Genomic DNA, 71,710 nt, shown 5'->3' with positions numbered 1-71,710 from the left:
GTTCAACACTAGCAGTTCTTTGCTACCCACACAATTGCGGCGACCCGTTGATCGGCCACCTCTGCTCTCAGTAGGCATCAGCGGGTAATACTAGTGTAGACTAGCATAATGGGGGTGTTCGCAAAGAGGGGGCATGGCCCCGGCATGTGGAGGCATTTTTTTGGAGAAACTAGCATAATTCGCGATTTTCAGCATATCATGGCCAGAGAGTCGTAGAATACAGTACTCCCTGATCAAATGCCTATACCGGTACATGCCACATGACCATCCCAACGCAAACTATACCATTGCGTACAACGATGTTGCCTTTGGTCGAGTAGAAGTAGTCTACTACTGATCGATCAACTTTCCGCGCATATATTTATACCTACTTTGGAAACAGAGGTTTTCGCGCACTCTTCTGCGATTTGTTTGCTGTATTTGGTCATAATATATTGCTAGCATAAAACGCCCTAAACTAGCATAAAACGCCCTAAACTAGCATAAAAAGTATTAAAACGAGCATTATGTCCTGTTTTTGCTGGCATTCTGTAAAAGCATAATCGGCTGAATTTACTAGCATTACCCGCTGATGCCTAGCTCGCAGCCTTCCTGCTGCCCACACTCGCTTTGGCTTTCACTTTTATTTGGGAGAGGGCACTATTCGAGAGAAGGCACTATTTGAGAGAGGGCACTATTTGAGAGAGGGTACTATTTGAGAAAGGGCACTATTCGAGAGAGGCCGCTATTCGAGAGAGGGTACTATTTGAGAGAGGGTACTATTTGAGAGAGGGCTTTAATGGCGACAGCACACCTTCGCCTATCCTCGATTAACTGCTCCCTTTACATAAAATTGTCATTTCATACTTCTTGCAGGAGATCCTCTCGAGAGGCCCAAAGCCTTTGGGAAATCCTTTAATACAAAACAATACAAATTCTGAAAGCACGCTTTTTTGGAATCTTAAATGCTCGAATAACCTTCTAAACCTCAGTAGCGTAAGAATAATTTGCTTTTGTGAGTTCATGTTCCAACTCCTCGATAACACGATCCATTTTGAATCGGTGCTGTGGATTCAGTCGCAGGAGATTTGTGACCAAGAGGTTAACGAACGGACGGAGGACTTTGAATGCTGCCACTTTCGTAAACGGTAGCTGAACTGGGTCCCTGCTAAATGATCTCTCAGAGCTGTTGTCCACATGATCACGAAAGTATCGGAAATCCTCGTCCGTGTTGTTAGCCGTAGCCCAAGGGATACCTTCGTTTTGGGCCAACGTCTGTAAAGCCACAAGACCAAAGGACCATCCGTCGGCGGATGCTTCAAGAGCTACCGTTGGTGTCTGGGGACCCGCAATCTCCGGGCAGGTATACGGCCAAGTGTTCCCAAAGGGGATGTTAGATGGTATTAGTCGACCCATGACTTTAGCGGCTCCGAAGTCGATGATCTTGCCCACATACTTTAAGTCTGGCCGAACGCTTACTACAATATTGTCCAGCTTGATGTCGCCATGAACAAGGTGCAGCGAATGAATATGCTTGAGGCCCTTGGCCACATCCGTGCAAATTCCGACCCGCTCCGAATACGAATACCTTTCAAGAGTAGCGATTTGAAGGGCACCGTCGCTGAGATACTCCATCTGAAACCCATAGCAGCTATTTCGCTGGAAGAGATACAGCGTGTTATGTATCTCTGCGATGTAGGGACAACCCCGCGAGGCGTACCGGTGCACTGCCATCTCAGTCAGAAACCTTCTCTGGCGGTGTTCTTCCGAGTTTGTGAATTTTCCCATCTTCATGACAGTGTCCGGGTGATCCCTATCTTTGGCCTTGATGCGGAGCACTTTTACCTTGATAGTCTCGAACAGTATTTCCTTCACCGGGAATGAATCTTCTACGGACGTTGTCCACATCACGGGAATATACGTTTCTTGTTTTTGGAGATGCAAGTCCAGCTGGAACCCATAATTGTCCGAATAGTTGCGTGGATGCACCGGAACCTGCTGAAATGGGGCCATCCTCTGCGCTTCCGCCACTGCTAATGGCTCTGGCAGCGCAGATGCGTGGGCCGATGGACTGGTTGGAGCCTCAGCCATTCTTTTATTGTAAAGAAGATGAAATTGAAATTGAAAATGAGGTCAGTTTGGAACTCGGAATTAGTGAAAATTGGGAACACGGCAGAAAGTAAGAGAGCCGTTTGATCACACTGGACGCAGCGAAGCGTAGCACCATTACCTACATGTATGCCATGTCGCCACCTCCAATCCGCCCGTATCCGGTATAACACCAATACGAGCATATTGTACAACATTCACATATTCAATCTCAGGAATAATTATATCTATCCTCTCCGTAGTCTAGTAGACACCCAGACCCTGGGGGTTTCAACATAATTATTTTGTCGTATCATGAGTACGTACGTATCTACTATGCAAGCTACAGTGAACTGTGACAACGTTTCTATGACTCAGACGTGTTTGATCCGCGATTGAACATTTGCCATTTGAAACACGACTGCATGTGGCCAGCCATGCTCTTTCGCTAAATCATTGTGTAGGCATCGTCCAAGGAGCGACTGTCCAGCATTTTCTTCAGACTTGGAAACTCACCCTTCCTGTAAATCCACACATATTGGTGGAATGCAGCCCTCACTGATAGAACTAGCTAGAAAGAAATTAATCCAGAAAAATCGTGTATTCAAACATAACGTCAAGGAAAGTTGATGAGAGCGGACATTGGGCCATCCGAGCAAATTCGTAGACCGTGGACTCTTGTTTTGTCTTGTTATGAGGCAATCGAACCTGTTCGACAGGCATGAAGGTGACGTTACGACGAATTTTTCTAGGAACGAATTTTCTCTTATTTATTTATTTCACCTTCCCGTGGCCAGAGAATATAGGCCAATATGGAGGGAGGGGGGGGGGGGGGCGGTAGCCAGCCATGGCAGTACTTCAAGTAAACAAAAACAAAGCAAAAATAATCCATGCAACGGCACAACACTCTGCAAAAGGTGTCTGGGCTACACCAAGAGTACATAAACCTTTGGCTACACCAATCTATGAACAAGATACGAAGAATACCTGAAGCTTGCCCGAAAATAAGGGTCATAATTATTATTATTTTCAAAGTTTGATTTTTCCCAGAGACCGTTTCGAGAGTGTTGTGGAGATGTATGGTTCTAGTCGAGTCTTCGCGTAGTGAGAAATATTTCTCTTACCCATATTTGTGTCGTAAAACTCGTATCGCACAGTTCTCCACAGTCATAATTCTTCTTTGTTGCCTATTCTGCAGTTGCGTGCGTTCTAGCACCTCATTGACCCCGGTCGTTCCTCATTCTTCATTTCATTTGGCCTAAGCAAAGACTAGTCAAGCTTGCTTGCCGATGTCCAGCGAAAAGGCTGATAATGTTAAACCAATAGTCAACTAAGGGTTTTGACGTGTGCCTTGGGTCGGGATGTGCAACATGACTTCCTCACGAGCCACCGACTTCAGAGTACAACCATGTAGTGTGTTGAGCGCGGTCTACATCTCTCAGCTCGCTGGGCCGCTGTTCAACAACCACACCCTCTGCACACAGCCTCCTGCCTAAGATAACACCGCTAGCCGCTGCATTCTCACAGCTTTTCATACCTTCTCCGGGCATATATACTGGCATGGTCGGCACCCAACCTTCATGTTGCCTGATGATGGCGAGAGCATGAAACTTCAAGTCGCAGCAAACAAGCCTTGATTGTCCTTGTTCTTCTGTTCTGTAAACTCTACTTGTAAACACGATCCCTGGCATGGTAATGTCTGCCGCACTAGTACTGTACATAGTGTTAATGTCAACACCCAGAACACGAAACGTGTTTGCGCATGCCACCCCGCCTAGGGGGTCGGATTTCAGTTGCCAGCACTATATGCATGCATGTGGAGTTGCAACTCCTGAACAACGCACATGAGTCACTAATAAAATCCGCCGACCGCAATTGAACGCAGCGACTTATTTCAACAATCTCCGTAGCGCTAACCAGCAGCCTTCCAACTCGGACAGTTCCAGGTTATGGTTAGCGCTACGGGGAGATGTGTTGAAGCTAGGTGTCAGGACGTCGAATGTCTCAGTACGAGTACTCTGTCAGTTTTGTGCCTAGTTATTGCACTTTCTGACTGTGTAGATCACCCTTTTCAGGTGATCTAAGGATATTTCCCCTAGTTTGAGGGGATTATGGCTCATAATCCCCTCAAACGAGGGGATCTCATATACACAGGAAATCTTGTGGATCCCCTCGGACGGTGGGTCGGACCCAGTCCTAGTCCTTCTACCAGCATAACCAATAGAGCTAGCTCCCTTGGCTGCTGCTTGAATATGCAAGAATGGGCCTTCCAGATAAGGTCTAAAAAGGGGAAGTGGCTATAGTTATCAAAAGAAAAGCATATTGGTGAAAAAAACTAGGGAAGTGGCAATCTTTCTATCAGCAACAAACAAGAGCATCTTAATTTGCAACATGCTACATGAACCGGGTGTGCCGAACATCGGCAACCATAGAGACACACCACACTCTCATATAGATACTGGTTATAAAAAGACCGAGTAAGGAAAATAATCCAATAGCCTATGGAGAGTAAATGAAATTGAATCAATGACAACAAATGCTCGTCCAGCACACGAGTTGTCATAGAAACATTGAACGAAATGACAAAGACGCATAGTAATGAGCATCGCCATTCAATGCAAACTTTAGTTTCTAGTACAATGTTTGGAAAATTCCTTCTTTCACAGACCTGAAAGATAAATCTTTGCAGCAGTTAGCCTACTACTAACTCAATGTCATTGGTTCTACATGTACGTGTAGATGTACTCATTCACGCTCTACTGGTCTTGTCAAATTTGTTCCACACGATCACAAACAATCCATCTTATTTCGGATACTCTTACACCATTTGACTAAGCCATGGGACGGACGTCAGTGTCTGACAATTCTTCATTGTAGTCTTTGATTTGTAGGGAATAAATCGCCTCCACGCCGGTAGGTGACAGACGAACAGAGCACCTCAAAATATTTTCAATTAATTATTACAATATCTACTATTTCGTCGTCTTCACTTGATCGCTATCAGTATCGCTTTCCCCCACGGTCTGGTCAGCTACCAACAAGCAGCAGAGTTCATGAGGCTTCATCTTGGGAGACAAACCAAAGAAAGTGTGTGACAATCCGCATTCGCCTCAGTCAAACCAATAAGTGGATCAAAACCTGGAGAGGCGACGAACAAACGACTATATCAGAACTACCGGTACTTCGCGTTCGGTGTTGTTCCGTTCACAGTGCACTGGTTCATGCTGCATGCAGCGCTGCTGATCACCCGAAAAGTGTGGTCTATATAGGATATTGCACAGTGTCCGCGAGAATTATTTTTCATAATCCCCGCGGCGCTGCGCGCCTTGGGGATTTGAAAAATAATCCCCTTGGAACCGTGCAATATCCTATACATTATAATAGTATCTGGTTACAGTGATGGAGAGTTACTCTTAAAATTAACTCCTATCCATATTATGTCCTTTTCCTTTCTACATTTTATTATTGGCTCAAAATCCGAGTTTTAGCTTTTGATAAAAATGCAAATCACTTCATAGCTTCGAGAGCAGTGCTTGCTCCTGGAATCTCGCCTTCCAGCTCCTGAATAACGCGATCCATGTCGAAGCGCCGCGTTGGATCCATCCGCAGGAGATTTGTAACCAAGTAGTTCACGAAAGGGCGGAGGACATTGTATGGCGTCTGACTCAAAAATTTAAGCGGCACCGGATTTCGGCTGCTTGATCTCTCGGAGCTGCTGTCCAAATGCTCACGAAAGTATTTGAAGTCCTGATTGTGGTCGGAGGCCCTATCCCAAGGCATTTGGTAGCTCGGGGTCAACGAACTCAAGGCCATCATACCGAATGACCAAATGTCCACCGAAGCCGCAAGTACTAAACGAGTTTCCTCTGGATTGGCGAGTTCTGGGCATGTGAATTGCCATGTATTCCCAATGCTATGGCCGGTTTTTACTTTGAAACCCATGACTTTGCTTGCTCCGAAGTCGATGATCTTGCCCATAGGTTGGCCATCTGCTCTAATGTGTACAAGAACATTGTGAACCTTGATGTCAGCGTGGACAATGTGCAAGGAGTGGATGTGTTTCAGACCTCTCGCAACATCCCTGCACACTCGGAGGCGACCCGCGTAGGAGAGCTTGGATAAGTTTTCCATTACGGTACCTTGGCGCATATATTCCACCTGGAAGCCAAAGCAATAGTCGTCATAGAAGTTGTACAGTGTGTTGTGAATCTGCGCGATGTAAGGGCAGCCAGTCATTGTTACATATCTGTGGACGGCGATCTCCGACAGCATCTCCTTCTTCTTCCAAGCTTCGTTTTGGAGATCGAATTTGCCCATCTTTAAAACAGTCTTGTAACGCTGGCCTTCGTCTTCTTCGATCCGGCAAATTCTTACCTTTCTGTTCTCGAACATCTTCCCCTTGACTGTGAACTCTCTGTCGAGAGACGTTACGCAGAGCTGGCGAATTTCGTTCTTCTGCATTTCGAGCAGGTGCTGGTATGCCTGATAACCGGCGGATGTGCCTGCATAATTAGCTGGGAATTCTGACGTCGTCTGGTCACCGACCCTAGGTGGCTGCTCAGTGACGCCTTCCCGTCTGGGGTTTGCAGCATGAGCCATTCAAGCGAGAAGGAAGAAGATGAATGGGAAATGAAGTTATTTTGAATCTTGGAGTTGGTTTCAATTGGAATTCACTGCAGATAGAGAAAACCATTGAATCATACTTGAAGAACAATGCGAACACGTGAGCGCAGCCCTTTTATGCGCCATGCTTACGTCTGAAATCAGTCCGTATCCGCTACAAAATCACAAGCCTGTATCGTACAAACATACACATCTTCGTTCTCTTCAAGACATGAGCCGAGCCAAGCTAAAAGGTGGCTAAGGCGTAATTTATTTGGAAAATTCTTTTTTCATGTCTAACTTCCCCTAAGTGAAGTCTTTAATTCCCAACTTCCATCATGGAAATTTTGGTGCCCTTCCGAAATGTATATGTGCCATAAATAAGCATACATTGTGTACATTTCACAGAATGCCTGGTATCAAGGGCACTATGGATTCCAAGACATGCCCAAACTAAAAAAAAAACATTGTACGCCAAGTGGCCGACGAGAGATCTTGGAAGCTCAGGGTAGGGTTCGGCGGATTCAGCCGGCAGAAAAATTGGCAGAATTCGGTACTTTTTCTGGTAAGTTTCATGCATGTTTGGTATGTGGATAAAGAAATGGAGGAGAATTCGAGGAATTGCCCGCCATAAGGTTTGTATGGTTCTGCCAATTTCACAGCTTTTCGAGCAGAATCTGCCACCTTTTCGAGCAGAATCCGCCGGTCCCTAGCTCAGGGCCCTACACTTTTTTTTTTTTGGTCTAGCTCATCATGCATGTTATTGGAACTGATGACAATGTTTTTTTACATTGATTGGCTACATCATTTTATTTGCAAAAAACGTTTCAATCTGGTTGAATATGAGTGTGAACACATTGGCAGTCTTGTAACTGGTTATTTGTAGATAACAAGTCGGGATAAGACCGATCCCTTTGTCTGGGTTCGTGAAAAGAGCCACGCGTGCACGTCAGCTCGTTTGAAGTGCTTGGTATTGTATTTAGTTGGTATGTGGCAGCTTGTGGGAAAGAGAGACTTTTGCTCCCCGAGGTTATGTACTTGTATGGAAATCATTAGTCGTAAAGTGGCCTCCGTATACATGTTTGCAACGAAAAGGAACGAGAGAGCTTGGAAGCTCATGGCCCTACGCTATTCTTTTTTGCATTGCTCATCATGCATATTAAGCTGCAACTCCCGGTGCAGTACTCACGCCCCGACATGGGTACTTCCCCTTGTCTTACCCCGAACATTTAATGATAGTAGCCGGCTGGCCAAAATAAAAATAAAAAAATATTTGAAACTCGGGTATTGAGCCAATAATAAAAGTAGAAAAAAATAAAAAAAAAATATTATTAGAACTTTTAACTGGTTTGAGGGAAAGAGACTTTAGAACTGATGGAATTTGTTTTCATTGATTGGCTACATCATTGTATTGCAATAACGTTTCAATCAGTTTCAATATGAGTTAGGCAAAAGTAATTGCAGAATTTATTGGAACTCGGATGGTGAGCCAATTAAATAATTGTGAAAAGAAGAAGGACAAAATGTCACGAGTTATGACTAACTGTCCACCAACGTAACGCAACGCAAGATCTGGTTACGTTGGTGGACAGTTAGTCATAACTCGTAACATTTTGTCCTTCTTCTTTTCACAAGAATTAATTGGGAATTTGGGATTGTTATTTTCTCTCACTTCATCAACTTTTGGTTTATTATTATTATTCTCGTTTCCGTTCCCAAGGGGAACTCACGACAATGGAGTGAAAATCATAAACAAAAATAAAAAACATGGTGATGTGGAGATAATAGTGTTGCATACATTGAGTAAAAAATAATACAGATACAATCAGTGCTTCGGATGCCTGTAGACCCTGATATTGTAGTGAGCACAAGCACCGTCCACACACGTAAGACAGTCCATATGTTCATGTGAAGGCCAAGCAGATGTTGCCCCATCTCGATTAGGCCTTTCCCAAATCGGTCGGCCGAAAAATTCGCCGGTTTGCTCCTTCATTTCCTTTTTATCTCCTTATAAGCGGATTTTCTGGCCTTTTTGTAGTAATAAATTGACATGTTGAGCCAATGAGGTAAAACTATAATCCATACAATACGATACAATACAATCATACAATAATGTCCTTGCCTTGATAGTATGCGTGTTCTTAACTGTTGCTGACGGCCGAATTTATGGTTGCCTGTGGAGCGCGTTACATAACTTTACAGTCTCCTATAATACGCATCCTATCCGACAGCAAAAAAAGCTTCGGATTTAGTTTTTCTGCACGTTATCAGCAATGACTACCAACCTGCAGCAACTTGGGTTTCCTATAATACGCATCCTGCCTATCCTTTTGTAATGCTAACATAATGCTCGGGATTTGCCCTTACCCTGTTCATCGTAGTCCCCCCCCCCCCCCTTTCCAAATCTGTACTCTCTTGTACCGTCATCCTTCAATGCGACGGACCACACGATAGGCGGTCAGCCTTTGGGTCATCCTAACGAGAGAGCTTGGAAGCTCAGGGCCCCACGCTATGCGTTTTTGCCTTCATGACCTAGACAAAAAAAGCATAGGAATGTTATAAATTCTTATAAGTTTATAATTTTTTTGTTTTTAGACATAACCTAGGATTCGAACCCGCACTATCGCTAGGCACCGGCGGATTATGCCGGCATAATTATTGGCATAATTTGGTGGTTCAAAATTTGGAGCATAATTTGGCATCCTTCCGAAGGTAGGAGCATAACTACACGATTGTACCACAGTTCTAGTACATGAATATGTATGTACGAATTTTAAAAGCAAGGCGAAACGTACGTCGTGTGACACAACTTGTTTTATAGTCAACTAGTCCATCACAATGTCATGCATGAGGAGCACTGTAGGAGTTTAGCTTTCGGCTTGTACAATTCGTTTTCGCAAAGCTTCCCTTCCTTTACTTATCTTTGATATTTATGACCCACCCAAGTTGGGTGGTGTGCTGCTTTGCTGCTTCGAATTGTAGTTAGACCGCTTTGTCAAATGTCGTACTGGTCTCGTCATCGTCCAGTAACAATCGACGTTCTTTGTTCCGTTGGGACTGTAGCTTTTGCTCGTTTTCGTTGCGCTTGCCTTCCCCTCTTTGGTCTTTTCCATAACCTTGAACTTTCCAAGTTGGAAGGCTGTCGGTTAGCACTACGGAGATGTGTTGAAGCTAGCTGTCAGGACGTCGAATGTTTCAGAACTCTGTCAGTTTTTGTGCCTAGTTATTGCACTTTCTGACTGTATCTAGTATCATGTTACAGTGATGGAGAGTTACTCTTAACTCGTATCCATATGTCTTTTTCTCTTCCACATTATTATTATTAATTCAACATATCCTGGCTCGTCAGAAGACTGCCAATATATATGAGAAGTCGGGTGGTAGCCAACCACGCCGAACTGAATAATAAGGAGAGAAACAAAGAGAGTACTGCAAGGGGAGGCATGACGAAAATGGTGAGATTATTTAGGACGAAGAAGTTGAAGTTTGAACTCCTTAATGTCTGTGCATGCTTTAAGGCTAGTTGGCAGGGAAGACCAGAGAGTGTACGCAGAGAATATAGGAGATTTCAGAAACAGGGAGGTATTGGCACGGGGTAATGAGAAGGAATGACGTGTTGATCTGGTGGACACAAACCAGTTATACTTAGCAAAGTGTTTTGGAGCCAGGTCTAATAAGATCATGTGTACAAGGATGCAAAGATGTTGCTGGTGTCGCTCTAAGAGGGGAGATCCTGAAGCTAAACTGTAGAGACGTTGGGAGGAGAATGTTTGATTTTTGCGAAACAGGATTTTTAGAAGCAGACGCTGGTGTATTTCCAGAGTTTGAACAAGGGCCTGAGACAGACCGCACCACGCTGTGTTATCATCTTGTATTTGAAAGCCCTATTATATTATCAAGAGTACATAACCCCCCAGAGTGTGCAACGCCTGATCCAGCTCTGCATAGGGTCTTGGTCGAGCGGAATCGGATCTTTGCGTCATAATACCGTACACATCTGAGGGGAACCCGGGGAGTCGCGGGTACTCTTGGATCAAAAACAATGGTGCCCTGCCTCGAGACCGGCCTTGCGCTGGTGTGAAGTGTACGCATGACATCAGAAGATCCGATTCCGCTCGACCAAGACCCTACACAGAGCTGGATCGGCGTTGCACACTCTGGGGGGTTATGTACTCTTGATATTATTATACATTGTGGCCAGCCGTCTTTGATTGTACGGTACGGTACGGGAGAGGTACAGGACAGGTACGGTCGAGGGTAATACGACACCGTCTAACGTCTTGATGACGGCAAAAAATGAAAAGGGATATTATAATTTTTTCAATTCTCCTATTTTTCAGGCACTACTTGGGATTCGAACCCGCACTATTGCCCTACATGCATTCCCCCATACACTTCGCATTCATACTCATTCTTCCAAGTTGCTTCACGTTATGATCTTGCGTTTGAAAGCCCTATTTGAATATTGCGGCCAGCTGTATGTTGCTAGCTGTGTTTGATGGTACGGTACGGTAGGGACAGATACGGGATAGCGCCAGGCGTGACACAAACACACAAACACACAAACAAACAAACAAACACCAAACGAGAGAGCTTGGAAGCTCAGGGCCCTGCGCTATGCTTTGTTGCCTAGCTCATCGTGCATGTTGTTAGAACTGATGGAAATGTTTTTTTCCTTTGATTAGCTACATCATTGTATTGCAAAAACGTCCTTTACCAAACAGATCACTAGCGCGATAGCGCTGATCAGGTGCATTGTACACAATTCTGTAGCCTACATACTAGAACTGTGGTACAATCATAATAGTTATGCTCCAAGTTGCTTCACGTTATGATCTTGCGTTTGAAAGCCCTATTTGAATATTGCGGCCAGCTGTATGTGGCTAGCTGTGTTTGATGGTACGGTACGGTACGGGACAGATACGGGATAGCGCCAGGCGTGACACAAACACACAAACACACAAACAAACAAACAAACACCAAACGAGAGAGCTTGGAAGCTCAGGGCCCTGCGCTATGCTTTGTTGCCTAGCTCATCGTGCATGTTGTTAGAACTGATGGAAATGTTTTTTTTCCTTTGATTAGCAACATCATTGTATTGCAAAAACGTTTCAATGAGTTGCTGAAGTAACGTCTTCTGCATAGCTATGGGACCGGCGCTGACTCTGCCGATCACGGGCGTTCTGGAGTCGACGGGATGTCTGTCCTGACGTTTCCTGGGACCGGCGCTGACTTTGCCGATCACGGGCGTTCTTCTTCTTCTTATTATTATACTGACGGCAACTAACATCCATTCTGATTGCATTTACTCGTCTCCCTACTTCGTATTTTTTCAGAAAATCTCCCCATACAGCAGGGAGTCGTTTACATAATATGACTCCCTGCTATAGATCTACATGACTGTATATACGTTATAATTATTATGCTTTCGGCCTACATGCGATTCCCGGGCTGGTCGACAGGCGGCCCAGCCAGCCTGCTAGTGGGATCTCGGCCTCGCACACAAATCCACACAAAATGTTACTGCACTGAATGCATTCCCCCGATACAGTCCGTGCGCCAAGCCCCTTGAGAGACCGATTTTCATTTTCTCGCGGGAATCGTAGCCTCCAAGGCGCCGCACCTGCGGGCTTGTTTTCTGTTGATTTCGCCTATCTCCGAATGGTGAATATTTCAATGAAATTTGCTGCTTAGAGCCCTTCTAGTCTCGTCAGGAGACCTTTCCTACACTGGAGAGATGGCTCGGAGTGATGTAGACACCTATGGCCGTACCCTGGAAAATTATTTTGGAGCTTGCAGTTCGTGAGCAGCCACCAAGGACGAATGTCTCATTTTTGTAATTGCTGAAACGAGGAATATGGTCACCAATTTCACACCAGGTAAGGCATTTACCCATCGCGGACACTAAAGCCGCTTTGTGGGGTGATAGACCAAAGCTTTATCTTTCGAATGCACGAGAAATTAGAGTGATACCTATGTGCCCCACAATTGCACCCGAAATAAACCACGCACAGGCAATATTGTGATTTTATGAGAAGAGACAATTGAGCATGTTCTAAATCGTCATGACCTGTTGTGTTACTTTTCAAACACCACTCCGAGTGAGCATCTACCAATCCTTTATCAATTTTACAGGGACATTTGAGCTTAGGGGATAGAGGTGGGATATTTCACCAGCTGAAGTACTAGATTTTTTTCTGAATTTGTTGACTACTAGGTTGCATAGTGTAAATATGTCAGTATTATGTGCATTATTGTGGTGAAATTCTGAGCATATAATTATTATAGGCACAACAGCACTGGTGCATGCCCTCTCCTAGATCCTGCTCTCTGACTTTTTTCTTGCATTAAACGACTCAAATTCGTCGAATGAAATGAAGGAGTAAATTTGTTGCTGCCAATTAACTGCATCGATTAACTGCATCAGTTCTGTTTTCCTCTGCTGTTCTTCTTTCAGTGTGGTGACTTCTGATCCATGAGGCGATGGCATGAAGTCAATAGTTTGCAGTATGTGCAATATGCGGCAGTCTCTCTGTCAATGGACCTGTGACAGCTGAAGCCCAGATGTTGCAGTTTGATGTCTATGGCCAGCAGCAATCTAATATTGTTGCACCTTTCCTTCCACACACAGCAATGCGGAATATGTCATGGACAGACATCGCTAAACTGCCTCTTTTGAAGAAGCATCGCAATTCTTGTCTGCCAACAAACAACAGACTAGCCAGCTATAATTACAATTTGGAGGTCGGAGACGCGATCCCGTGAACGTATTGCGCCAACTGCAATGAAGAAGGCCTTAGTGATCTGGATTTATTACCATTCTCGTGTGGATAACTATGGCGTTCTGATCCAAGTCATGCAGACTATAAAATGCCTTAGACGTGAGATAGTGAAGGTACTGCCGACAGCAAGCCAACAGTGGATATGAACCACGCCGCCAGCATCATTCTGCACACCAGGAGAATCCAATACATATAGCTGCCAACTCTGATGGTATAGACCCGATAACTTGTTTGGTTTCTCTAAGATTGGTATACAATTATACATGTACTACTTGCAATCTCTATCCATATGCGTAATGCACTGTATTTGTTTCCGGTGACTGGAGGTAGTTTATCATAGCACTGTTTTATTTCCTGGTTTTGTTGAAGATGAGCATTATCCAGTTAACTTGCTAGGTACCGTATCAGTCAGCTCTTTCAGCATTTGGCTTTGTGTCAGGGGTGGTTGGCGGTGTCGCGGGTCATTCCACAGTCCGCAAAGTTGACGTTCTCGGCAACGGAGCGACCCAGTAGGCAATTGATCACCGATAAATATACTGTCATTGGTATCACGGTGCACCACAATGGCATATGGTGTGAATATCATTATGTTATTCTGCAGCCGAGTCCTTGTCGTGTAGCTTGCGAAAGTTATTGCATACGGTCATTACGTGCATAATGCATAGTACTGTCTGTACACTCAAGTTTCAAGTCCAGTCCATTTTTGGAAATATGGGCTGGACACTAACGAGGGCCTGGTGACGTGTTCATAGGGCTGAGTTATGCCAAATGGTGCCATTGGCTGGGAGTGAAAGCCTTGCCCCACGCCTGCACCCTAAAAAATGTTTCGAAAATACTCAAATTCGACGACGGCTGAGAATCTAGGAAGATGCCGGACCACAGCGAAACAAGTCATCTGGCTGAAAAACGGAATACACCATTGCGTTGCCACGGCTAAGCGCAATTTTTAGGCTCACCACACAGGTAGCGAAATGCCAAAACAAACGAGCCATAGACACAAAACCATTTTCCAAAATTGTCCCCCATTGAGAATGCGACTCAAAAAGTACCCGCAAACTGCCCAGTGCGGAAAATGAAAAGTCAACTTATAGACGACTTTTTTGAATCTGGCGCACGGACTGGATACACTTCGCATATACTCATTCTCTTGATGGTACCGTACTCTTGATGGTACGGGACAGGTACGGGATAGCGCCAGGCATGTCGATGGCACAAACAAAAAAATAGTGTGGCCAGCTGTCTTTGCTGGTACGGTACAGTACGGGACAGATACGGGATAGCGCCAGGCGTGACACAAACAAACAAACAAACACCAAACGAGAGAGCTTGGAAGCTCAGGGCCCTGCGCTATGCTTTGTAGGCCTTGGCGGATAATGCCGGCAGAAAAATTGGCAGAATTCGGTACTTTTTCTGGTAAGTTTCATGCGTGTTTGGTATGTGGATAAAGAAATGGAGCAGAATTCGAGGAATTGCCCGCCATAAGGTTTGTATGGTTCTGCCAATTTCGGTACAAAAAAAGCAGAATCTGCCACCTTTTCGAGCATTATCCGCCAAGGCCTAATGCTTTGTTGCCTAGCTCATCGTGCATGTTGTTAGAACTGGTGGAAATGCTTTTTCCTTTGATTAGCTACATCATTGTATTTCAAAACGTTTCAATGTGATACTGAAGTAACGTCTTCTGCATAGCTATGGGACCGGCGCTGACTCTGCCGATCACGGGCGTTTTGGAGTCGACGGGATGTCTGTCCTGACGTTTCCTGGGACCGGCGCTGACTCTGCCGATCACGGGCGTTCTTCTTCTTCTTCTTATTATTATTATTACCGGTATACTGACGGCAACTAACATCCATTCTGATTGCATTTACTCGTCTCCCTACTTCGTATTTCTTTCCATAAAATCTCCCCATACAGGAGGGATTCGTTTACATAATATGACTCCCTGCTATACATCTACACTACTACTACACTACACTACGACCAGGCAGGCACAGGGGGTTGGTCAAAGACCATGATTGAGATTCGAGAGGTAGAGGGGACGGTTTCAAATAGGACATAGGCTGCAAACCAGAGCGGACTCAATATTCACTTTCTCTCTTGGTATTTTGATTAGAAAACATATGTCACAGTGAGACTACGATGTGTTATACTCCGAGCCAAAATTTCATGGCTCTGCGATGACCAGAAGCGCCATACCAAGCAGGTGAGTTTTTGACGTGTTGCTTCGCACTGCGACTTGAGTTTTACGACTTTCGAAAAATCAACTTCTTGTCGCAGGTAAACAGCGGCTCGCCTCTCGCCAATAAAGCACCACATACCAATCGAAACTAATGGAAGCACACACAAGGCTTATTGTTACTCTGTACTGGCCGTCGTGGAGCGATAGCAATTACCTAAGTTCAGACCCAGAGTGAATTTGACGTGCACTCTAAAACGTGTCCGGTTTGGAGCCACCTCTGAATTGAACTTTTTTGAAGCGAAAAATTGGGCAACTTGGAGGCAATGGGACAACACAAAGGAGTGGCTCAGTTCGATTGACTCTGGCCCCAGAGCAAACTTCAACATGCCAGTTTCCTTCCACAAACATATTTCGAGTGAAAATTCAACGCTGATGATCGGTTTGGGTCTATACAAATTTGGCTGTCAAAGCGTCCCGGTATCGAGCCGTCCCCTCTACCTGGTTCAAGTCCTGCCTGGGAGCGGTTTTTCCAGCCGTGCTGCTACCCACAGTCAACTGGGAACTTGTGGCCAGGCACAAGGGGTACATGGATGCAGCTAATGGGGTCGCTTTCGGCAATTGTGCCAGTGGTTGTGAGACTTACCCACTCACCCCCACCGTTAGGCGCTGCATCTGCCGCTAGGGTTTATCGGGTGTTAACGGCCGTCGTGAGTTCCCTTCGGGAACGGATACGATAATCTACTCCATATACTCTCTATACATCTACATGACTGTATATAAGTACGTTATAATTATTATGCTATCAGCCTACATGCGATTCCCAGGCTGGTCGACAGGCGGCCCAGCCAGCCTGCTAGTGGGATCTCGGCCTCCCACACAAATCCACACAAAATGTTAATGCACTGAATGCATTCCCCCGATACACTTCGCATATATACTCATTCTCTTGATGGTACCGTACTCTTGATGGTACGGGACAGGTACGGGATAGCGCCAGGCATGTCGATGGCACACACAAACAAAAATATTGTGGCCAGCTGTCTTTGCTGGTACGGTACAGTACGGGACAGATACGGGATAGCGCCAGGCGTGACACAAACAAACAAACAAACAAACAAACAAACAAACACCAAACGAGAGAGCTTGGAAGCTCAGGGCCCTGCGCTATGCTTTGTTGCCTAGCTCATCGTGCATGTTGTTAGAACTGGTGGAAATGCTTTTTCCTTTGATTAGCTTCATCATTGTATTGCCAAAACGCTTCAATGAGATACTGAAGTAACGTCTTCTGCATAGCTTGGGGACCGGCGCTGACTCTGCCGATCACGGGCGTTCTGCAGTCGATGACGTTTCCTGGGACCGGCGCTGACTCTGCCGATCACGGGCGTTTATCTTCTTATTATTATTATACTGGCGGCAACCAACATCCATTCTGATTGCATTTACTCGTCTCCCTACTTCGTATTTCTTTCCAGAAAATCTCCCCATACAGCAGGGAGTCGTTTACATAATATGACTCCCTGCTCTACATCTACATGACTGTATAATTATACGTTATAGTTATTATGCTATCCGCCTACATGCGATTCCCGGGCAGGTCGACAGGCGGCCCAGCCAGCCTGCTAATGGGATCTCGGCCTCGCACACAAATCCACACAAAATGTTACTGCACTGAATGCATTCCCCCCGATACACTTCGCATATATACTAATGTCTTATTCTCTTGATGGTACCGTACTCTTGATGGTACGGGACAGGTACGGGATAGCGCCAGGCATGTCGATGGCACAAACACACAAAAATATTGTGGCCAGCTGTCTTTGCTGGTACGGTACAGTACGGGACAGATACGGGATAGCGCCAGGCGTGACACAAACAAACAAACAAACAAACAAACAAACAAACAAACAAACAAACAAACACCAAATTAAAGCTGTGTGGACCCTGGCTAGCGCCAGACGTTACTGAAGTAACGTCTTCTGCATAGCTACGGGAATTAAAGCTGTGTGGACCCTGGCTAGCGCCAGACGTTACTGAAGTAACGTCTTCTGCATAGCTACGGGAATTAAAGCTGTGTGGATCCTGGCTAGCGCCAGACGTTACTGAAGTAACGTCTTCTGCATAGCTACGGGAATTAAAGCTGTGGGGACCCTGGCTAGCGCCAGACGTTACTGAAGTAACGTCTTCTGCATAGCTACGGGAATAAAATTATTGTAGAAAGGAAAAGGAAATATAGATACGAGTTGAGAGTAACTCTCCAACACTTTTTAACCAAGAGTTATGTACTCTTGCTTTAACCTGATACTATATCCAGTTAGAAAGCTTCACCAGAAGTTGAAGAAAGGGTCATGGTTCAACAATCCAGCACAAACTCAATTTCGCCAAAATAGCACCTAAGGTCGGTTTTTGCAGAGCGCAGGTCATATTAGACGGGACTAAGTTCTTTACAATGTCATATCAAGCTTGATCACTACATTGAACATTGCACGGCAAACGCACACTTTATTTACTGCTCAATATCCATACAAGTGAAATTTACTCTTGAAGTTGATTGTTCTAACTAGAATCACACACTTCTTGCCGAACTTGACACTTAACTGACTCACGACTACTCTTGGTTACATAATACTTTTATCTGCACTTCTTTTGTCTGCGATGGTCAGTTTTTATAATACAATCAAAATAGACCATGAGCGATTTGATGTGATGAAATTATATAAATCCTGTGGGTTTGTAAGGTAATTCATTCGAGACAGCACCCAATCGTCGTATGAAGAGGTCATTGATGAGTTATTGTAAAGCAATCGACAAGTATCTGTACGATTGTGTGGATAGGATATCTTAACCGATGTGTCTGTTCACCTATCGGCACATGCACGAGCAGATTCTGCTTGCCAGCACTTCGTGTTAGACCACGCTACAGTGGTGAATGTCATTGGCCGCCATTGGCCGCCAGTGTACGTCCGATAAAAGTTTTAATGGTTCAAAAATACTGTTTGTCCTCTCTCGTCTAACATCGCGTTGTTTTGCATACTGTACCTTTTGTGTGCGCACTGCAATTTGTTTGACTGGTACATGCAACAGCGGATCATTACTCTACTTCCTTCTCTGCTATATCCATCCCTTTGGAGACTTCCAAAACTTCACCTCGGGCGAGAGAGTGCAGAAGATTGCAGAGGGAGTCAACAAGACTGACGAACAGTACAAGAGCCTGTCACGTCATGTACGCCGCTTCATCGATTTAATGGTGGTGTACCACCCGGACGAGCGGCCAGCAGCAGCCCAGGCCCTTCAGATGTCCTGGTTCACCCGTGCGCGCGGACATCAGCAACCTGAACTGATCAGCTATGAGCCGCCGGTGATCCCACAGACTGCTGAAGATCTCAATGCAAAGGCTCTCACCAGGCTGGCTGTGAATCTAGCGGTGTTGAAAGATGAGCAAGTGCCCACAATCTTGAAGTACATGATTGCATCAGATTATCGATGTGCTCCAAAAATCAGTTTCACAGGGTGGCTACATTGAAAGAGACCGACATATTTAGACCTCTCCAAAAAGAAAAGAAAAACAGAATATATGAAAATTTGAAAATTCCTAAAATGTCTACCTCATCGATCACATTGGTTTAATGCTTGTGTCATGCCAGACATACACAATACCGATCTCAAGGCTACAACATATACATTCGCATTGCCGTAGTAACCCCACCAGGTCATCAACCAATATAGTTGATCCAAGTATCCATTCAGCCACACACGCTCACCTTGGTCATTCGAATAAGGTTGAGAGTCACTATGATTCCAGCTCGATTCAAGAGTGAAGGTCGAAGGAAGGTTGGTACTTTTCATCAGAAGCAGCAGGGGTTATATCGAGAACAAAAAGGATTGAGTTACACAAAGGAGTAGCAAAGGCGGGAAAACCCAACCAATCAGACCATAGAGAGCTTGTTGCTATGCAGAATTGACCAATGGGAGAAGACAAGGAGAAATGCGTATTATTTATGAATTAACTAAACAGCCAGCGTATACGATAAGACAGTTAGCAGATACAACATCCCGCGGCCCATGCATTGATAAAAGTGACAAGTAGATACAAAAGACAACTGCCGTACAAACGCGCGCTCATGAGGGGAACACGTTCACCCAACATGTAAACTAGTACCGGCAGAGTAGTTAGTTCGTCGTACAACCCGGGGAAGTTTGTCGTACAGCCCAGGAGAACCCGTCAGCTGCCGAGGCCGATATGACATCTCCCCGGCCTTCTGGGAGATTGCGTCCCGCAATCATTAGTCGTACTCCAGTCGTTGGGGTGGTCTCCTTCTTCGAACTGGACGGTTGACACCAGCCGGTGCTACTGCAGCGTTAGCGGGAGGCAACGGTACTCCTTGAACTGGACGGTTGACATCAGCCGGTGCTACTGCAGCGTTAGCGGGAGGCAACGGTACTCCTTGAACTGGACGGTTGACATCAGCCGGTGCTACTGCAGCATCAATGGGAAGTAGCTCTACTCCTCCGAACTGCTCGTCACGGCCACCTGCTCGTTCCGCATACAACAAGTCTGTGGTATCAGGCGTGTAGGAGCTCGGTTGTGGTGACGCAGTTCTGATCGGGTTCCTTGTCGGAGATGAATTTGACGCTTCCTCGCGTACAACCGTAGCGAGATGTGTTGGGCGTACACGACACTTCTTCAAGCGATTCACGTGCACAACTTGACATGTAGCCGAGTCTGATCCCATATCACGGACGCGATACACAACATCAGACAACCGGTTCAAAACCTTGAACGGTCCCTTCCATAATTTCGCCAGCTTGGTGCTGGTTCCAACCGGAACAGCGGGTACCAAGAGCCATACCAGACTTCCTTCCGCGAATTCCACCGACACAGCCCTATGATCATAGAGATGCGCCTGATGTCGATGCACTTCACCGAGCTTGTGCCTCACAATCGTGTGCACATCCGCCAAACGGGACCGCAATTGACGCACATACGTAGGTTCATCCAACTGTTCAGCTGGCGGTAAACCATATGCAACATCTTGCGGGAGACAGAACTCTCTGCCGAAGAGGAGATACGCCGGCGTGTACCCTGTGCTGGCTTGGGTGGTAGCCCGATACGCCATTAATGCTGCGGGTAATTGGACATCCCAATCACGCTGGTCTCTCTGAACATAGTGTGAGAGCAATCGCTCTAACGTCTGGTTAAACCTCTCTACCAATCCGTCACCCGACGGATGGTAAGCTGTTGTCCGCGTTTTCTTGATACCAAGCAAGCCGCAAACGTTCTTGAACAGTTTCGAATCAAAGTTTGCACCTTGATCCGTATGCAAGCTATCCGGTGCTCCAAATCTGGACACGAATTCGCTCACAAATACCGATGCAACAGTCGCTGCATCCATCCGTTTCAACGGATACGCCTCTACCCACTTCGTGAAGTAGTCCACAACGACCAAAATGTGACGATTTCCACCTGAAGTCTCAGGCAGTCCTGGAATCAAATCCATAGCCACACGTTCGAAGGGATACCCCGCCCAGGACACCTGTAAGGGTGCCCCTTGTCCTCGACCAACCGGTCGGGAGCGTCGACAACATGACGTGCACGTGCCGATCCAATCTTCAACGTCACGACTCATTCCATGCCAATAGAACCGAGTGCGAAGCTGGGCAATCGTCCGCTTCATACCCACATGACCAAGGAAATCGTGATACTCCTTCAAGATTTCAGTCCGCAGATCAACTGGGATCAAAATCTGAAAACGGTTGGGCGCTGAAATCTCAGGCTCAACCCATTCCCTTCCAATCACTCCGCCCTTCACAGAAAGATGCTGGCGTCCCCGCCAGTACTTCCTCAAAGTCGGACTGATTCCGGTCAAGTCAGCCGACTCGCCGTCATCCATTAGCCACTCAAAAAGCTGCCTGAGGTCAGGATCAGCTTGCTGGGCAATCGCCCAGGTCCCATATGTCCAGTCCCTTCGCTGAACCAAGGGTCCAGGAACGGTAGGAGCCACTTCTGTAACATTCATCACAGGTTTGGTCTTCTGTCTGGACAAGCCATCTGCGTTCGAATGAGCCTTGCCCTTTCGATATTGCAGATCATACTCGAATTGACTTAGGAACTCCAACCACCTGGCGACAATCGGCGCTGGTTCTTTGAAGTTGTCCAAATGCTGCAATGCTTTGTGATCCGAGCGAACCAAGAAGCGCTTGCCGAGCAGGTAACACCTGAAGTGATTAAACGCCCAAACTACACCCAGCAATTCGCTTTTGGTAGAAGCGTACCTGCGTTCCGATGCAGATGTCAATCGACTAGCAAAGGCAATGGGTCGTTCGACCCCCTTCTCATCTTGCTGTGACAAAACAGCACCCAATCCCGTACCACTGGCGTCAACATCCAGAATGAACCTCGGGGCATCAGGTCCATATTGTGGATATGCCAGGGTTGGTGAAGAAGTCAACCGACTCTTCAACGTAGCAAATGCCTCTTCACACTCCTCGGTCCATACGAACGCATGGCCTTGTTTAGTCAACTGAGTGAGGGGTTTAGCAACATCCGAGAAGTTCGGTACGAACCTTCGATAGTAGCCACAGAACCCCAAAAATGCCCGAATTTCCGCTACATTCGTAGGGTGCTCCCACGTAGCCACGCGGTGAGTCTTTGCCTCATCAGTGCTCACACCCTCTTCCGAGACCACATGGCCCAGAAAATCCACCCTCGTACGCAGCAAGAAGCATTTGGATGGTTTTAGACGCAACCCTGCGTCCAATAGCCGTTCAAACACCGCCTCGAGCCGCTCTAAGTGTTCATCAAAAGTCTTTGCAAACACAATCACATCATCGAGATACACGAGGCAAATCTGCCACTGTAGCCCACGCAAGACAACACTCATAAGTCTCTGGAACGAGCTTGGACCGTTACACACACCGAACGGCATGACTGTAAACTGGTAGTGCCCATCTGGAGTGGAGAAACCCGTTTTCTCCTTGTCTTCTTCTGCCATAGGCAGCTGATGATAGCCGGAACACAAATCCAAGGTGGAAAAGTACTTCGCGCCACTCAGCGCGTCCAACGTATCATCAATCCGTGGGAGAGGATATGGATCCCGCTCCGTAACGGCATTCAATTTGCGATAATCAACGCAAAATCGAGTTGAGCCATCCTTCTTCTTAACCAGCACTATTGGCGAAGACCAAGGACTAGTAGAATCCTCTACTACCCCTTGTTCCTTCATGCCCTTCACTAGTTCACGGGTGGCTTCCCTTGAATTCCAAGGCAATCGCCTAGGAGCCTGGAAGATAGGACTTCTTCCCTTGGTGTTAATGTTGTGGTGTTGCACAGTCGTGCGACCCAATTCAGCAGAGCTCATCGCGAATACCCTCCGGTAGCGACAGACGAGATCACGCAAGCGTGCCAATTCCTCATTCCCAATTGACCCTTGCCCACCAGGCTGAACACGAGACGTCTCCCGGTTCGCCTCCGCTGTGCCCTCACCAGGTTCATAACCGAGCTGCAGCTCGTCATCCCCCGACACAGACTTCCCACTCACAGGACCTTCTAGTCCAATGTTGAGCGCCGACCATAAGTCTTCGGAACTTCCCGAATCCCCCGTGGATTCCATTCCTATATGATCGCAATCATCCTCGTCTTCGCCCATGACACTCATCACGGCTGAAATAGGTAGCAGCTGTCCCACTCGGGCACCTCTTCCTAAAGATACTGACTCCTCTGAGCAGTTCAATACCCGAACGGGTACACCCTCATCTGTTGGACAAACAACCGCTCGTGCCAACAAAACATCCCCACCATCGATCAGACAGCCGTCTGGTTCGATGATGCCACATGAAGGAACATCCTCCTTGTTCTCGATAACGGCAGCCACCGTCATTTCACAATATGGAGGTATGACTACCCTATTCTTCAATCGAAGATTATGGCAGCGTTGTGATGTTCCCACCGTTGAAACTTCAGCCTTATCAGCCTTGAAGTTCAATTTCCCATCATTCGACGTGATCTCGCAAGGTATCTGCGATAGTACATCCCTCCCAATCAGGCAATGATACCGCAACCCTCGAATCACCTTCATCTCATGGACACAAATAGCATCCTGTATTGCCAAACATGCAGCGACCGTGCCACACACATGCAACCTCTGACCATCCGCACCGCAGAAGCCAGTCGACTTCTCTGGTGGTTCCAGGTCGCCCAACATGTAGCCCAACTGCTGCGAGAGGGTCTCAGAAATTAGACTTACTGAGGAACCCGTATCTACCAGTAACTCTACTGGCAGCCCATTAATCCTTCCCTCAATCATCATACCTCCGTGGCTTTCTGCTGCCCTGCTCAAGGCAGCGACCACTTCAGAGTCATTCTCTAGAGCATCCGAGACAATCGCCTCAGTTTCTGGACCCAGCACAGTTTCTTGATCGCAGACGCGGCCCGCCGTCTCGATCAATGCCCGTTTCCCGCCGGTCGGCGAGATTGGTACTCCCTTCCGGGTTTCATCAAGTCTGGACAGTCAGCTCTTCTGTGTCCCATTCGGCCACAGAACCAGCAAGTCAAACCCCTCGATTGTTCAGGCCTATAGTGGTCAACTCTGTCCACTTGGTCCCCTCTCCTGAATTGTTGGTTCGGCCTAGGAGGGTGGGCAATCCTGTCCACCTGATCACTAAGCTTCTCCACCAACTTTGCCAACGACTCCAACGTAGGGAGCTCTGATGGTGCAACCGCAGCCGTCACCAATTGACGTGGTACGCCATACGCATCGTCCATTCGGCCGTGCGTGCCCTCGTTCCCCCACACCCTCTCCAGATGGTTAGCCATCTCGATCGTTTCCTGCACCGTTCGTGGTGCATTTTCCTGTAAGCGCAATCGCAACCTGTCAGGAGTCATGGAATCAATGAGCTGATCCCGCACCAACTCTTCTTGTACGTCTCCACCCATGGTCGGGTAAGCCCTGTGTACAAGACTACGCAAGTCGTCAGCCAATCGACTGACGTCTTCCTCAGGCTTGCGCCTTCGCGTTCTAAATTGCGACTTATATTGGCGGGCTGTCTCTGGTGGTGCAAACCTCCTCGACAAGTCCTCTACGACCTGAGGCCACTCCACTCGGCGGGCTTCAGGTACAGTCGCAACAAATTTTTGTGCAGCCCCTCTTAGCCGTACGGCTAAGTATTGAGCCTTTTGCACGTCATTCCACTCGTTCACACGAGCACATTGGTTGAAGTACTGCAAGTACTCCACCCAATCTCCCACGCCATCATATGCTTCAGGCATCACTGCCGGCCGTACCACCATCGCCCCACCATTGGCACCCCCTACAGCAGCGTTCGCTGCTGCATCCGGAGCCTGATTGTGAGCCATGATAATCAGAATCGAGTGCGTTCGCTCTCAACAGGATATCTTTGTCTTTTGCAATCGCAAGACTGTGATACCTTTTCCTTGCCCAGTTGCGCCTTATATTCCCCACTTGCTACTTCGTACGGTAGTCCTCCGACCAATGAGAGCTGTTCAGGTCACAAGTACTGCACAGTACATACGTTCGTATGTACTACAGTCGTCATCGGATCACACCATTCGCGTACGGGTCAGCAAAAAATCATGGTCAAACTAGCTGTAGTACGGTATGGTGTTCAACCGATCACCAGTCCGCGCCAGTTCAACCCTCCTCATCATCAAACTACAAATCTGTAGTACGATACGGTGTTCAACCGATCACCAGTCCGCGCGCCAGTCCAACCCGCATGCGCGAGAGTGTTGGCAGTTCTGTCAACACTCTCGCCTAGCCACATCCTCTCCAAAATAGGCAACTCTGCCTTCAACAAAGAGCAATCGCGGCTCTACATTACGATCATTGTTTGCTGCCATGCCGTCAAATCATTCGATCTGTTCAGTTTAGACAACAGCCCATCTGACATCAACCCAAACAGTCCAGCTTCTGGAGGCCTTCCGTAAGCAATCGCCTACAGAAGAACAGAACTTGGATCCTGGTCACAGCACCAAATATGTCATGCCAGACATACACAATACCGATCTCAAGGCTACAACATATACATTCGCATTGCCGTAGTAACCCCACCAGGTCATCAACCAATATAGTTGATCCAAGTATCCATTCAGCCACACACGCTCACCTTGGTCATTCGAATAAGGTTGAGAGTCACTATGATTCCAGCTCGATTCAAGAGTGAAGGTCGAAGGAAGGTTGGTACTTTTCATCAGAAGCAGCAGGGGTTATATCGAGAACAAAAAGGATTGAGTTACACAAAGGAGTAGCAAAGGCGGGAAAACCCAACCAATCAGACCATAGAGAGCTTGTTGCTATGCAGAATTGACCAATGGGAGAAGACAAGGAGAAATGCGTATTATTTATGAATTAACTAAACAGCCAGCGTATACGATAAGACAGTTAGCAGATACAACATCCCGCGGCCCATGCATTGATAAAAGTGACAAGTAGATACAAAAGACAACTGCCGTACAAACGCGCGCTCATGAGGGGAACACGTTCACCCAACATGTAAACTAGTACCGGCAGAGTAGTTAGTTCGTCGTACAACCCGGGGAAGTTTGTCGTACAGCCCAGGAGAACCCGTCAGCTGCCGAGGCCGATATGACACTTGTATGTACGTACGGTAAAAAAAAAATTTCACGGTTCGCGTGAGACTCGGCTGGAAGCCGGGTTTTCCGCATCCGTAGGAACGCCACCACCCTTCAAGGATCAAGGCGCAGATGCAGCTCCTAAAGCGGTGGGAGGTGAGTAGATCAGCTCACCACCAAGTGGTCAAAGACCGAAAATCCCATTCACTGCATCCATGTTTTCCTCGTGCCAGGCCACGAGTTCCCAATTAACTGTGGGTTGCAGCACGGCTGGAAAAAATCCTTCCGCTTCCAAGCAGGACTTGAACCTGGTACCCTCTGTTTCTCAATCATGGTCTTAGACCATCCCACTATGCCTGCCTGCGTACGGTAAAGGGGTTTAATAATATAATTAATGTTACGCATACTGTTTACTACTGTAGAAAAAGGTTTCCACATTAGTGGAGATAGTTCAAAGTGGTGTCAATCAACAGACTCATAACACAGAAAAACGTATCGTTTGATTGTTGTTATTGGTACTTTATTTTACTTCACCAGAATTACAGGCAGTAGGAGTGCGATTATATAAATGGATAAAACGAAAGTCGGATATTGAGCCAATGATAAATGTAGAAAGGAAAAGGAAATATAGATACGAGTTGAGAGTAACTCTCCATCCCTGTAACCAGATACTATATACAGTCAGAAAGTGCAACAACTAGGCACAAAACTGACAGAGTACTGAGACATTTGACGTCCTGACACCTAGCTTCAACACATCTCCGTAGCGCTAACCGACAGCCTTCCAACTTGGAAGGTTCAAGGTTATGGAAAGACCAAAGAGGCCTAGTTGTCGCACTTTCACGGATTATTACTCTATGTCAGGTGAGTTGACCAGTTTCCTTTGATTCATTTCTTGTGTTGACTATTTCATTATTAATTTTTACGAAAAGTGTACTGATTTTTGGTGGAATGCAAAAGCTGACAGGATCTCTTTTCTAAATTAAGCTTTTCCGCTGTCGAGGCCTCCTTTTACGGAATACTCAATGACAGATGATCTCGAGGTGACCAGTTTCCTTCGATTCATTTGGCTTATTCTTATGCTCACCCTTTCATTTACGGAAACGTGCGCCGATTTTATTCGGATTTAGATCCATTCGTATCTCTTTGCCCTTGCCTACATTGTGCGAAGAACTCGAGTTCACCTTCTTGACGGTAAGGCGTATGTTGCTGCTAAGGCTTAGATGTGTTGTCGAAATACTCATGTTCATTGCACATTGGTACGTTACAAGTAAGGCACTGGTCACGGTGGCATACTATCGTTAGCAGTTCCGAATCTGGAGGGAACGGTTCAAGGACTCATTGACCGAGTATGCAAATAAATTCGGAGAGGTTCAGTGACTTGTTTGCTTCATACGAAATCTCGTACTTGTACGATTGGGTTTGTTTACTCGAGTCTGGGCTGTTTGATTTGTGAGAAGGGCCGAGATTGCACTGCCCCAAATAAAGTTGCGTGCCGGCAAAGCAAGAATTACGATCTGCAATCTGTTTGTAGTACCTGCAAGAATGTGCTGTACATGTATCGTATTTCTCTGTTGCTGTTTCAGTTGCAGTCAGGTTGCTAAAGAAAGGTTCGGTGACTCATTTGTTTCATACGTGACGAGTCAATGAGTCGGTGTGGCTTAGAATCTTTCGCTGTAGAAGAAATCTATTGGTATCTCTATTCGAGAAATAATTGTATTCACTGGTTATAAAAATAGGATTAAGACAAACTCACAGAACAAATACCGTTGGTCCCTTGGTGTTCGTCCTAAAGAGGTTCCTTTTGGTGAGAATGAATGATATCTAGTCGAACGACTGGATGTCATTCATACTCGCCAAAAGATGTGTAACATTTTACTATTATGGAATGCCTTGTTTATCTTTCAGTACCTCCAATCATAGCCTTGCCCCTTTTATCCTCAGGATCAGTGTAGTTGTTGGAACGAGGTGTCGGACTCAACAATGTACTTTGTTTACATTTTAATACATGGTTATTGTTCCTTCTTTGCTGTGTTGTTTTAGAAAATCGTGGACTAACATTTTGAAGTCATTGAACTACTTTCAAAAGTTGTATCGACATCAACAGGATTACGATTTCAGTGCAATATGATGCAGGATGACCTTATCACAATAACTCATGATTATAGACAATTACTTGTACAAACAAAGCACAGAATCAACAAAAAACATGTGCGACACGCAGCTGACTACATTTCTCCAGTAAATCTGATCGAGGGTGGGGAAATCTGAAAAATCTGAAAGGAAAGACAATGTTATGACAGAATCGTGAAATTCTGCAACTGCAACATCCACAGAATGACCTGCGTATAAAAAAATATCACCACCACTGCACTACCCACATGTTTCCCCCGCAGAAGAACATGCATCAAGTTATGCTAGTGCCATTTTTCTGCAAGAAATGGCTTGCACATCAATGCGTACAACACGGTATTGATATGATGTGAAGGCCATCATTTACATACATGTATAGGGCGACCGGGCATTCCATTGGCGACAGAAAATCAAAAGAAATTATAGCAATAAAAACTGCTTTATGGCAGCTTTCTAAAAAAAGTTGTTATGTTCTAGTCCTGGGTCCTTCCCCTATAGAAAATTTATAAATTTGCTTCACTGCCTTGGACTCCGTCTAAAAAGTAAAATTAACGAAATGTGATTGCTGAAAATTAAAATTTCACACAAAACCTCACAATAATCACACACAGAATGAAAAGCGAGAAGACCTTTTCCCCTCGTGATCCTCTTTCCCATGCATGCATGTTGGTGCAGTACAAGTGTCAGACTTAACAAGTGTTGAAAGCAGTATTAAAATTTTGATTGTCAAGTGTCGTGATTATTGTGAGGTTTTGTGTGAAATTTTAATTTTCGGCAATCACATTTCGTAAAAAGTAAGAAATTAAGGACGTTTAGCAACGCGAAAGTTTGAAAGAAAATTCGAGTCTGGGAATGAGTACAGAAACAAAGGTCAAAACTTCGAAAACTTGGACGCGAAGTTGCAGTGATTGGCGAAAGTAACTTTCTCTTTTCTCGGTACGCATTTCACTACAGGGAGTGGAAATTTTACAGCCCCCTGTTAAGCTGTTTGAGACTGAGCTGCATATACGGTACGGTACTATAAGATTCAAATAGCTTCGAGAAAAGTCGTTTCGCATTCCTAAACCTCACAAGTTTTCTTTTTCGAAATAGATTTTCGCGAAATATCGCCACCACGAAAAGTTCGAATTTTCGCATTGCTAAATGTCCCTATTAACGAAATGGGATTGCCGAAAATTAAAATTTCACGCAAAACCTCACAATAATCACACACAGAATGAAAAGCGAGAAGACCTTTTCCCCTCGTGATCCTCTTTCCCATGCCTGCATGTTGGTGAAGTACAAGTGTCAGACTAAACAAGTGTTGAAAGCAGTATTTTGATTGTCAAGTGTCAAGATTATTGTGAGGTTTTGTGTGAAATTTTACTTTTCGGCAATTACATTTCGTAAATTTCTTACTTTTTAGACGGAGTCCAAGGCTGTGAAGCAATTTTATAAATTTTCTATAGGGGAAGGACCCAGGACTAGAACACAATAACTTTTTTTAGAAAGCTGCCATAAAGCAGTTTTTATTGCTATAAATATTATTGCACTCCCTGTAATGATATACAGAAACTTGGCCTGACTCTCACTCACAATACTGTTGTACTGTTCATCGTTCCCAAGCCGTCGCTGGCTTCTGAATTTCATCGTACTGTTGTACGGCGTGCTATACGACATCCTTATACCGTGCAACACCGTAATGGAATGGAAGTCCTATTTGAATATTTTAACCAGCGTGTCTTTGATGGTACGGTACGGGACATGTACGGGATAGCGCCAGGTATGCCAATGGCACAAAATAACAAACAAACACGGAACGAGAGAGATTGGAAGCTCAATGCTTTTTTGCCTAGTGAGAGTAAGCTTTCTCTTTGCATTCGAGGGTAATACGGCACCGTCTACCCCCTTGATGACCTTGGCAAAAAAAACATAGGGATGTTTTAACGAGTCGGCGTGGAGAAAGCAATTTTATTCCCGTAGCTATGCAGAAGACGTTACTTCAGTAACGTCTGGCGCTAGCCAGGGTCCACACAGCTTTAATTTGGTGTTTGTTTGTTTGTTTGTTTGTTTGTTTGTGTCACGCCTGGCGCTATCCCGTATCTGTCCCGTACCGTATCGCACAGCTGGCCATTTGCTGGCTTCCGTATCTGTCCCGTACCGTACCGAACCATCAAACACAGCTGGCTACAAACAGCTGGCCACAATATTATGTACATGTATACGACTCCCTGTGTGTTGCAACTGTGCTTGAAGGGGACCGTTGCACTTTTTGTAGCTCCGTTTTATCTGAGTTTTCAGTCGTTCCTCTTACTAGTCTTGCCAAGGGGGTGGCTCTGGGTCCACCAGAGTTGCCCCTGGCGTATTTCTGAATTTGCTGGGGCGAGGTTTCCGCGACGCGGTCGCCAAGTCAGTGTCTTTTCAGTCACGACCGTTGTCGTCCTCGTCTCTCCATTCGCGGTGGTGTAGCTGACCCCCGAATGGTTTCAAACTGCGAAGCTCGGAGGAGTACAGTGGTGGCAGAGGCATGAGCTGTGAGTGGAGACGGTTGCTGGAGATGGATGGTGATGCAGGGAGAAGAGTTACGCTGCCTGACGCCGCGTGGGAAATTGTTTGAACCTGCAATTTCAGTTCGAGCGCGGTGGACTTCTAGACGATGTGTCCTCATGGCTGTTTTTCAACGCTTGGCCTATTGCTGATATCCCTGCGTGGGATGTTCTTCCTGTGGAGTCCAGGTGGAACTTCGGATGCCCACACTCCATCACCTGGTTGATTGTTTCGGAACTGCAAAAATAATTATTGTTTCCTATTTTGTGCGCATCTCTTGTCATCTCTCTTTTCTATACGTCGCACACCAGATGTACTACTATCGCCATCTTTCTCTTGCTTTCTCTCCCTGCTTGCTGTTTTTTGTTTCTGTTGCCACTGTCCCTCATCATACCCATGCTTGGGTGGTGGGCGGCGTGACCCGTTAGGGTAGCTGCCAATACAGTACGACTCCCTGATGTATAGAGAGACTTTAAAGAAATAGGGAGACGAGGAGGATATGAAATTAGAATGGATGTTAGTTTCCGAATAGGTGATAGGATGCGTCAGCAAAAACATACTTTGGAAGAGAGATCCCGTCGTCTCCAAAATAGGCGTGAACGGGCGAGTCAGCGCCGGTAACAGGAAACGTCGGCAGAGAGATCCCGTCGACTCCAGAACGCACGTGCTCGGTAGAGTCAGCGCCGTCCCAGGAAACATTTCCATCAGTTCCCACAACATTCACGATGAGCTAAGTAACAAAGCATAGCGTAGGGCCCTGAGCTTCCAAGCTCTCTCGTTAATGCAATAAAGAATATAATAGATGCAGACATGGCCAGACAACAAGTTCATGGAATTTTTAAGGATGTTTATATTATTCAAAATCTTTTTTCGTGTTTTTGTTCACACTTTTAATTATGCTGTTATAAAATTTTCTTTTTTGTACACAGTATCCTCAGTTCCGATACTATTCACTGATGAGCGGAACACGAAAATCGATTTTGAAAAACATAAACATCCCTAAAAATTCCATGAACTTGTTGTCTGTAGCTCAGTACTCTGTCGGTTTTCTGCCTAGGTGTACTTTCTGACTGTATAATAGTAGCTAGTTACGGTGGAGGAGAGTTACTCTTAAATCGTTTCCATTATGTCCTTTTTTCTTTCTACATTAGTTTAATTATTGGCTCAATACCCGAGTTTCAAATTGCACACCTGATGACCGGTCACGAACCATACGGCGAAACGTACGTAGTGTGAAACAACTTGTTTTGTAGTCAACTAGTCCATCACAATGTCATGCGTGAGGAGTACTGTGAGAGTTTGGCGTTCGGCTTGTACAATTCGTTTTCGCAAAGTTTCCAAATTCTCTACATATCTTCGATATTTCTGAGCAACCCAAGTGCAGTGGGGTGATGTGCTGCTTTGCTGCTTCAAATTGTAGTTAGACCGCTTTGTCAAGTATCCTACTGGTCTCGTCATCGTCCAGTAACAATCGACATTCGTTGTGCCTTTGGGAATGTAGCTTGTGCTCGTTTTCATTGCGCTTACCTTCCCCTCTTTGGTCTCCCCATAACCGTGAGTCTTCCGAATTGGAAGGCTGTAGGTTAGCGCTACGGAGGTGTGTTGTAGCTAGGTGCCAGGACGTCGAATGTCTCAGTACTCTGTCAGTTTTGTGCCTAGTTATTGCACTTTCTGACTGTATAATAATATCTTGTTACAGTGCTGGAGAGTAACTCTTAACCGTATCCATGGTAAGCCCTTTTCCGTTCTTCATTTGATTTTGGCTTAACAACCGAGTTTTTAGCTTTTCAGACAAATTTATTAAACATTTGGAGCGCAAATCACTTCACAAGTTCGAGAGCTGTGCTTGCTCCTGGAATCTCGCCTTCCAGCTCCCGGATAACGCGGTCCATGTCGAAGCGCCGCGCTGGATCCATCCGCAGGAGATTTGTGACCAAGTAGTTCACGAAAGGGCGGAGGTCGTTGAATGGTGTCTGACCCAAAAATTGGAGCTGCACCGGGTTTCTGCTGCTTGATCTCTCGGAGCTGCTGTCCAAATGCTCACGAAAGTATTTGAAGTCCTGATTGTGATCAGAGGCCCTATCCCAAGGCGTTTGGTAGCTCGGGGTCAACGAATTCAAGGCCATCATACCGAATGACCAAATGTCCACCGAAGCTGCAAGAACTATACGAGTTTCCGCTGGATAGGTGAGTTCTGGGCATGCGAATTGCCACGCATTCCCAATGCAATGGCCGGATGTTACTTTCAAACCCATGACTTTACTTGCCCCGAAGTCGATGATCTTGCCCATGGGTTGGCCGTCTGCTCCAATGCGCACAAGAATATTGTCCATCTTGATGTCAGCGTGGACAATGTGCAAGGAGTGGATGTGTTTCAAACCCTTCGCCACATCCCTGCACACTCGGAGGCGACCCGCATAGGAGAGCTTCGAATAGTTTTCTATCATGGTACCTTGACGCAGATATTCCACCTGGAAGCCATAGCAACTGTCGCTAGAGAAGTTGTACAGTGTGTTGTGAATCTGCGCTATGTATGGGCAGCCAGTCCTTGTTACATATCTGTGGACGGTGATCTCCTGCAATATCCTCCTCTTCTTGCGAGCTTCGGTTTGTTGGTCAAATTTGCGCATCTTCATAACAGCCTTGTAAGGCTGGCCTTCATCTGCTTTGATTCTGTAAATTTCTACCTTTCCGTTCTCGAACATCTTCCTTTTGACTGTGAAATCTTCGTGGAGAGACGTTAAGCAGAGCTGGCGGATTTCGTTCTTCTGCATTTCGAGGAGCTGCGCAAGCTGGTATGCCTGGTCGTCGGCGTATTTGCCTGCATACGTAGCTGCGACTTCTGACGTCATCTGGTCACCGACCCCAGATGGCTGCTCAGTCACGGCTTCCGGTCTGGGGGTTGCAGCTTCAGCCATTTCAGCGAGAAGGATGAAGATGAAGATGAATAGGAAATGAAGTTACTTTGGATCTCCGAGTTAAAGAAAGCCGTTGAATCACACTTGAAGAACAATGCGAACACGTAAGCGCAGCCCTTTTATGCGCCATGCATACGTCTGAAATCAGTCCGTATCCGCTATAAAATCACAAGCCTGTATCGTACAAACATACACCTCTTCGTTCTCTTCAATACATTTTTGATTGATTGATTGATTGATTTTTATTTCACGGATCCTCCAGAGGCAAATAGATGCCTATCGAAGGGAGTATCCTAATACATGAGCCGAGTCAAGCTATAAGGTGGTTTAGGCATAATTTTTGGAAGATTCGTTTTCCATGCTTAGTGAAGTCTATAATTATATTCCATCTTTGAAATTTTGGTGCCCATCTGAAATGCACAATGTGCCATAAATAAGCATACGTTGTGTACATTTTACATAATGCCTGGTATCAAGGACACCATGGAATCCAAGCCCTGACCAAACTCCAAAAACACTTGGGACACCAAGTGGAGATAAATCTTAGCAGGTGTGTATTATTATTATTATTATTATTAATATTATGTGTGTATGTAATACAAGAACAACTAGCACGTGTGTTCTGATTAGAAGATCTAAGGAAAAAGAAATATCTGATCTACACATCTCATGTCATTTTATCACCATCGACACGAATTTTCATATCCTTTAATGATGTTGTGACTATATTTTCGCGGGGCTGGGAAACATGCCATCTTACCATGACAGTCAGTAGTTGTCACTTGTAGTATGTTCCCCAAGTTCTTTGACTGAGAATCTGACGGTTTGGGTTCAAATCCCAGCATCTGGCTTCAGATATTTCTTTTCTTCTTCTTTCAGTCCGTCATACTCTCTCCAATCGCCTATTCCAACATGCATTAACCCTTTCATGTAGCTCGTAGTGCGGTGCCAGAGATCTAGCTCCATTGGTGTACTGCCCTTGCACGGACTGCACATCACTTAAAAAAGGGGCGCTGGTTCTTTCGGTCCATCCTAGTCCATGAAAGTCTCCTTCACTGACTATGCTAGCAGGTAGAGTCAATTCATTGCTTCGTCGTGTGGCACTATTTCCTTGTAGTGAAGTACGGTGGCCACTGCTTTACATGGCATTATACATGAAGAAGTTCCTGTTTGTGTCGTGTGCATGTGCGTATGTGTGCGTGGCCACGTGCGTGTGCCGTGTGCATCCGCGTGTGGGTGTACCTGTGTGCGGGGTAGCGAGGTGGGGAGGTATGTATCGGTGTGTTATTGCAGTCTCATGGCTGCATACAGTACATCGCGCGCGTGTTCATCATGTTTACCTTCGGGGTTGGGGTGGGGAGGGAACGGAAAAATAGCTGAAATTACTACCCATATAAAAAAACGCTTGTGAGCGGTTCTGAAAAAACCTTTACTGGTGCTGCCCTGTCGTAACAGTAAGAAATTAGAACTGGAGCATTGTCCCCCCCAAATGCGAACTGATCCACCTAAATCACGAATGACGGGACCGGAACGCACCAGTAGCACGAGGTTCCTACCTGTGGATGCAGATGGGTCGTTGGTCGGGACTATAGGCCATGGTCGTCGATGAACTCGAAGCAGCAAAGGATTAGTACTTAGCGTCCTAGGAGAGTACAGTTATGATTAAAATTGCATTCTGCCCAGCTCTGGTGCGATCGAGAATGGAATCCCAAAAAGCTATTCTCATGGCATACTTAAAGTCCTATCAACGTTCAGTGCCGGAATTTGACCAGGTCCATACTGCTGAACTGATCCGTAATGCTGTCTTGGAACCACTCCACGCCAGTGTAACACCGTCGAATCTGTAAGATTGGGTTTCAGATTAGCGCACACCCAAAAAATTGATAACAATGTTGTTTCTTCAAGTTCCTTTTCAACCATTTCTCAATACCCCTTACTGCTTCCTGCCTACCCTTTCTACGCTTAGTAGAATACTGCCAACAAGAGAGTTGCCCGCTCCCAGCATTTACTGTGCTTTTTTTCTACCCAGGCCTGATGGCATTGTTGCCATTTTTTATGAAGTTATGGGAACTCGTACTGAAAAAATAAATACAATAAGCAGAAAAATGAAAAAAATTATGTCGTACAGCCACTCAAACTGATAACTGGTGTTAGAAAGGACAGTGTACGAAGCCATACTTCCCTTTGTTTCCCAATCACGGCCATACAAAAAAAGCGGGAACACGTAATGTAAGCACCGTGTATTCCTGAACATAAGCCGCACTTTGAACACACCAATTTCACTCCAAAAAGGGGGTGCAACGTATACTCGGATGATCCACATAACGGTGATACAGTATTTCGTGGCACAAAGAGGGAGTTGGGGAGCGGCTGTTACTCCGGGAAATACTGTATATGTTTGTTTACAACACTCACCCTATGTAATCTAGAAAGATAAAAAATACCTGTGAGTTATTTATGACTAACAGTCCAGGAAGGTAACGAGATAATAATTATACAGTCAGATAGAGCGACAACAAGAAGAGGATTGGTGGATTGTTAGTCATATCTAGTAACTTATAGATTATTTTCTCTTTACATATTACTATTGGCTCAGCATCCGAGACATAATATACGCTAGAATTGGTGTTACTCGCGTAAATAAAACTTAGACATGACTGAAAAATTGACAACAACCGTAAGCAAGAAAACCCATGAGGTAGTGAGGAAAGACTTTGAAATCATGCAGGCACATATCAAGTGTGCAGGCGAGACAGGAGACAGTTTGGAGAAGGTCACCACACATGCATTTTTATCGCTCCACAGGTACCCTCGGTCTCAGGTACCTTCGGTCTCAGGGACCCTTGGTCTCTGGTACCCTCAGTCTCAGGTACCCTCAGTCTCAGGTACCCTCAGTCTCAGGTATCTTTGGTCTCAGATACCCTCGGTCTCAGGGACCCTCGGTATCAGGTACCCTCGGTCTCAGGTACCCTCCGTCTCAGGTACCCTTGGTCTCAGGTACCCTCGGTCTCAGGTAGCCTCGAGCTCCTGTGTGGGAGCAGATCCATTACTACTTCGAAGTAATAATAATCCTAATAATAATAATCACATTCGTTTCCATGTAATTGGGCTTGTAGCCCGTGTGTACTTGCGAACTCTAAAAAAATATATACATACATACACTTGAGAGGGACGAAAAGCGTTTCTTCTGTAACTCTGAGTTTCACGGTTTTAACCGATCATCAGACAGCAACTTGACTACAATTTTCAGAAGATAAGATTGATATAGGCTGCAAGCTTGGATCATAGCGCGAATGGATGATCCGGGCTGATGGTGTAATACATACATACATACACATACTTCAGTACATGAAAACAACGCATCTTCGTGATGAACAATCGCACAGCAATGTTCATGACGTTTGGATACAGCTTGCACTGCCTGTGTACTGCAAGACTAGATATTTTATCCTCAATTAAAGTTAACGATCTCAGAATTTGGAAACGAGTTAAGAGTAACTCTCCACCACTGTAACTAGATACTATATACAGTCAGAAAGTGCAACAACTAGGCACAAAACTGACAGAGTACTGAGACATTCGACGTCCTGACACCTAGCTTCAACACATCTCCGTAGCGCTAACCGACAGCCTTCCAACTTGGAAGGTTCAAGGTTATGGAAAGACCAAAGAGGGGAAGGCAAGCGCAACGAAAACGAGCACAAGCTACAGTCCCAACGGAACAAAGAATGTCGATTGTCACTGGACGATGACGAGACCAGTAGGCGATTTGACAAAGCGGTCTAACTACAATTCGAAGCAGCAAAGCAGCACACCACCCAACTTGGGTGGGTCAAAAATATCAAAGATAAGTTAAGAAGGGTTCCGCTTTGCGAGAACGAATTGTACAAGCCGAAATCTAAACTCCTACAGTACTCCTCATGCATGACATTGTGATGGACTAGTTGACTACAAAACAAGTTGTTTCACACGACGTACGTTTCGCCTCTGTCAGTTTTGTGCCTAGTTGTTGCACTTTCTGACTGTATATAGTATCTAGTTACAGTGGTGGAGAGTTACTCTTAACTCGTTTATTATGTCCTTTTCCTTTCTACTTTTATTATTGGCTCAATACCCGAGTTTCAAATCTCAGAATTTTTGTGGATTAATAAACGAAGTGAAATTTTTACGAATTCTGCCTCAAAACCGGCAAATAACTGAACATGTACATTATCGTTTTGCACATAACGACTTGAATGTGAACGATTCTTTCAAATTCGTTAACTCGTTATACCGAGAGAGCTGAGAAGCTCAGGGCCCTACGCTATGCTTTTTTGCTTTGATGACCTAGGCAAAAAAAGCATTGTAAATTTTTCATTTCTCCAATTATGTTTAAGACAAAACCTGGGATTCGAACCCGCACTATCGCCCTGCATGCATCCCCAGATACACTTCGCATACATACTAATTCTTCCAAGTTGCTTCACGTTATGATCTTGCATTTGAAAGATCTATTTGAATATTGTGGCGCCAGCTGTTTGTGGCCAGCCGTCTTTGATGGTACGGTACGGTACGGGACAGGTACGGTCGAGGGTAATACGATACCGTCTACCACCTTGATGACCAAGGCAAAGAAGCACAGTGATGTTATAATTTTTTCAATTCTCCTATTTTTTTCAAGGCATAACCTGGGATTCAAACCCGCACAATCGCCCTACATGCATTACCCGATACACTTCGCATTCATACTCATTCTTCCAAGTTGCTTCACGTTATGATCTTGCATTTGAAAGCCCAATTTGAATATTGTGGCCAGCTGTTTCAATAAAATTACTGTTGATGCAATCACATAGAATCTATCTTTCGGTACACTAACAGATGTTGCTGCTCCAAGCTGGCCACAGCCCGACTAAGTACATGTACGAGCGTCAAACAAGGCACTGTTGAAAGGTGCTGCTGCAATGGAAGCTGTGCTGGGTCTTGCTAAAAGAGTCTGGAAGGGATATGTATCCTCTCGGATATCGTAGGAAGAGCGTGACGTTTATTAATTGTGTTTTATTCTCACATAAAATTTGAAATCATCACGCTAAGGACAGTTGCAGTTAGTGATGTCGCTAAATGTAAAGTGCTAACATTTTTCTGCTAGAAGCATTGCTCGCTCCCCTCCTGTTCGGGGAGTGTGTTTGTGTGATAGGGTGGGGGGGGGGGGGCAGTTACTTTGTGTCCATGTACCCTGCCGAGCACCTTCATCATGCCGTCTCTTGCTGGCTGCATGTGCTTCACAGGAACGACTGGGCTATCGGGTCGACATTCTCTTTGCAGTGTTCCTTCTGTTGGTGAGGTTTTACATGAATGTGCTGGGCATGGGTGTCCTGCTGATGTGTCACTCGGTCCTGGTCATTAATGCGCTCTTTAAGTACAAAGGATTCCGGGCGTTGAACAAGCCGCTTGTAAGCCGGCTTGCGACTGGCTGTTTGCTTACCGTTGGCATTCTTGCCTCCCGCTGCAGTCTGGGCCTTCTTGCCTCCTGCAGCAGTCTGGGCCTTCTTGCCTGCCACAGCAGTCTGAGCCTTCTTGCCTGCCACAGCAGTCTGGGGCTTCTTGCCTGCCACAGCAGTCTGGGCCTTCTTGCCTCCCAAAACAGCCGCAGCTTCACGCTCCATTTGCCGTATTGCTTTCTCGTCAGGCGACGGGGCTGTGGCTGGTCGCCAGAGTTCAGTGTTGCTTACTACGACCTTTTGACGTCTAAAGGCTGGTACGACGCCCGCAGCCGGGGCTGCGGCGGCGGCTGCCTTGCCCTGGCAAAACTGGGCGTCATCCGCAAAGATCTCAGTACAGTACTCTACAAGCACCTCATTCCAATCCGGATTGTTAGCCGCACACTGCTGCCCATGCTGAGGCTGCTTCCTCAAGCTCTCGAAGGATTTTAGCACTTGCCCCTTTTCTTTGACGGAGTACATCAAACCGATTAAGGAAGTTGGATTGCTGCAGAGACACAACAAAAGGAACCGGACACACAGCATTACGATGGAGAAATGCCAATATGAAATGCTTCCCGGGTCATCCTTTGCTGTGCACGGCGTCAATGCTGCCTGGCTCCCCATTGGATCCAGGGTGAAGTTGGCCATGGTTGGCAACAAAAAAAACCCGCACAAAGTGTTTATTGGGTGCTCCAGCCATGTATTGTTTGGAATATAATTAAACTAAACTAAACCTCCGGTACAAAGTACCTGGGATGTTACGTACTTTACTCATTGACTTTACTCATTGAATCATGCCTCCCAGGTCTTACCAGTGCCCTCTCAGGAACAGGTCATAAAAAATCACACGTGCTTCATCTGCGTGAAAGTGATCAATGCCCAAAACCTGCCGATATGAGAAAATGCACGGTATGTTAGCAGGACCCGGTATGCCCAAAATATGTGGAACCTTGTTCCCCTCTTTCTTGTCGACTACCTGACTTGAACAGCCGCTTTTGCTGGCAACTGCAGGGTGGTTGCATCAATCAAGTTTTACTTTAGAAGCATGTTTACACTCTTGTGATGGGCCATGGTCGAAAATTTGGTGAACAGTTTGTTTAAAAAGAGGAACATGTATGTTGCAAAGAGACCGTATTTAGAGTGTTTGAGGTGAGGCACCCTAGCATGGCCAGCTCTGCGCCATTATACATGTAACGTAAAGTACCGTTGATCCGCCCTCCCCCCCCCCCCCACGCCATGTCTCCTTCCCAGCTGGGTTTTTCAGCAGGGGGCGGGAGTTAGATCAAGGCGGTCAAGTGCAGTGCGATGTACAACACCGTGGAAGTTCTGACTCAATGTGCTGGATTGTGCACATTTTCATTCTCCATTCGCACGTATTGTGTACAACAGTGCATGTGTTGGTTCAATATCGTATTTCCTTGTATACGCCGAAGTCGCTTCACAGGCGGAAAATCAACAGGGGGGGGGGGGGGGGGGGCAATTGGAGAGGCGTCGGATCAACGGTACATTAAGATACATAAAGACTTTTTCATTGCGTGGACTGCATGGGAGCGATGACCTAGCCACCCGATCCATGGATGCATTGCGGGGGAGGGCAAAGAGCTGTGGACCACATGCACGCAAGTGCAAAGTCAAACCATCACGATGCTGGTTATTGTGATCGAGAATAAGGTATTTTCTCCGCGATGTGTTTGAAACTGATGGTGGCGGTGGGACGGAGCGCTCTGTTTTACATAGCTTGGACAGTCATGTATTTATGGCCTCTTAATCAAAATTAGAAATTGGATGTCGACATACGACCAGACTTAACCATTCATAGTGATATTGAGCAGGTGAATCAAGGCCCTAAGTATTGGGGGTCGACTTATAACCAAGTGCGACTAACAACTGGTATAGGAGTACAGAAAATGACATAAAAGGTAGCTGTCTGCTGACTGAGCATATTATACATTTAAGTAGGTTGGACATGCAAACCTACCGTATCACAATGTTTTGGACCACTTCAGGCATCATCGTCAACCGTTGAGCGACGGCTTTCACCTGCTCCGTGTCAAGTTTACCAGGCTCTCCCGGCGAACACTTCTCCCGATATTGCACATGTATTCCGTGTCTGTAACCTGGGGCATCGGTGAGCCAGCGCTGAGCTAGCAGATCCGTTGCACTAGGGCGTCTCTTAGGGTCGAATGTTAGTGCTGCAGTTATGAGATCCTGAAGCTCTGTAAGGGAGAGAATCATAAACGGGGAAGACAATCATACTCGTACACCTGCACATCGCTGAAGCGATGATAGCGAACAAACTTGTGCTGGGATTACAACATCAAAAAGCTTGCAAAGCTGATGAATGGACCACCACTAAATTTAGCCTGGTCTACACCACTCAGCTGGGTGTAGTGGCTTTTTCAGGCCAGTGAATCCCTATGTTTCATTTTGTGTTTACACACCGCACCACATACTCTGGCATGCACTGGCTGTTGGCAACCACCCAGGAGAATGAAAGGAGAGCTAGGAGAAGAAGAAATACGTGTGCAACCACAATCGTCGGGAATTGAGCAAGCACCCTCTCGATTGGAAATCGACAGCACATACAACTGCTCCATACGGGACACACACATGTTGATATGCAATAGTGTGTGTGTGTGTGTTTGTGTGTGTGTGTGTGTGTGTGTGTGTGTGTTTGTGTGCAGCGATCAAAATCGTTCCTACAGTACTACACCAATCTTGGTAGATAAGGATTCATCTGCAACGCATGCAGGCCCACATACCATGTTGGGCTCCAACTCTGACCCCCCACGGCCACTCAGCCCCCTCCTCCATGGATAACATGACATAAACCATGTAGGTCCTACAGTCCGCATGCAATGTTTATTTTCTCCACAAGTTCAGCAAAGATCTGAAACTACTCCACTAACATAGTACTAATGTTGTTGTTGTAGATGTTGTTGTTGTCGTCGTCGTTGCTGCGGTTATTGTGTCGACCTGTTTGTGTGTATGTGTGTGTGGGAGGGGTAATAACATTTTCTATATTTCTTTCTTTCATTGATTTATTCTTTCCTTCTTTTTCCTGGCTTGAACATCATTCTCTTTGGTAGAAATCTGGTGTTTTCTTTTGGCGAAATAAAGATCTCACTTGCTGTTGCATTTATCGTACTCTTCTCCACATCGCAGACTGGAATGTGAGTAACAACGATTTCCCCAAAACAAGAGTTGGCGGAGTGGTATTTGGAAATGAGTAAATAGGCAAAGCACGTAGGTCATTCAACTGAAGGATAAGACGATGTCACAATGTGGAGTTTTTGTGCAGCGTCGGCCGTCGTTAGGTGACTACAGACGAGTTTTTCCCACTTTAGTCATGTGACCCTTGCCGGCCGGCATGAAACTATGAACTTTCTTTAATCTTCCATTCAATGCCCTATCTGTCACCAATCTGCCTTCTGCATTGAGCTAATATACAATACAAACCATTGCAAAAGACTAGACGGTGGTTGGCCGGGTTGATGCACAGATGCATCGGTGCAGAAGAGGTGAGTGTCTGTCACCAAAACAGATCTCAGAGTCACAGTCTGGTCTCGCATCCACCCATGCACCAACACAGGATCAAGATTCTTCCCATTCACTGTAGTGATGTAGACACATGTTATGGCCATGCGTACGTGCGTACGTGCAGTGAACTGTAAGTGAACAAATATTCGGCGCATATATAATATATTTTCGACTATTTTCCGCCTGGTCATTTTTGGCCGAAAATTTGTTTTGTTTTGCAAGCTTCAGCGTGACAGTTTATACAGGCGGCAGCAGCACAGGTCGAAGAATAGATGCGGCCGAAACGGATTTTAGCCTTGGGAGGCTGAGCTTCGAATGAGCCGAAAATACGCCAACTTACAGTACAGCATAACAGAAAGCGTGGAAGACGAAGCCTACAATGGCTGCCTCCTGACTTGTGTTGCTGCTGTCAACATAGTAGTGGTTTAAACTCACCGCCTGACAGAGCGAGGAAAGCGTCATCGCTGAAGACCGAACATCCTTCCAACACCGCTCTCAGCTGTCCTCGGTGACTTGGCCTTTTCGGTACAGGTGATGTGTGTGTTCTCCCGGTGACCAGTTTGAAGATCAATACTCCCCTGGGCACACAAAAACATACAAACACACACATATAAATGCACGCGTGCAAAAACACATGCATGAATACACACCGACACATGCGTGCAGGCAAACATAATGTTTGGAAGGAGCGGTAAAGGCTAAAATAGCATTGAAACAAGCAATAAAAAGAGCTAATTCTGCTGTCATTCCCATGCATCAATGAAAAAAGGAAAAAACCTGGCATAGTTAACTCTATCTATAGCAGCAACAATGTGATTTGGAAAGTACAGTTCGGTTGAGGGATGATGATGATGGTGGCGGTGGTGATGATGGCGGGGGTATTCTGGCAGATTTTCGCTGGGGTCGTTCTAGCCTATCCAAGCAAGTGCGCTCGGATAGTGATAAGGGTAGGCTTCAGCTTACAAAGAATATTGAAAGACTTCAGTACTGCTATTCCTGACTGTGTATTAACTATTCTCCGCCTAGCGAAGGTCAGAATGGAAAGATTGTTCCGAGATGCCTGTGTTTTTGTTCTTCACTAAGTCATTATGTTTCTTGCTACGATAAGGGTCACCACAGTTATTCACAATCGGCGAGGGAATGGGAACATTGTGACAGAATTAGAGGATGATTCGTGCCTTCGTGATAACTAGCAGGCGCAGACTTTCGTGGCAGTCTCCAGCTGCTGAGATACTATTCTTGGTTTGTAGTGCTAATGCTGATGTTATTTTTGTTGTTGTCATCATGGTCATTGGCGTCGCTGCTGCTGGTGTCGGCATCATCGTCGTCAGCGTCATGGTATCTAGCATTTCTCTAGGGCAATGCACGTACACTGTTAGCGTTACAACATACCCAGAATGCCTCAACCTTGCCACCAGCAAGCAACTCAGGTTAATGATCATTGACACATGCATGAACCCCGCATGGTTTGTTTATGCGGGCAATATGCGACCTGCTCATATTATACCCGGGTTTAACACCATGTGGTCTAGATTTGAAACTCGGATGTTGACCCGATGATAAATAAAAAAGCAAAGGAGCAGAACATAATTCGATATGTTCCGCTGCTTTGCTTTCTCAAAGGTCTAAATTTGAACGCTCTTTCAATGAGCGAACTAAAGAATTTTTTACTGTAAAACCGGGAATTTTCGGTGGCATATTATTTTCGGTGTTTCAAAAAATCAACGGTTTGGTAGTGCAAACATTTTGGCAAACCAGTTGTCCCGATCTCAAAAATGTTTCTCCGTGGTGTCGCATTACACTGTTGAATTTTAAGTTGCGTTTTATTTTAGGTAAAAATTAACTGCTCCAAACTTACCGAAAATAAATCTCCACCGCACTGTTTCCGGTTTTACAGTATTATGACTAGAAAAGCAGTTAGGAAATCATGACTTACAGCTGCCAGATATCAACCTTTGTAGTGATTGGCAAGCTGGGATGGGCCTGCTGGAACTCCGGTGGATTGAGATGGTGCTTAATATCAACCACAGATCCCTTTGCAACAAATAATTCTTCGTCCCCGGAGACATCTATGGCCAGTCCAAATCCTGAAAAGGGAAGCAAAGAGAAAGGTTTGCAACACATGAGGGTATGTGGTGATGAAGTCAAGACAATGCCGATAATTGTGTGTGTGTGTGTGTGTGTGTGTGTGTGTGTGTGTGTGTGTGTGTGTGTGTGTGTGTGCGTGTGCCCGCGTGCATATGTGTGCATAGATTAGTGACACCTCACGTCTAACTCAGCCACCAACACCAACAGCACCAGTACCCCTTAACTACACTTGGACAGCCACCAACTCTACTGCTGCTACCGCTGCCTCCACGGCCACCGCCACCGCCACCACCACCACCGCCACCACCACCACCACCACCACCACCACCACCACCACCACCACCACCACCACCACCACCACCACCACCACCACCACCACCACCACCACCACCACCACCACCACCACATCCACCATCGCCACCTCCACTGCCACCTCCACTGCCACCTCCAACGCCACCACCACCACCACCCCTAGCACCACCATCACCACCACCACCACCACACCTGCACCAACACCACCACCACACCTGCACCACCACCACCACCACCACCAGCACCACCACAACCACCACCAGCACCAGCACCACCACCACTAGCACAACCACCACCACAACAGCACCACAACCGCCACCACCACCACCACCATTTCCGCTACTCACCTACAAGCTTGACCAGTCCGGACTCTTGTACAAGGATGTTACTGCCTTCAATGTTATTGTGCAGCACCTTGGCCTCATTCATGTATTGCAAAGCCAGCAGCACCTGCTGTATAATCGGGCGCATCACTTGTTCAGGAATCTTGCGATCAGGGGAGTTTTCTTTAATAATTGTTAACGTCCCTGTGCAGTATCACCGACAAATAGGCAAGAGGCAAGACACAAGTATTGCTGCTAGAGAGTATTATTATTATTTTCATTTTTCTTTCAACTTCCCTCGGGCAGGGAATATATGCCAATATGGAGGGAGCGGGGCAATGGCCCAGCCAGGATAGTAGATAAAAAATGCCAAATGCCAAGTGACAAAGGGCAATGACCTACACGGGGGGGGGGGGGGGGCAAAAAGAAGCAAGTCTGGATGAAGAATCTAAATGTGTATTACCCGGAGCTGATTGGACACCCAACCTTATCCATGAAGTTGAAAGTAATAATTATTAGACTTATGCGCAGACTTGTACCTACATGTATATGTGCATGCACATCAAAATCTACACAACACCGCAATGTGTATGAGAGGGTGTGTGTGTGTGTGTGTGTGGGGGGGGGGGGGGGGTATTAGCCATTTCGGGGCTCCCAGTTCAAATAATATTATATGAGCCGCGCCAAGCTAAAAAGTGGCTTAGCGTTTTGCCAACAAATCGAGAAAATCACCAAAACGTCACAGTCGGCAAAATTCTACTCGAGCGCAGTCACGAAAATATTCACTTTCGAGCATCCTTTCAAATTCAAGTAAATAGTTTGCAAGTGGAGAAGAAGGAAGAGGCCTTTTATTTTTGAGCAACACTTCTTCAGTGTTCCCTCTTTCATCGTTGAGTAGATTTCTCGGCGCTGCCAGAGATCGTAATGGAGCGTTCTGGAGAATGTGGAGGCGAGCTGGATGACACTCTGTCTCCGTGTGCGCCCAACCCTAGTTGACGAGGAAAACTCGCTCATTCATAGTGGCTATGGTTCTCATCGTGGCCACGACTAGTCTAGAGCGTCTGGTATACCTATGTGGAGACGTCTACAAGCCGTCCGGCCATCACTCTGACAAGCTCCCTAGTGAGTTGGATCTTGCTGCGATGTTTCACTTTGTTTCGGGTACCTTCAAATGTTCATGACGTGGCGTACTGTACTCCAAAATTTCCTCATTTCAAGGACAATAGTGCTAGTATATCGTCCCGTGGTGCTTATACCACTACCTACACCAGGGAAGGAGAATGACATGGACTAGGACGGACAAAGAATCAGTGCCGCCTTTTAGCGATGTGCAGTCTGTTGGACCTATGTGCAAGGGACCAATGGAGCTCGATCTCTGGCACAACACTACGAGCTACAGGGAAGGATAAATTCATGTTGGCATAGGTGATTGGAGAGAGGATGACGGACTGCCTTGGTAAGATGCGACATTTCCCAGCCCAGCGAAAAATATAGTCACAGACTCACATAATCATTGAAGGATATGAAAATTCGTGTTGCGTGATGAAATGACATGAGATGAATAGATCAATTATCTCTTCTTTCTTGGATCTTCTAATCAGAACACAAGTGCTCGTTCCTCTTGTATTGCTTCCACACCTGCTAAGCTCTGTCTCCACTTGGTGGCCCATGTTTTCTGGAGTAGGTATTATCTTAGTTTCATTGATACCAGGCATGCTGTGACATGTGGGCAATGTATGCTTATTTATGGCACATATACATTTCAGATGGGCACCAAAATTTCCTTGATGGAAGTTGGATAGGTAGACATCGCTTTGGCATGAAAAAAGAAATTTCCAAAAATTATGCCTAAGCCACCTTTTTGCTTGGCTCGGCTCATATTTTATTCTGGTCGAAGATCAATTGCAGCACTAGACCTACAACTTGATGGCCGCGACATGCCTAGAGTTAAACTGCGACATTAACATGCATTAACAATGAGCGTTCTGATTTACGGGCATTTCGCAGAAGTGGTGAGTTCCACTGTACTACTGTTCAATGTAGCACATAGATGTGCAACATATCCCAGATTGTTGCGTACAGTAGCCGGGATTATCCCTGTAGAAGCCGATGTCCGTGCCAGGCTTCTATTCAAATCAGGCTTGTATTCCAAGCGTGTGTTTCTATGCAGGTCAACAACAAGCCAGGCTTATGTGCAGACAGCCCATCTGGAAATTCAAATTTGTATTAAAAGCCGGATTTTGTACGAGACACTACAGCACTTTACTCAACAGTACTGTCGGCCGTGGAAGAACTGGGGGTCAGGTCACTAGCCTAGCCCGTTCTTATTTTCAGCGAGCACAGCAGTTTCGTTCTCATTCGATGGTACAGTCTTACATGTACATTAACGCAGAGTAATACGTCTGTGTGTACGGTATAGCGTACATTACAGTTCCCGTTCTTGTCTGAAAAAAATCCAGCCTCGAACGTTCTTAAAAATTGGTGAAATTCTAGCCTGGCCGTTTTTCGGTGGTCCGTTCTTCGGCGCCCGACAGAACTGTACTATTGGTCACCTAAGAATGAACAGGCTAGAAAGTGACCAAGCAGAGCAAACTAACATATACGCGGTGAGTCAGCGGTGACTAGACAGTAGTAAATGAAAATAGGAACGGTCTAGGTAACGAATCTGACCCCGCTGTTCTTCGTACTGTATGCCCAACAAACAGAATGTGCACATGTCACCCCTAGCTCTCCCACTGTACCCAACTAAACTTCATTCCGCACAAACTTGACAACCTCATCACCGGCACGACATGTGTCTCGGCCGCAACCCAGCTGTTGTCAGTGCGTATGCAGTTACCATGGATACAGCGTTTGTTCTGTTAAAACGATTGAAATAGTTTTTTAGTGGAAATATACCATGTCTATGGCCTTTCCCCACCAAAATGTATGTGATTCGGAGTCACTGATAATATCAGTGACATTTGCCATGTATGGCCAGTGCCTGATCTCAGACCACCAAGCCAAATGAGGTACGAGCGTATCAGGATAGAAAGGTAACTCACAGTTGCGGAGCCGTTCAAGCAGCAGAGCTGCTCCACCTTGGTACTGCATTGCACCGTAGAACATCACAATGTTTGGGTGCTCCATCTTTCGCAGGAGAAGAACTTCGTTCGTGATCTCTCGCTCCGAATCGGCCGTTCCATTGTGACGTCTGGCTTTGACAACTGACTGCAGGGGGATACACAATCCGTTAGCAGACACACGCCGACATCACATGCCAACACCATTCGCACACCCATACAAGTTACACACCAGAACCAGGCACCCACCGACATCACACACGGACACGGATCACATGCCACCATCAGGTACAAGCCAACTTCAGGCAACCATTGTCAAAAGGCACATGGATCCACACCGATCACATGCCGACAGTAGGCAAACGCCCGCATCAATCATATTATGCCGGCTCCACACATACGCCCAAACCAGTCACATGCTGCCACCAGGCACTTCCAGACACCATGAGCACGCACATACACAGCAGGCACTTCCAGACACCATGAGCACACACACAGACACACACACCAAGCACTCGCAAACACCACGAGCACACACACACACAACAGGCACTCGCAGAGACCATGAGCACACACACACCAGGCACTCTCAGACACCATGAGCACACACACAGACACACACACCAAGCACTCGCAAACACCACGAGCACACACACACACACACAACAGGCACTCGCAGAGACCATGAGCACACACACACCAGGCACTCTCAGACACCATGAGCACACACACACACACACACCAGGCACTCTCAGACACCATGAGCACACACACACACACCAGGCACTCGCCGACACCATGAGCACACACACACACACCAGGCACTCCCAGACACCATGGGCACACACACACACACACACACCAGACACCCGCCACATGCGGGGACCAGGTACAGTATGTGTCCGTCACCAAATAATTGGGGGGTCAGCCACCTAGCCTAGACCGTTCCTATTTTCATGCATCACAGTCCATGGGCAGTCGCGTCACCGTGTACTCATTGGTATGCTGTGCTTGATGATCTTCGAGCCTGGCCGTTCTTCTGTGCTCCGTTCTTCGGCGCCCATCAGTACTGTACATGTACATGCCCACAATAGGTGCACGAAGACTTTAGAACCCGGTAGACCATAGCCTCACTGCCTAACCCTTCGGTGGCTTGCAGGTGGTGTACAGATGATTGGATGGTGTCCTCAAATAGCAGAGCTCTGGTGAAATATTTGGCCATAGACTACAAGTATTTGAGGCAATAGAAAAGCGGGGATCAACTACAGATATGGACTCGGATGGTTAGCAAGTTAGTTGTAGAACGTCAGTGCCGTCGGTCAGTGTCGTGCAATGTTATCGCATGAGCTGATTGTTTAGTAACTGGTGGTGTTAGTGGACATTATGCGTAACTTGTAGGTCCTTGGTGCTTTTTTCTCAACTACAGATAACTTCTATATCTTTTTAAAAGCCTTTAGACTCTACTTTAAACTTGGCTCTTGGGAACTGCTTGGCCAAAAATGGAGATTGCAAAAGTCGGCAGCCCCAGTTAGGCCAAATACTAGTACAGGTAAATACACAGAGCCATGGATGCTTGTCAAGGGAGCGGGGAGCCTTCTTGATCGGTATACAGTAAGCTTTGAGGTGGATAGGTTATTAGCACAGCTACGTACATGCTGTCCAACCGTCTTACTATCAACAGGACAGTCCTGCTTTGGACCGAAACATGTGTGTACATTTACATGGGAGACAATTGCCTTTGTATGCATTTTCTATAGGTGTCCTGCTTAAGGCTTAAGCAGCTTTGGAAAGGTGGCAAGGTTGTACAGTCACAGTCTGCACATACAACGTCACATAAGAAACGTCACTCCATGTCCTACTTACCCTGGATATATTCACCTCACCGGGGATAAAGGCCGGGAAGATAATTGAATGATGTCCACATCCTATGGGTTTATCGACGTCCACGTAAATTCTCTGCGCGAGCGAGGATGGGCCCAAGCGTGCCAGATTACCAAACAAGGCTCTGTCGAGCGGCTGAGCGTTCGGGAACTCTAGGCGACCTGGCCACCCTTTTCCCGTGTACTTTTTGCCGAAAGCTGATCGGGTCGGCTTTCCCTGTTTTGTCGCTGGCAACTGAATTCCCACTTTCGACATATCTGCTGAGAGGATCAGAAAAAGAATGTTCGAACAACAACAATGCAGTGAGCTGGCAGTTAGGTACAATGAGTGCCACCTTTGGCAACTAACTTTGAAGCATTACAAAGGCTCGTTTCTCCGTGGCAGCAGCCGGCAGCGCCAGTCTAAGGCGCAGAATTGTTTCGAAATCAGCCCCGTGCTACCTACAACGCACAATACCGGCGATGTTGCGATGTCGGCGGCTATACTAGCATATTCGGCAGGGAGCGCAAGTTCCAATGTCACCAAACACCGTTCAACATTATCGCCGAGCTCGCAAACATCATTCTCTCCGTTCCTGTTGAGCGTTGTTGTTCGCAAACTAGGTTTCACCGTGCGAACGGAGGCAGCGTTGCAGATAGGGCACGACCTTCGGCGTCCGTTTCACCACTCTACTGCTACGAGCGTGCGGCTGTTTCTCGTACATAAATAATTTTACAGACATTCGCCGCCTCTGCTCGCCTTTTCTGCGAGTTCTCCGTCATGATATAAATGAAGCATTGGCCTTGTTCATTAATTATATATTTTCCCCACTCGCACGTGGCGGAGCGAGTTCACAATGGCAAACGACACATGGAGAATGCATGCTCTCTTGACCAGCGGGTCTCAGCACTAAGCATTTCTTGAACACATTCATTTTCACATTGGGGTCCCTCTCAAACGCTCAAGTCGAGGGATCCCAATGTGTAAATGGCTGCAATAGAGTTTACGAGTACCTGGAGAATTACATTAATTCTCGATTTCGTTTGCATGCCAGCAGTGAGGCCAAGATGAACAACACATTCAACTTGAAAAGAGAAGAAACACTTGGGAACGAGTTATGCAGCAACTACTATAAAGATAATGTTAAACTGTCAGAAAGTGCGACAAAAGGACACAAAACTGACAGGCTACTGAGACATTCAGCGACCCGAGACCTAGCTCCAACACATCTCCATTGTGCAAACCGACAGCCTTCTAGTTTGGAAGGTTCATGGTTACGTAGGAACGAAGAGGGGAAGGTGAGCGCAGCGAAAATTTGCACAAGCTAAGTCCCACGGCAACAGAGAATGTCGACTGTTACAGGACGATTACGATACCAGTTAATAACAAGACAATGCGGTCCAACTACAATTCGAAGCAGCAAAGCAACACGCAACCCACCTTGGGTGGGTCAGCAATATCAGAGATAAAGGAAGGTGTGTTTCTTCTCTATTATACATTTGTTACTGGCTTAGTATCCGAGTATACATTCAACTTACCTTATTATTTTTGTATTTTTCTTTTTCGCTTGGCAAAGTAGTCGCCAAAACTTTCTCCTTCGGAGAGTGATCCCTGGATAACCAGCGGCGAGCGTATACATGTCTCGAAGCAGAGTTCCACATAGAAGTTTGTATGCGTACGTGTGTATTGGTGTATGGCTGTTGTATGCCGGAGGGGAAGTCACGTGACAAAGCTTGGAATTCGCAATTCTATACGTGCACAATCATACACCCATCTTCAAATTTGTTTTTCTGATTAGAAGTTTCATTTGGTGTGCATTTGGAAAACACTTGCTGTAACCTGGTATCTTCACCAGGTTTGCGTTGCATTGATCCATCGCGTTTGCTTCAACCGTGAAAGAGGTATTTGTACTGTGTGTAAACGTTGCACGTCACTCACTGCAGACACTCTGCTGTCAGTGCTGATCCGCGGGATGCATATTATCCGTCTCTAAGGTTTTGACTGAGCCTTGTGCAGCACTGCTAAAAGTCAGTGCAATTTTGTCATTCTACTTCGAAGTACTAACATTTTAATCCGAGCTATGACGATTGTATTGTCGGTTTCATATTGACGAATTTAGGTTGTCTATTCAACTTTGGCTTTTACCTGCTGGCTTCGGTCAATTTTCACAACAACAGTACAAGTCGAACTTACTAAGTTAGTTGTCCCTCACGCGGACGTGCGACTAGTTGTTGGAGGTGACAGCGTTGCGAATAGCTATACTGGCTCTCAACGTCTGTTTAGCACACTTCCATGAGCGACTCTGACTCACGCTGCTACCTGGAGCTTCACGAGGTGTTTTTCGCGCTGGAAACAAAGCGTCTCTCTAAGTTTGTATCTCTGGTGATGGTTTGGCCTGGAGAGCAGTATACTTTAAGTGGTGCTTTTCAGGCACAATCTTCCTCAGCCTACTCAAGCTCAACTGATGAGGGGTGAATTCCCAGAAACACTGTGTATTGAGCAGGGAGTGGTGCTTTCTTGCAGGTTTGCCGAGTGGAATGTGCGACGTGCTCCTCGTGTGCTCCGGATGGCAGTCGTGAGTCAGTCAATGGTCAAGTTCCACGAGAAGCATGTGTTCCTAGTTGGAACAATCAACTTCATAACAATACAAGTATTAATTTTATTCGGGTAACAATGAGAAGAAAGGCAAAGCAAAGAGAAATGGACAACTAACTCGAACACCAATCACCATGTAAAGTATCTATTCATGTATATGAGCCTCCGCCACTGAAAGGGTGGCGAACTGATCATTCGAACCCACACTGGTATGGCATCCCACTCGCGCGAGCCAAACAAACAGAAAATGCAAGACCAGAACAATGCAACCGAATGCTTCAGGCGTGCGGTAAGTACTGTAAAACCGGAAAGTCTAACGTTTTAAGGACAAATTATTTTTCGTTATTTTAAAAATACGTTATCACAAGATGTCTGTGTAAAGATGCGCATATAGATGGGTGGCCAGATAGCCATCGTTAAACTTTCTGCACGTTATCATGACAAAATTACTACAACGTCAGACTTTTTGGTCGTTAGTCCTTTCGGTTTTACAGTACTCAGATGGTGAGCGAAGGAAAATATTAACGCCTAACGTTAATATGCGGATAATGCCGGCGCATATGCGGATAATGCCGGCAGGAAAATTGGCAGAATTCGGTACTTTTTCTGGTAAGTTTCATGCATGGTTGGTATATGGATAAAGAAATGAAGCACAATTCGAGGAATTGCCCGCCATAAGGTTTGTATGGTTCTGCCAATTTCACTGCTTTTCGAGCATTATCCGCCAATGCCTACTAACATGCGCCCCACCGCTTTCCCGCTTCAGGCGATTGGCTTCGTGAATAAAGCCCTTCTCAAAAGACTTTTAGTATGAGCTGATGTCCATGTTTCATTGAGGTTTTGCATTCCGAAATTCGGCAAAAGACTTGGCGCACAGGAGCGAAGCCGAAAAAACACTCGAAGATTTGGCACATTTGTTCGGAAAAAGCTCCCTTTGTCGAAAGTAATTGTCGGAAGAAATTTCTTGTAGAAGAACACTAGCGCGTGATTTACTCGAAGAGATTTCTTATCTCGGCATGGCTTCTCAGGCGTCTTCGGCGGCATCAGCATGGTCAGGTACCACTGTCCCTCTACTCGCTGGGAGTGTCCTCACCATCATCTGTGTGGCTGAAAAGACAAGGCGATACGAATAATATTGACTTGGGCATGAAGTTGGTTCTTCTGAGACAAGTCACGAGGCACGTCCCACAGTGTCTGTGTAGAGCTGTAGCTGCATGGAAAAACGGTCGTTAAGAGCAGGTGGTCGCTAAACACAGAGGTCGCTTACATCACGTTTTACTGTAGTAACTAGGTAGACCTGTACCATATTTTGCATGGCCTTGGTACTTATCCGCCCTGTTGTTACGAATAGGTTTTTCTTAAAAAAAATGTTTTAAGAGTAAAGGACTTGTGGAGTTCGCAGGGTTCTTGCAGAAGCCGGACGTCGTAGCAGAAAGGGGGTGTGTACGACTCTCTGTGCACAATGTATGTAAGTCGACAAGAAAATTAATGCTCTTCAAGAATTGAAGCAAGAACTCGAAGTTTTCAAGTAGGTTTAGATCATTTCCCCACTAGAGCACCATCATCTTATTAACACTATAAAAATTGTAACGTGTTTATTGCAAGACTTGATGTGGACATAATTATGTTTTAGAAAACACTCACAAACTACACTAGGCAGATCTGGATCTTGACAATTGCCGCTGCCATTGTCAATGTCACATTCTCAGCTTCAAGCAGCTCCAGGCGCAGCTAAGTACATGTATCGTTATATTTCTGTTTAGCGAGCAAGAGATAACGAGGGAGTGCGGGTGGCTGAGGTGGGGAAGGGGGTTTAGAAGTGAGCAGGAGAAGGAAGGTTAAAAGCGTTACACTGGTTCTATGTGCCCTGGAAAGCACCATATTTGTGTCCGACTCGTCCCCGTTACTTTTCCGTCACAGTTCCTCCAAGGGGTCGGGTTCAACGGAATCCTCTTTCTCGTCCGGGTTCTGTTCGTGTTTCGTGAGGGGAATGGCCTGACAGCATGTATCTTGCTCATGTGTCACTCGACCATGGTCACCGATCCGAATTGCCACTTCATTGAAATCTGGGCGTTCGTCTATTGACTCGTACGCTGGCTTGCTGGACTTCATGCTCATACTTCTCCCGCCTGGACCAGAACTCTGCTTACGGCCGAACATGCTTCGTTTTCTGCTGCCTCTTCTCTTATCCAATTCTGACTCTCTCCTGGCGGCCTCTTCGGCTCTCAACTCCTCTTCGGCTCTCAACTCCTCTTCATACCTCAAAGCCTCTTTGGCTCTCACCGCCTCTCGATCTATTTCCTCTAGTACCTCATAACAAGGCGAAGTGGCTCCTGACGGTCTCCAGAAAACTGTTTCACCCACTTGAACCCTTTGTCCTCTACCCTGTACACCGGCTGCTGCTGCTGCTGTCTGAGCCTGGCCAAATGCGGCTGCCGGACCCTTTCCAATGTCCTTGGCAAACATCCCTGCGCAGTAAGCTGAGAGCACGTCCTCCCAGTCCAGGACTGGCTGCGGCTGCCCAAGTGGGGCTGGACCAACAGCAGCAGGGTGCGCATTGAGTAAATTAGGAACCTGCTGGGCGAGCTTGTCTTTCCAGTCCTGGTCGGGCTGGGCCTGACCAGGCTGAGCCACGCCCTTGACTTTTCGCTTCCTGGCGAGTCTCTCTTCCTCGAATTCCTGCAAGATGCGTCCTTTCTCTATGGTGTTGTAGACCAGAGTGACCAAAGAGCCCGGTTCACTGCGTGGAAACAAAAAAAACAGGAAACAGACAGACACCGTCAAACCTTATCCATTCGTACAGTCAAGAAACGATGCCTGTCCATCCAGGATTTAACAAGCTGCAACTTGCTCATTTTACTTTTGATTTGCACCATGTTGGTCTCAAAGGAAGCAGGAAAGACCCATCTTTCATCTACAAAAACTTTACTGCCATAATTATCATTCTCCCAATATATGTTTTAAGTCTCCAAAGTAACGCTATGTTTTGAGCGGGCCTTAAATAAAGCGAAATTGTCATTGTCTTGTTCATGAGTTGGTTATTATCATCTGACCATGTCATGATCAGTATAAATGGATCGTGCCTTCACATCGTCAGTGAACCTTTCGTATTACAGGTTACTAGCACTGTAAGGTGAGAAATTTTCGCTAGAGATTAAATTTCGCTATTTTCGCTACCATCACACAGTCGTGAATATAAATCACCGCAAACTGCTCTGTGCATTGATTTTTGACTGTACAAGATCCCATTGAAGAGATTACATCGAGAAAGTTTCTCGTCGTGAACCGGCACAAATCTTCAAAACGCAAAATTTGAGCGCCGCAAAAGTTTATCGCTTAACAGTATGTGATTAGGTCGTTAGTTGATATGAATATCATAGTCGCGGCATACTGATTGACCTGGATCAATCGGGTTACTAACAATAAGCAATTAATAGGCACTGGGCGCGGAAGCAATAGTTCTATTAATCTATGACGACATGTGTTTTACTCCGACACACAACGCTAGTCAAGTCGAGAAGTTTCCAAGAACGTGTCCATGCGATGACTACAAGTTGCAGTCACTGATTCAGTAGAGGAACATAAAGAGGAGAATATTTCACAGTTCGTTTGCGCTCAGTTCGTCTCAATTTCCAGCATCCGTGGGAATACACTGTTGCACAGACACATGTACAGTCAACTTCGCTTATAACGACATTTGACGGGGCATCAAAAAAAGTATCCTTATCCGCGAAGTGTCGTTATACCCGAAGTCTCATCATATTTTACTGTTGGATGGACCTTTGCTCTGGGCATAGACATTCTGTCGTTATTCGTGAATTGTCGTTATATCTTTTCGTTATATCCGCAGTCTTTATTAGCGAAGGTGACTGTACTGAAGTAGCTAGCATGAGAAATGTGCTCCATAAGCGTTTCTTTCAGAGTTCATGAGGATGAGGAAAAAGTAGCAAAGTCAAGTCTGCACTGCATTTCTTATAACGTTGGTGCTGGAATGAGTTGTATGGTGATTGCTGCCCTAGTATGCATAATTTGTTTTATACTGTTCCTCAACGAAAACATGGAATTCAACCTGCTATGGTCGTCACAACAAAACCTTCTCGGAAACTCCTTGACATAACGGGCTTTGTGCGTCGAAGTAATGAGTGCCAACACAAATCTGTGCCCATAGCTCCAATCAATTATACATCATTCTAAAAATATCAGTTTCTCCTGGACCTTTTGTCTATTGCATGCTGAGACGACAAAGAGGCAGGGGAAACAGATTAGTAGTAGCGAACATAGGTATTGGCGCACATGCTCATATTTCGATATAGAAAAACCCACACACTTCAAAACGCATGCTCTTGTGTGCGTAGAAGCACCACAAAAACTCTCACTCCAACGCAGTCACAGATATAACCAGGAAACTGCGAACAGGACATGGGGTTGTCCTCTCTCGCCCCCTCTCCCTTCTCCCCCGCCACACACACTCCTCTCATAGTATTATGTATCTGCAATGTTGTTGTTGTCGTTGATTTTCATTTCACTTCGCAAGGCCAAACGGGCAATGGTGCCCAATTATAAGGAAGCGAATTTCAAAGGGGCGAGAGCTACGGGGAGGGGGCTACGGGGCGAGAGTTACGGAGAGAGAGGGACAGACAGACAGAGAGAGAGAGAGAGAGAGAGAGAGAGAGATAGAGAGAGACAGAGAGAGAGAGAGACAGAGCGAGAAAGAGAGAAAAAGAGAGAGAGACAAACAGACAGAGCGAGAAAGAGTGAAAGAGAGGGCGAGGGAGGGCGAGAGAGAGAGCGAGAGCGAGAGAGAGAGAGAGAGAGAGAGAGAGAGAGAGAGAGGGAGAGAGAGAGAGAGAGACAGAGAGAGAAAGATAGAGACAGAGAGACAGAGAGACACAGAGAGACACAGAGAGACACAGAGAGAGACACACACGGAGAGAAAGAAAGAGAGAGAGAAAGAGAGAGAAAGAAAGAGAGAGAGAGAGAAAGAAAGAGAGAGAGAGAGAAAGAGAAAGAGAGAGAGGGAGAGAGAGAGGAAGGGGGAGAGAGAAAGCGAGACACAGAAAGGGAAGCAGTGAGGTTAGGGGCATCGGAGGGTGGTGAGGGCATCAACGTGTGGTTTGGGGTGGCAGCGAAAAACAGATTGCTATGTAATTTAGTCTTATAAGCGATTTTCAGCGTCAACAGAGCGATTTTGCAGTGTCAACAGAGCGATTTTGAAGCTTCAACCGGGCACACAAAGAGTTCATAGGTGCACAAGCACGCAGAGAAGAGTACATGACGTGGTGTGTGGACGGGAAAAGTCAGACAGAGCATTCATTGGAAGGTGTAGGGGATGGAAGCAAGCTTAAATTGCTGGGCAGGCTTGATCTCCCTTACACTCCTTGGGACTGTGTTCCAGGCCAAGGCTGCCTGAAAGGCCAGGTGAGATCTGGCGGCTTCTGACTGTGCCGAGGGGACAGTGAGGCCCCTGGAAACCTGGTGCCGGGTGGTGCTACCAGCTGATGGTGAGAATCGGTCCTGGAGGACTCTGCTGGCGTTTCCAATGACACAGCGCCACACCAGAACGAGCTGCTTCTGGGCGTAGCACTCGTGAACTCTGTACAGGGACATCCGTTCGAGCAGAGGCTCGGTCGAGGTGTGAGGCGGCAAACCGTATACAGCTCTCGCCGCTCGGTTCTGCAGGACCTGAAGGCGATCAAGATGCGAAACCTTGAGGGAGGAAGAGATGGCGTTAGACCCGTATACTAGGTCAGGCATAATGGCTGGCCTCACATACTGGATGCGACTACTGAGGCTCAGACATCGCCACAGTGCTCCAATCTTCTGCACAACGTTCTTCGCCTTCGCGTCAACATGGGGGTCCCACTTCACAGCGGCATCAAGGGTCACGCCGAGATACCTTGCTGTTGGGCTCAGGGAAAGCTCTGTCTGGTTGCAGCTGACACCAACATGCTGACCCGCATTGCGTTCTGGTACGATTGACAAGACCTGGCTTTTCTTGTCCTATAGAAGCAGATGTCGATGTTTGAGCCAGTCAAGCGACGTTGGTGACGGCCCCTGATAGGCAGGCTGATGTGGCTAGCACTGATTTCCTGTGGCAGTGCACGGCAATGTCATCGGAAAATTGCAGAGATGGAGCAGGATGGGCTATGGCAGGGACATCACGGGTGTACATGCTAACAGAACCGGTCCTAGGACCGAGCCCTGAGGTACACCAGCTGAGCAGTTAGCAGCAATACTGAAGGTGGGGCCAATGCGCACTTGCTGGGTTCGATCGCTTAAGTAGCTGCAGAACCAGCGAAGCGAGGCATTGTCCAGGCCGAGATCGAATAGGTCCCGGAGCAGTTGGCTGTGATTGACCTTGTCAAAGGCTTTTGACATGTCGAGTAGGCAGACGCCTGTGGTCAGCTTGTCGTCCCGGGCCTTTAAGATAGCATCTGTTGCTACAACTAGGGCGTCCTCTGTGGAGTGCTCACGGCGAAAGGCAAACTGCGTCGGTGGTATGGCACATTATCGCTCCAGATGTACAACAAGTTGCTTCTGGACTATCTTCTCGAGAAGTTTGGATACGATTGGCAGGAGCGACACAGGACGATAATTTGCAGCTACCGATGGATCACCAGCTTTGAAGAGAGGGCTTATTACAGCATGTTTGAAAGCCAGAGGGACTTCACCATGCCTCAGCGATGAGCTGAAGAGCACTGAAAGCGATGGAGCCAACAGGTCAGCGCAAGCACGGAGCAGACACCCAGGAATCCCATCACTGGTTGTGGCTTTGCAGGGATGTCAAAAGCCTTATCTAGTCAGTCGTCAATGAACAGTCGACCATGCTACAGACAAGTCAATACTTTCAAGCAATCTGCATAATGAATACGTACGTGAGCACGATGTTCCTGATCACGTCCCGAGGAAGGTCGGTGATGTGACTCGCTTGTAGCAGTGAGGCATCGTTTGGTTCACAATTCTCTGGCTTCTTGTTAAATACCCAGTTAGTGTACTCGTATCCAGGAGTTTTGGTGAACCATTCGTCCTTCAGCATAAGGTCAACAGTCGATCGCCTTTTGTAGTCAAGCACTAAAGCAGCAGTGATAAAATCTTGGAGTTCTGTAAGCGATAAAGTTGCAGAAAATACAGTCGCAGTCAGACTAGTGACCGGATATTATGCTCAATCTGCGGACAGAACTGTTTCACCCTTTGTGGACTCTTCGGCGCCGCACCATTACACAGTTCTGGCAACTGAAATCCAACCCCTGAGCTGTGCGGTCACATCGCTAAGACCCGACAGGGGTTGTAAAATTACGAATTTTACCACCAGAGACCGCTAGAAAGTGAACGCACTGCTAGGGGATCGGATTTCAGGTGCCGGCACAGTATTATATATATTATATAATTATAACAGTAGAACGAGTTTATTCAAACAATACGACGAAAATGTAGTCGTTCCGTTCGTCCTTGTCTGAGTCTCTTCGTCTTCGCTAATAAATGTCGTTCCCACCTTACCTGCTCCCGTTGTCCATCGCTGGAGAATATGCCGTCGTCCTGTTCGTTCTCAACAAATACAATATCATTCCTTAGTTCTGGTCGCAGCGGTCATCTGGCTGGCAGGTGATCGCCCAACTAGAGCGGTCGCCTTGGCGGGTTTTAGTGTATGTGACATCAGATTCTGCTTGCAGATGGATTAGAAGTTAAGCTTTAAAGATTTGCCAACCACGTGGTTCGAGAGCCAAACCTGCTAACGACCTACCGCAAAGGATTATGGAATTGCCCAAAGGGCAAATATGACAAATTGTTAACAAGCAGCCCTCTCACTCACCGAACGACAGGTCCATGTATGCCTCATTCCAAAGTAGTGCACTCCCATCCTCTACTGCTCGCAAGTAATCTCGGTGGGTTTCTCCGGCGTGGGGAGAGCCGGGCCTGGATGCGTTATTCGATGTGATTGGTTGGCTACCAGTAGCGAGCATGAATAGCAACACTCCCCTGTGTACACACACATTGTAGATTACATATATTATTATGTGTGTGTGTTCGTATGTGTGTGTCTGTGTGTGCGCGTGTGTGTGTGTATGTGTGTGTGCATGTGTGTGTACGTGCGTGTTTGCGTGCGTGTGTGTGTGTGTGTGTGTGTGTGTGTGTGTGTGTGTGTGTGTGTGTGGAGGGGGGGGGGGGGGTAGCAGAAACCGTTGACTGTGACTGATACAGCCATACAGCGCACAACTTAAATCCGTGATCATTCAGTACACACATACATAATACATGTACTGAATCTGCGGACAGCATGCTGTTTCGTTCTTTTTGAACTCATCAGCGCAGCACAGAGGAAATGAGGCCGAACCTGATAGCAATGGAAATAAAAATTTCCAATCAGGCCCGAACGTACCTTGCCAGAGTGCTCAAACTGACAAGTCAGTGAGCTCTGCATAACGCAAACAGCAAAGGCACTACCCCACGCAAGAGTTCTCAACATATACATGTAGATTGTGGTCGGCTAAGACACAATGCATTTGCAAAAAAGTACCCCTTGATAGTTTTCCTCGCAGTTTCACTTGTTCTCATGCTTTTTGCGTTTATGGGTCAAGCATTCATTGTTGTTGCTGTAGCTCTGGTTCCGTGCACCATGCGCTGTAATTTGCATTACCCACCCATTAAGCGACACTTGACTGTTTGATGATCGGTAAGCAGGGTATACGAAAAGCAATAAGTAATTTCGGTGCTACGAGTTCCAATGCTAGCTGCAATCAGCTTCTTCTACAATAAATTTGGCTGAAGTCCCAAACATTTCAATTCCAATCTGAGTAGGTTGCTGAGCATTAAAGTATACCACCGTAAAGCGATAACATTACTGCACCAGGGCAATCTTCAAACCAAATTGAGTATCAAGATCCAATTATATCACTTTTGAGCTACGTTTGAGTCAATATTTTTATGACAACATTGCTGTGAACAAGTATAACCGTGAACGAAATCTAAGTCGAACGTCTTGAGTAATCACTGCGTTATGTGTGTCTATTTTCGTTGCCTAAGTCCTCATCTCTCTTCGCTTTGTTTTCGCTGTATGGGCTCTCATTTATGTTTGCTTGCTTGTTCGCTGCTTGCTTGTATTGCTGAGGTAACATATGCTGTATTCGTGGGTCCCCATGGTGCATGAGCCACACATACTCATCCGGCGGATATGATGTGTGTTTGCATAAATGCACTAATAGGTTCACACTCACGTCTTTATTCGCGTCTTCGTCTTCGTTGCCTAGGCGATCCCGGGGAATCCCCAAAACGTGAGCTGAAGACTTCAAAACGCAGACGCGACCCTATGGGCAGAGTTTTCGGCCACGTCTTCGTCTTTTTTGTCGTCTTGAACTCTTGTCTGGCCTATCCGCATGCGCAGAGATCTTGGCGGGGAAATTCAAAGTGAGCATGCAACCTGCTAGCTGCATCTGTCAAAAGAAATTTCTTCTTCCGTTCCGTTCTCTTAGACTTTGACATTGAGGTTCCTTTCTTTTCTTTTCATACCGGTGCCTTTGTTCGTACCTTCACCTTCACCATGACGGAAACGTTTGATAATGAGGCCGAGGCTTGCCTGTTGCGGATTTGGTGCCAGATTTACGTTTTCAATGACAAGGTATGACAATACGCGCCGCAAAAGCAAAAGGAAGAGCCGAAGCACGCGTGCTTCCATCGCAGGGCGTAATATTCTTCACCTACAAAAAGCCAAATAATGATGACCACAAAACTAAAACTGAGAACTGTTTGGTCTTCCTCGAGGCTGGCTGGTACATCGTGTGGAAATTACAGAACTGCCCAAGATTTTTTATTTTGAATCTACTCGCATGCCGTTATTTTTTTGCCCATGGACTGCTAAAAATGTTGCTGATTGTTGGCAAAACGATGTGTTCGATGTGTGTGTGAATCGACTTGTGCAGCAAGTCGACGTTTTGGCTGAAAACGACGTCACAGAAAGACGCTTGTGTGAAACGGCTATTACACTGCTTTACATGGAAAACTCAACTTTCAAATTCAGTTTTTCTCACGAGTCCGCGAAACTACCCCAGCCTCCTTTCACATTTGGAGGCTCAATTTAAATCATGTAAGAAGCCTAATGGTTTAAGTTTGAATGGATTGTCCGTACACGAGAAAAAATTCTGTTTTAATTTAATGCAGTTTGGACTGGAAATGAGTGACCAAGTGGGACTCACAGGTGCCAAGTGTCAACTACGCAGGTCACGCGTACGCGAGCGTCGTCCTGCAGCTCCGGTGGATTGATATGGTGGCGAGTTTCTCCATAGGATCCTACTCCTAAATAGAACGCCTCGCTGCCAGAGAGGTCCCATGCCATTCCAAAGCCTGAAACAACAGAGTGAATCATCGTTAGTAGGCTGCCTGCTGATTGGCCGAATAGCCCTCACACTCAAGAGTAACAATACATTTTAGCCTACTTCATTTGCAAATCTGTGAACCTAGTAGGTCCCATTTGGAAGCAGCTTATGGAACAAGAGGACATGTGCAGCAGAACAAAAGAAACCTGTGGCTTTTCTTGACGGGCACGGATGAGTTTGAAGTTAATCCTCATCATCACCAAGGCTGGCATTCCCCCTTCCCCTAAAGCTGCTGCTACCGCCATTTCCGAAGCACCTGCGGTGCGTCTAGGTGGCCATGAAGTCGAGACCCTAGGTCGGTGGAGCTCCCTAAACCTCACCACTACTGCCACGATTCAGCTTGTGTGTGTTCTCCCTTGCTACATCTCATGTTTGGCATTTAAGTGGTCTTTGTAAAAAAAACAAAAAAAACCAAAAAAACCTGTTCTCTTACAGTCACTGGGCACTGCTGCCAATTCCTCCGGCGTGACGTCACGGTGGCAAACACTGCTCGTCCACTGACGTCACCACTGCTCAGCGAACTGACATAGCAAATTCTCAAAAACTGACGCCACCACTGCTCAACCACTGCCTTCGCCACCTTGCTGCCATCCGTGCAGCAGCAGTTACCCCTCCCCCTCCTCTTCCCCATCTGCACCACCTGCCCCACCAACACGTTCACTTCTAGAACTCACCAATTAACTTGACAACTCCAGATTCCTGTACAAGAATGTTGCTGCCATTTAAGTTATTGTGAACTACTTTGGACTCTTCGAGGTATGCCAGAGCTCGGAGCACCTGTGCCGCTATGGGGCGCAGCGCGTATTCAGGAATCACTCGACCCGGCGAATTTTCTTTAATGACCGTCAAAGTCCCTGTGCAGAGTCAACGCAACATATTAAAACTAACTCGACAGCATATTGCAGTAAAGAGAGCGAGCGCGAGAGAGAGAGAGCGAGCGAGAGAGAGAGAGCGAGAGAGAGAGAGAGAGAGCGAGCGAGAGAGAGAGAGAGCGAGAGAGAGAGAGAGAGAGCGAGCGAGAGAGAGAGAGCGATACGGAAAGAGAGAGAGAGAGAGAGAGAGAGAGAGAGAGATACGGAGAGAGAGAGAGCGATACAGATATATATATATATATAGAGAGAGAGAGAGAGAAGGTGAGAGGGAAAGAGAGAGAGAAACACAGAGAGAGAGAGAGAGAGAGAGAGGGGGGGGGGGGAGAGAGAAGAAAACTGTCAATACACTCGCACTCTTTCGGTAGCTTTCACAGTTCAGTTCCGTGTTTCATTCCCTTTTCTTAGCCTTTCCACCCCATACACAATGTAATCATGTTAGTGCTAACTTAAATCAAAAACTAAAGGTTTTTGCTTGTCTTTTTTTACCAGGAATAACAATGAAAAGCTACCTTGAAGTACACGTGCACAATATTGCAATCAGCAATGATTTTCAAAATGCACATGCTCTCCGAGGGAATTGACTTCTTGACCTGCAGCTCTTGTTTATTGTTGTGTGCGTGTGTGGAGGGCGCGGGGTCGGGATTGTTGTATGTGCATGGGTGCATGTGAATGTGTGTGCGTGCGTGTGTGTGTGTTTGCATGTGCTTGCGTGGGTGCGTATGTGTGCGTGTGTGTGTGTGCGTGCACGTGCTTGCATCAATCTGGTGCAGATGTGTGTGCGGTCAATTTCCAGTCGAGAGGATGTGGGTGCAATTCCCCGCGATTATGGTCGCGCACGTCTTCCTTATCTTTCGTTCTCCTGGTCGGTTGTCAACTGCCAGTGCGTTCTGGAGTAGGTCTTGGTGGTGGTGGTGGTGGTGGTGGTGGTGGTGGTTGTGATGGTGATGGTGTGTGTGTGTACATTGCACTATCTATCATGTTACTCGTGAATCACTGCCTGTGAAACGTGAACGTGCCTGTTGGATATATCACATTACACTTTGAAAGAATTGGGAGGACTTCAAGTTCGAAAGACGAGTCGGCGACGTGAACCACCTGATAAGCGAAAAAATGGCGACTCCACTAGTACTAGAACCCAGGCCCTGGCTTGTCATAAGCAATGCTCTAGTCATTGAAGCTCTCGGAGCAGGCCAAACCTGTATTTTCACTCCAAACGTACTTACAGTTGCACAGCCTTTCGAAAAAGAGTGCTGCTCCGCCCTTGTACTGCATTGCACCGTAGAACATCACGATGTTCGGATGGCAGAGCCTCATTAAGATTTGCACTTCGTTGGTGATACTTTTCGCCACTTCTGGTTTTCCGTTGTTATGCCTTGCTTTGATGACGGACTACAGAGAAACACATCGTGAAAGCAGAAACACAGACAGACAGACAGGCAGACAAAGTCATACTCCTGGCAATCGCGGAAGAGATGATAGCTAATCAGCTACGTTAGACATAGCAACTCGTGTTTGTGTGTTAAAAAAGAAAGAATGAAACAAATAATAGGGCAGACAGACAGACCTCCCCCGAAAATATGCTGCTATGGTATTTTGTTTGACAGCACATTTAATGCGGCGAACGCACTGTATTTAAACCAGTGTTCCTGACTACAACCATTACGGGTTGGTAGAGCCACGGTCTTGACGACCATCTTAACCGTAAGGGGTATGGCCTTGGTTCGGCCCCTGAGTATACAAGGGAAGTCACTGGAAGACATTTGCTATTAATGTGTGCGTATTGTCCAACCTCTGCCCATGGCGTCTTCCCGTGAATTCGCTAGCTTATCAACAGTCAATGGAAGCGCCATGATACTGTCGTAAGAAGGTGCTCCCAGTAAACGAGGTAGGTATTTATCAGAGGATAATGCGCTCAGATCTGTTAACGAACGTTATGGAAATTGAAGGTGTATCCGGAGTATAATGCTCGGGCCTAGATTTGAAGTACCGATTCTAAAACAGCCATATTGTGATTATGGAAACGAGGAAAACGGTGGGGCACAAGTTATGCGTTAGAGTCCACCAACTAAACCAGAGTTTGAACGGTCAGACGTGCACAAGGTGGTATCAGACTGACAAGGAACACTGAGACATATCACGGCAAGGAAGAGACCTTGATCACTACTCAGTATAGCGCTAACCAACGGCCTTCCAACTTGGGAGGTTTATGGATATCAGTGTTGATGCCAAATGTTTCCTTGCCTCACCATTTGAGCATTTGACGCGATCATTGAGAACGTTTTCATAACAAACTTGATATTCTGCAACATTATGTAATGCACATGCTACCTTGGGCGTCTTAGTGTGCGCTCAAACTGACCCCAAAATCAGCGTCCATGCGGCCACGTGGCCCAGTAACAGTTGCATGTCAACGGCATGCACTTGACCTAAACGCTGCCACGTTTCAAATCGTGACTGTGTGATCCAGAGGGTGGAGAGTGCCACGACTTGCCAGCAACAACACAATATTATCGTAGACGTGAACCGTGTTTGTGTACAACCTGGCCAGAAGTATGTTCAGTTTCTCAAATTCCGGTGTGTTGATTCATGAAACTCGGCAGTTGTCGATGTCATCCTCGACACTTGCACAGTTTGTAGTTGCGGTCCTGCACGCATGCATCGCAATACATGTACATGTATGCATTCTTGGCCCTTTTTGGACGGTGTCATTTTTGTTTGTAGTTGCTTCGTTGTCAGTATATCGGGTCAGTGACCAATTTCTACAGTGTACTTGTTCAATACGATGGCAGCTTGGTCTGGCTTTTCGGTTTGGGAAATCATCATTCTCTACTTTTCTGAGATGATGGAATAGCATACCTCAAGACATTTCAGTTACAGACATGTATCATGGGAAAATACAAATTTGATCTCGGCAACAGACAAAAGAAACCACTAGCGGAATTTCCACTGCAGTGGTACTGGCTCTGACCACGAGAACAGGAAAGCGAAAGCGCTTGGACATCAGCCCCTCCAGAGTCCAAACCTGCATGATTGAATGAATTATTTTCGTCGACTTCAAGAAACGAGCCACGAGGCACTTCCTCCAACATGCAACATGCAATATGCGAAAAATTAATCCAAAACGGGCTACAACTTTACTAGGCAACTCACGAACTCTTTTGGATACGAACTACAATTCGTAAAGTTTGTGTGACAACTTCACGTCTAGACGTGTACGAGGCCTATTTGTAGTGTGAGCACCACTGCCACGTTTCTGCGTGTTGCTGACGCATGGACGAGTGCTCATGGTCGCAGTGTGAGCGCGCCCTTATAGGGCATTCACACGACGTGAAAATGAACGAAACACGCTTGTGTGAAAGTGGACAAGCTGCCCATCGGATTCACACGGAGAGCAGAGTCAGCAGACCCGTGCAAATCTCACATGCGTTTGTGTACTCATGTAATATGAATGCCATACTCAAGTCCGTTCGCTGTTTTACACGCGCACAAAGGACAGACATGGGCCTCGGACCCCCGAGAAAGTTTATCAAGATTTTTCACGCTCAGGTATAATAAGGTGATCATGTGTGTACAAAACTTGTATTGGTAATAACTTTGGCATCCATCAATATTTTTCAACCAAATTTTCTGTGTCGATACATTGGGTTAGTTTTCATCGATTTCCGATATCAAATTTCAAATAGGAGCCGAATGACGTCATCAGTGCTACTTTTTATGTTCAGATTTCAACCCAAAACGCGGAGAAAACGAAAAATAGTAAGGCCACAAATCCCGGTGGATTGGGTAGCCTTTGGGCCCTAAATAAAGGATATTGGTGGATATTGTACATAGATAACAACATTTCGCTGGAAACCAGTGTCGATTTGTTTTACCATACGCACTGTACACATTTAGTATACAAAGCTGTCGTACCTCGGGGTCTGCTCAGACTCACCACCGCCAAGAACGGGTGTTTAGCATTGATATCCAGCACATTCCCGCTTGCTGGGATGTACAGCTAGCCAATGCAACAGCTCTCAATCGCCAAAGACATTCCCCACGCTCCGCGTTTATGGAGGAAGCTGTCATTGCTGTTTCAAAATAGCCGACATTGTCTCCTACACACAAATGACTGTACTGTACTGTACAATGTAGTGCATCACACTAGCTGTACTGTAGATCAACCGACCCGTACACGCATGCACTTGAGTAGGGCACTTGACTCCCACGCACGATCGCGCTGGTCACAACTGAGTCTGTACGCGACTGTGCTCGTGTCGTTGTGTCTTGCAAGTGCACTCTGTACTAGCTGTACAGAAACAAGGCAAGTGCAGTTTTCAGTGCATGGACTCGGCTACAGTACTAAAACATTTTGTGGAACAGACAAACCTTCTTTACGATCTTGGTCATTTTTCTCAATCGACTCTGTACTTCAAGCTAGATGTGTCCCGTGGGGTATTGCCCAACTAGAACTGGAGTCCTCACATGCCCCAGGTCGCGCCGAGCTAATCACTTTTGTCAGCAGAACTCCTGATCGCGACTCAACACATTTATTCTGTCCGATGTCATTCCCGCTGCGAGTGGGGAGCTTCATGCGCCCACGATAAAAAAGAACGTCATAATCTTTGAATCCTTCCCCAGAGAAAGCTACTCGAGCTCAAAACGTCACAGGACAATGGCCATGATAATGATTCTCGTACAGATCGCGATGTGACTCGCCTGCAATCCTCCAAGCTCCAAGTGCTGCCAAAACAGACTGGAAAGAATTTTTCAAAAACAAGATTTAGAAAAAAAGCTGAGCGCTCGAGTGCGGCGAACACGGCCAAACGCCATGTTTTCCTTGGTAACATGACGTCAGCCGCATTATCACCATGGCGAGTTGCAGCGCTGATCTTGAAGTACAGCGGCACCAGAAAAGTGTCCTTATTCTACCTGAGCGCGCTTGGGTCACACGAGTAAAAAGAGTACAGTACCACACACGTGAGTTTTTGCGTCGTGTGAATCCCCATATTTGGCCTCTTTTACACGACAACGATTGAAAATCGTTTTTCAATTGTTTTCGAAACGTTTTTGCTGTTTACACAAAAACATTAAGCGTGTACACTGCAACGGGTTTTTTTGGGGTGCAATGGTCACGTGCATTACGTGGGCCTGGCGGCGGCATGTTTTGAGTACGAGACTGATAGAAGTAAAACATTTTTGCCGTCTACACGAGAACGAAACGGGAACGATGCAAAACACTTTGAAGGCTGTTTTCGTTTTGAAACGTTCTTGAAACGTTTTTCAACGTGCTGGTGTGCACGCTTCCATCAAAATAATATTATGTGAAAGCGTATTCTTTTGACAATAATTTTTACAAAAACGATTTCCAATCTTTGTCGTGTAAACGTGGCCCTATACCCATCATGCTTTTGCTGTGCAGCTGGGAATTGACATCACAAATGCGTGCATGTGCACGTTGCTTGGGCCGGGTCAGACGTGGCGAACTTCAAACCAGTTTGACGCATGTTACTACAGTGTTGGCAACTGAAATCCGACCACCTGAGCGGTGCGCTCACATGGCAAAGACCCAACCCGGGATGGTAAAACTACGAATCAGAGACCGCCAGATTGTGAACCCACCGCTCAGGTGGTCGGATTTCAGCCGCCAGCACTGTAATTTCGAATTGCATGCATTCCCCATTCGGAGTAGGGTGCGCCTCTAAACGGATACGTCGCTCCTCGAAACAGGAAACAGCAACAGACAACGGGAATGACTTTGGCAAAAGGAGACCGATTAACGCGCAGTGTAGCGAGCGAGCTGGGGACTTCTATTTTTGCAAAATAAAACTCAACGACAACAACAAAAATAACAACAATAACAACAACAACAACAACAACTACTGGCTATCGTGAGAACAAAGATTTGAAGCAACAACATCAACAACAACAGCAACAACAACAACAACAACAACAACAACAACAACAACAACAACAACAACAACAACAACAACAACAACAACAACAACAACAACAACAACAACAACAACAACAACAACAACAACAGCGACAACAACATGGTCAAAATGTCACTCAACCTCTTACTCACCCTTGTGATCGTGATGTCATCACCAGGAATGCGAGCCTCGAAGATAACTCCCTGAAAGCCATTGGCAATCGGCCGTTGCACATTGACATGGATCCAATCAGCGAACGAGGTCCTCCCGGCCCTAACGGGAAAACCAAACAAGCCGACGTCGAGCGGCGTGGCGTCGGGATACCTTACGCTCCCCGGAAACGCCCATCTCCCAAAGTCATGAAATCTCTGGTCCATGCGTCTGGAATGGAGCCTCTTCTATGGACTGAAGAAAAAAACACAATCCAGTACGGGTCAAGAAGTCTGTAAGTACAGTAAACCATGTAACAAAAGACCACCATGACTAGCGATCAGCCAGCTACTACAGACCACCATGACTAGCGATCAGCCAGCTACTATGAGGTGATTTGGCTTTTTTTACATGGTTGTAAAATGAAGTTTTTTCAACCACTTTTAGGCAGGGTACGTCCAAATAAATTGTCGCAAGTGAAAGTGCTATTCTTCATGCCTGTTGTCTCAAAAAATGGGAATGATCCCACTTTGGAAAATGTCTTGAATCATGTCCTACTTTCATAGTATTCTCAGGGATCAAATAATTGGTGTGTCATGTTTTAACAAGTTTGTAAAATGGCATCACAAATTGGGATATTCGGTCATCAATGTTGAAATTGGTAGATATCACTTAAAGGAATGCTAGTGGATGAAACCTAATCTGTCAACTGCATTGTATGCTGCCGCAAAGCCGTGTTTTTGTATTTGTAACTAGTGGCTGTGTCATAATGATACGGTAGAATTGGATAGGTAGCATAACATCGCAGCCATGTTTTCGTTCTCACAGAGTGCATTCCGTGACCTACTGTTCTTCATTGCTGTCTTTAGTGATGGCAAGACGGCCTGACGTCGTCCAAAGGCCCTGCGGAAGCAATTCACTGCCCTCCTCGTCCATTCAGGGGCTTATTTTACACATTTTACGCAAAACAGAAAAGCACCCACCACTAGGTATACCGACGTGGCAGGGAGAATTAAATTAAATGCACAATTTCTTCTGGTCAATGTAGATATACGATAAACTGGCTCTCATTTGCCACCACCCATGTTTCCATACAGCAATCCGGAGCAGAGAAACAGCCAGAAGAAAAGCAAATTTTACACATTTGTTAAAAAATGCCAAATGTTAAAAAAAGCCAAATCACTTCGTACAGACCAATTCGCCAGGTTCGGACGGTCTCACGTGGTTGTGCGCCGCAAACCTCTAACTGAGGGCCACCCGCCAATAAAGACCACTTTCTCTGGCCCCAAGGGGTGGTCGTTAGTCACAGGTTTTACTCTACAAGTAACGTTTAGGAACTTAGCCGTGCCTGCAGAGAGGAGCTGAAAACAGTTGTGCT

The 71,710-nt window shown here is 46.2% G+C and overlaps 5 protein-coding genes and 1 long non-coding RNA gene across 6 annotated transcripts; 1 reads left to right on the top strand and 5 right to left on the bottom strand.

Moving 5' to 3' along the window:
• Positions 1-960: 960 nt before the first annotated feature.
• LOC135825125 (putative protein kinase C delta type homolog) lies at positions 961-2,070 on the bottom strand. Its single transcript, XM_065337859.1, has one exon. The coding sequence runs from the start codon at positions 2,068-2,070 to the stop codon at positions 961-963; it is 1,110 nt and encodes a 369-aa protein (XP_065193931.1).
• Positions 2,071-5,574: 3,504 nt separating this feature from the next.
• On the bottom strand, positions 5,575-6,666 carry LOC135825124 (uncharacterized). The gene has a single exon (XM_065337858.1). It carries the CDS (start codon positions 6,664-6,666, stop codon positions 5,575-5,577), a length of 1,092 nt encoding a protein of 363 aa, XP_065193930.1.
• Positions 6,667-12,213: 5,547 nt separating this feature from the next.
• Positions 12,214-14,052, top strand: LOC135824887 (uncharacterized). The gene is made up of 2 exons (XR_010554961.1): positions 12,214-12,548; positions 13,127-14,052. It is a non-coding gene; the product is annotated as an uncharacterized LOC135824887 (long non-coding RNA).
• Positions 14,053-32,691: 18,639 nt separating this feature from the next.
• On the bottom strand, positions 32,692-33,789 carry LOC135825122 (uncharacterized). The gene has a single exon (XM_065337857.1). The coding sequence runs from the start codon at positions 33,787-33,789 to the stop codon at positions 32,692-32,694; it is 1,098 nt and encodes a 365-aa protein (XP_065193929.1).
• Positions 33,790-38,984: 5,195 nt separating this feature from the next.
• On the bottom strand, positions 38,985-52,056 carry LOC135825235 (fibroblast growth factor receptor 2-like). Its single transcript, XM_065337972.1, has 8 exons — positions 51,972-52,056; positions 50,437-50,711; positions 48,556-48,721; positions 45,536-45,715; positions 44,725-44,875; positions 43,224-43,366; positions 41,227-41,464; positions 38,985-39,753 (listed from the first exon to the last, which is right to left on the bottom strand). The coding sequence occupies exons 2-8, from the start codon at positions 50,707-50,709 to the stop codon at positions 39,048-39,050; spliced, it is 1,857 nt and encodes a 618-aa protein (XP_065194044.1). The 5' UTR covers positions 50,710-50,711; positions 51,972-52,056; the 3' UTR covers positions 38,985-39,047.
• A 2,638-nt stretch (positions 52,057-54,694) lies between these two features.
• On the bottom strand, positions 54,695-64,243 carry LOC135825268 (uncharacterized). Its single transcript, XM_065338009.1, has 5 exons — positions 64,070-64,243; positions 63,216-63,363; positions 60,839-61,005; positions 59,904-60,129; positions 54,695-55,768 (listed from the first exon to the last, which is right to left on the bottom strand). The coding sequence occupies exons 2-5, from the start codon at positions 63,353-63,355 to the stop codon at positions 54,943-54,945; spliced, it is 1,359 nt and encodes a 452-aa protein (XP_065194081.1). The 5' UTR covers positions 63,356-63,363; positions 64,070-64,243; the 3' UTR covers positions 54,695-54,942.
• Positions 64,244-71,710: the final 7,467 nt, after the last annotated feature.

Source organism: Sycon ciliatum, chromosome 9 (assembly GCF_964019385.1).
Source record: "Sycon ciliatum chromosome 9, ocSycCili1.1, whole genome shotgun sequence".
NCBI lineage: Eukaryota > Metazoa > Porifera > Calcarea > Leucosolenida > Sycettidae > Sycon > Sycon ciliatum.
Note: the sequence above shows the minus strand (reverse complement) of the source record. Positions and strands in the feature narration are given on the sequence as shown.

Bases quoted from the DNA above. Each gene is read 5' to 3' on its own strand.
- LOC135825125 (XM_065337859.1), bottom strand. From the start codon at position 2,070: ATGGCTGAGGCTCCAACCAGTCCATCGGCCCACGCATCTGCGCTGCCA.
- LOC135825124 (XM_065337858.1), bottom strand. From the start codon at position 6,666: ATGGCTCATGCTGCAAACCCCAGACGGGAAGGCGTCACTGAGCAGCCA.
- LOC135825235 (XM_065337972.1), bottom strand. From the start codon at position 50,709: ATGTCGAAAGTGGGAATTCAGTTGCCAGCGACAAAACAGGGAAAGCCG. The intron at 43,367-44,724 runs GTAAGTCATGAT...TTGTGTGCCCAG, and splicing joins AAGGTTGATATCTGGCAGCT to GGGAGTATTGATCTTCAAAC. The intron at 41,465-43,223 runs GTGAGTTTAAAC...TCTCCCTTACAG, and splicing joins TTTCCTCGCTCTGTCAGGCG to AGCTTCAGGATCTCATAACT.
- LOC135825268 (XM_065338009.1), bottom strand. From the start codon at position 63,355: ATGGCATGGGACCTCTCTGGCAGCGAGGCGTTCTATTTAGGAGTAGGA. The intron at 61,006-63,215 runs GTGAGTCCCACT...GTGTGTACACAG, and splicing joins GTAGTTGACACTTGGCACCT to GGGAGTGTTGCTATTCATGC. The intron at 60,130-60,838 runs GTGAGTGAGAGG...TATCGCTTACAG, and splicing joins ATACATGGACCTGTCGTTCG to AACTCCAAGATTTTATCACT.
- LOC135825122 (XM_065337857.1), bottom strand. From the start codon at position 33,789: ATGGCTGAAGCTGCAACCCCCAGACCGGAAGCCGTGACTGAGCAGCCA.